This window comes from Haliotis rubra, unplaced genomic scaffold (genome assembly GCF_003918875.1).
Source record: "Haliotis rubra isolate DU_JTF1 unplaced genomic scaffold, ASM391887v1 Scf452, whole genome shotgun sequence".
In the NCBI taxonomy this organism is placed as follows: Eukaryota; Metazoa; Mollusca; class Gastropoda; order Lepetellida; family Haliotidae; genus Haliotis; species Haliotis rubra.
Window position 1 is genome coordinate 41,499 of NW_025767138.1, and position 72,089 is coordinate 113,587.

General features: G+C 39.4%; 4 protein-coding genes across 4 annotated transcripts; all 4 read left to right on the plus strand.

Moving 5' to 3' along the window:
* Positions 1 to 3,027: 3,027 nt before the first annotated feature.
* Positions 3,028 to 10,532, plus strand: LOC124289955. The gene is made up of 3 exons (XM_046726621.1): positions 3,028 to 3,230; positions 4,659 to 4,802; positions 10,315 to 10,532. The coding sequence occupies exons 1-3, from the start codon at positions 3,066 to 3,068 to the stop codon at positions 10,384 to 10,386; spliced, it is 381 nt and encodes a 126-aa protein (XP_046582577.1). The 5' UTR covers positions 3,028 to 3,065; the 3' UTR covers positions 10,387 to 10,532.
* Positions 10,533 to 22,177: 11,645 nt separating this feature from the next.
* LOC124289932 (cyclin-dependent kinase 8-like) lies at positions 22,178 to 53,044 on the plus strand. Its single transcript, XM_046726601.1, is given in 17 exon segments — positions 22,178 to 22,363; positions 23,694 to 23,766; positions 24,347 to 24,398; positions 24,401 to 24,456; positions 25,297 to 25,437; positions 29,010 to 29,067; positions 29,359 to 29,490; positions 30,903 to 31,046; positions 31,742 to 31,811; positions 32,186 to 32,258; positions 33,214 to 33,311; positions 35,114 to 35,210; positions 37,469 to 37,492; positions 44,024 to 44,050; positions 47,436 to 47,477; positions 51,180 to 51,272; positions 52,078 to 53,044. Coding segments are annotated over 17 exon segments (1,410 nt in total). The 5' UTR covers positions 22,178 to 22,232; the 3' UTR covers positions 52,177 to 53,044.
* A 3,681-nt stretch (positions 53,045 to 56,725) lies between these two features.
* On the plus strand, positions 56,726 to 59,428 carry LOC124289934 (ovoinhibitor-like). Its single transcript, XM_046726603.1, has 4 exons — positions 56,726 to 56,829; positions 58,133 to 58,244; positions 58,720 to 58,866; positions 59,164 to 59,428. The coding sequence occupies exons 1-4, from the start codon at positions 56,787 to 56,789 to the stop codon at positions 59,216 to 59,218; spliced, it is 357 nt and encodes a 118-aa protein (XP_046582559.1). The 5' UTR covers positions 56,726 to 56,786; the 3' UTR covers positions 59,219 to 59,428.
* Positions 59,429 to 67,999: 8,571 nt separating this feature from the next.
* On the plus strand, positions 68,000 to 71,765 carry LOC124289935 (four-domain proteases inhibitor-like). The gene is made up of 4 exons (XM_046726605.1): positions 68,000 to 68,077; positions 68,839 to 68,950; positions 69,898 to 70,044; positions 71,536 to 71,765. Exons 1-4 carry the CDS (start codon positions 68,035 to 68,037, stop codon positions 71,588 to 71,590), a joined length of 357 nt encoding a protein of 118 aa, XP_046582561.1. The 5' UTR covers positions 68,000 to 68,034; the 3' UTR covers positions 71,591 to 71,765.
* Positions 71,766 to 72,089: the final 324 nt, after the last annotated feature.

The window sequence follows — 72,089 nt, forward strand, 5'->3', positions numbered from 1 at the left end:
TAGTGGTTAAAGCGATCGCTCGTCACTAGGGCTGCGCAATATAACCGGTTTACCGGTATTTACCGGTTCAGACATGAAAACGATACGCATTGCGATACGCTGATCGAAAACCGGTATTTTGACTTGCATTCGGAAAACTTCGTAACACTCGGAAATCTTCGGATATGTCCTTGTTTCATTTGTGCCAAATATTATTCATATCTATATTTTATCATGATTAAAAGTTGTTATTAAAGCTTAATCAAGCCTAGTGATTTTGTTGTGTTTTTGCTCTATAAATCAAGAATTAACTCGTTAATAAGTAGTTTTTTGTTTAAAAATACTTCATGCAATATATTGCAATACATATCGCAATACATGCTTTCGCATCGCAATATATCGCAATATGAAAATTCTCTGCAATACCCACCCCTACTTGTCACGCTGAAGGCCCGGGTTCGATTCCCCACATAGGTTCAATGTGTGTCCCCGCTGTGGTATTGCAGGAATATTGCCCAAAGCGGCATAAAAGTAAACTCCCTCACTCAGTGTTATAATGAAGTGATTCCCTTGGCTTGCTTATACTCCATGAACACTGAAGGCAATTATTTAACCACATACCTCTATAACACACTTTTGATTTTTATAGAGAATATAAAACGTATTTGTGTCCAATCTTTAATTTTTAAAATCTAGAGAATTTGAAAGTTTATGCAGATCAGCGAGATCTTCATTTTATCATATTGCCACATATGTATAAAGCCCATTTCTAGTGTGTTATTGCTGGAATATTGCTAAAAGTGGCGTAAAACTATACTCACTCACATTGCCATCTCAAAAGTCAACATTGAAAAAAAAACATCTGAAAAAATTGAAAGATACAGACACGAATGATTAATTCATATGACCGATAGAACTGTTGTGTTTATTTTACATTGTACAGTAACGTGGAAATATAAATATATATACATACATGTATATGTACGTCTAATTTTAAAAATCTTTATTAGGAAGATTGAAACAGATAATATTATATTGATATTTTCATTTGTTGTTCATTTTTGTACACAGTTGGGATCAGAGGGAGGTATCTGTTTCTAAGAAATTGATAATGTTTACAAATGAACAGTACATGAAATTCATCTTCGACATAGCCTTCATTACAATAATGAATAAACTATTTTTTCATGTACATTTTTCTTAATTATGTCTTTGCATAATGACACAGAAATCTTGAGGATGATATTTGACAGTGTCAGTTTTGTGATAATATGTCATTTAATCTTTGCTTAAGGATAAAGTTAAATAACTTATCATTTCCAGCATCTTGAGATTTATATAACCTGTTCCACATTTATCTAAGACGACCTAGCAATAAACGGCTCCGTGTGTTCAAATACATGTATTTAATGAAAATATGCCAGAGAGAGTATACCTATCTGTAATGACAAAATTAACCGTTCAAAAATGGTAACTGTAAGTAAATCTAATTAATAATGATTACTGAAGCACCAAAAGTGTCTGTGTATATTTCCAAATGGCTAGAGATACATATTGCATCTGTTTTGAAGTGGAACACTTTTTATGGATAGACAACTTCTTTGTTGCAGTAGTAGTTGCGACGTTTCGGTGTAGATCCTAACACCGTTATCAAGCAAATGATACACAACATTTGCACAAGGAGAAATATATACATGGCGGGTATTGGTTTATACAATAGAAGAGGTTGATGTACGGTGTGTTGACATGAGACTTGTTGTGATATCATTTGCTTGATAACGGTGTTAGGATCTACACCGAAACGTCGCAACTACTACTGCAACAAAGAAGTTGTCTATCCATAAAAAGTGTTCCACTTCATCATACCAGCTTCTAAATGCCACTTAAGGAAATCTGTTTTGAAGATCTTCAATTTCTTCATATCTATTTAACAAATCTATCGCGAGTAGGACTGCGCTGATAAGTGTAGTGACAATAAATGTACAATGTATTTAACTGAACTTAGAATTTCGTAGAAGTAATCATCCTTTGGAGGCAAACGTATTGTACTATATTCTGATGAATTGTGTACGCTCTGGAAAACAGCTTCCTTGGGATATGAATTCCACAAACAAACGAAAACGAGAATTATATGTTAACCCATTCAATATAACCTAACTTTTCAAAATGTAATTTGTGTTTAATATTAAAACACATCTCTAAAGTGATGAGAAGATAGAAACCAAATCTGAATGATTATTATCAGCTAATTCTATACATAATGAGGTGAGGTGAAATTGGGTTTAACGTCGAGCTTGAGAATATTTCGCTCATATGACGACGTGCATGCGTGTGTATGTGTATGTGCGGCTGCTTGTACTAGCCCAGAGTTTTATAGTGCTAGCCCACTGAGATATCATGCCGCAGTGAAGCATGAATATCCCACTCAGACACATTATACTGACTCCGAGACGACCAGTCCTTGTTGTACCCATTAATGCCGAGCGCAAGGCAGGGACCAACAAGTACCATATTTTAACGTCTTTTGATATGACGCGTTCGGGGATCGAACCCGCGACCTTCCGCTCTCCGGGTGGACGCTCTAACCACTACACCACGGAGGCGATCTATACATAATGGCGTGTAAGGAGCTATATTTGCAATATTGACAAAAGCGGTGTGAGATTATGTCTGTTCAAGTAATACGCGTATACAAGTGAGGTTTTTCCTTTGAATGTGTGTTTATTGTTGTTAGTGAGGGGTGTTATTATTTCAAGGAGGAGTCCATTTGCCATATACCTTACTCGAGGCAGCTGATGAATCTAAGCCCACAGTTTCGAACAGATCGGCAAAAGAGACAAATCTCCCTTACAAACAGATTAATTATGTTGCAGATGGTTTAAATACACTCTGGTATGTTTTGATCTCACAAGAGCATTTATCATTTCATTAAACACCGTTAATGTTTACACTATTTCAAGCTTCAGAAGATCATTTTACCCAAAAGCATTATTATGGTTCGCTCTGGATTAAACTGATCCGGTCTTAAAAATGTATGTGTCCCGGATTTTAAAGAAAGACAGATTCCATTTCCGGTTACAAACAACATGGCGGCGCCGAAACGACCGTGGGATCCTTGGAAAGTTTTTGATGTTAGTGCAGATGAATTGAAAGCAGTTCAAGAAAGAGCAAAGATGCGGTCTGCATTAAAAGCGGAATTTCAAAAGAAAGTCACAAACCCCATCCAAGGAGCAAACAATGGAGGATTTATGGTTTGTACCTTTGTATGAATGCTGTGACCTTCAGCACTGCTACTAGCAGTGTGTAAATATTTCGTCCAAAACACGACTTTCGTGGCATTAATAAATCAGTATTAGTAATCAGCGACAGGGTGAAACGTGACAGGCGAAGGCGTGCGTCATGCACAGCAGTAGTGTGTAAAGCTGACCTGGTTTGGGGACAAATATTTGTACTGTCACTACTGATACCGAACTCTCTGGTGGTATTATTAAATATTTCGGTAAGACTAAGAGTACGCCAACCTAATTATTTTCAAAAAATACAAAGATATACAAGTAATGAAAAATACCTTATAAAATAGGCGGGGGATACGTAAGGAACTCTTTCCTTCTAATGTCACGTGTTTTAATAGTTCTGCCTAACAAAGCTAAAGCAATATCGTTCGTGTTTGTTTAATGCCTCACCCAGAAGTACTCCAGTTATAACTTATATGTCTGTAATTGCGATACAATGACATTTGTCATCCAATCCTGAGCCAGACCATTTGATCTTCTTAATCCCTTTAATGACAAGCGACAATTTTACCTGATTTTTTTGCACAAATTTACTTTGAAGCTTCATATTCAGACTAATTTCCCACAGTGTCAGGCTACAATGCTCCTGTGTTTCTGGATAAAAGGCCTCTTTGAGCAATTTGACAAAACTGGACAAACACAACAGATTACATGTTTTGTCATGTTTACTTTGCAACAGGTTTCAGTAAATTATTTAATCAACTTGAATCACTGTATTTTACTGCTGATATGTGGATTGGCACATACATGGCCACGATGTACAGCATATTCGTTGGTTTCACATTACTTTTCAACTCGCTGTGCGCATGCGCAAAGCGTGTGAAAACTATCCACTGGCATGCTTCCGATTTGGTCGTATTTTTATCGATAGCGTAAACACTCCAAAGAAAACAAATATCAAACAAATATATAGTTTTATGTCGAATACAACTGATCTCAGTTGATTTATGAAACAGAGGCCGGGATTAGTTAAATAAATAGCTTAAGTTATGTTAACAAGCTCTTGTATGAAGACATCTCACCACCACCGTCCTTCCCGCACATCCCCTTCTCACAACTTAACAAACACGTCTCTGATGGAGTTGCAGCCAACATAGGACATCAATTATTGAAAAGCATAGGCAAATGGATGTATGTACTCAGCTATGAACAGTTGTCACAACGTGAATAATTTTTCATAACAACTTTTATTTAGCGTGTATTTACACTATCGATAAACATACGACCAAACCGGAAGCATGCTAGTGGATATTTTTCACACGCTCTACGCATGCGCACAGTGAGTTGAAAGTAATGTGAAACCAACGAATGGTGTAACCTAAACCGGAGAAAGTCAATCGTCAATCAGAGCAAAAATGATGTGGTTTGTAATTAATTATCTTTCAGTTTGATCCTGCCATCCAGAGGTTCATGTCGATGAGGTCATCCCAGGCTGATTTTTTCAAGGCTTCTCCCAAGACCGTGTGGCATGGCTTTGCTTTTGTAGTATTTCCAGTAGCCCTTTTGTCATACCTGACTATTTCAGGAAGGGTAAGTGGACACCTTGATGCTCTTCTTTTACATTTATGTCCTTCACACTCATTTAGTAGTTTCACCTCAGATTCTCTCTGAAACTACACATTTCTACCTCCTTTTTTTAGATCAGTTTGAAATAATTGTTTATAAGTTGTAATATTCCATGAAAAATCATAGGGGCGAGGGGGAAACCTAGTGGTTAAAGCCAAAGACCTGTGTTCGATTCCCCACATGGGTACAATGTGCGAAGCCCATTTCTGGGGTCCCCACTGAGTTTTTACTGGAACAGTGCTAAAGGCGGCGTAAAAACATACCCTCTCATTCACTCACTCAAAATTAAAATTTGTCCAAGATTACACCACCTAAAATACAAAATGAGGTTAAAATCCAATGAGGTAGTCATGACTAGTAGCCTTGAGAGCCATTATTCTGAACCAGTTCTCAAATTATACACTCTTTGCATTCATCTGACGTGTTAAATATACGTCAGTTCAGTTGATGGAGTTTAAATATCAATCCTAATATCATAAGAAATACAATAAATAAATGTATGTGACGCAATGGCTGGTTAATTGTTGAAGTATGTATATAGGTGTCTTTGTATTTAACCGTGTTTGTGTCATCTAGCAAACAAGCAGTGTTTTCTTTTCACGATTCACATCAGGTCATGTCGTTTACATCAACAATGCAGTGGTAGTCTGTATTGACAAAAATATCAAGCAATACATTAAAAAAATATCAAATTTTCAACAATATTCTGTGAGTTGAGGCTGATATTGTTTTGTGCAAATACCTTACCTTACCCTGTACCCAGCACTCGAGCCACAGGGATTTGTGTATTGGCTAGATCAGTTTGGGAAAGTTTAGAGGATAACGTTTTTGATGGGTTTACTTAAAAGTAGAACTTCAAAGACAGAGTTCAGGTTTAAAAGATTGTCACCATCGTGGTGTAAGAAGTAAACAAAAGCAGTGCTAAGACCCCAGCAGTGACAATATAGTATAACCAGAAATTATTGAGAATTTTAGGAATACAGTCAAATCCCGATGAGTCGAATTGCTGGGGACCAAGTAATAAATTCGACTTATCGATGTATTCGAGACATAGGTATCACCGTATGTGAGGGTAGAAAAAAAAGATGATCCAGTCCTAATTCCTCTGCCTAAGCATTTGTTTATCTAATGATATCCATATCACTAATAGGGGCACCTTATGAGTTCCAGTCTGATTAGCACAGACAGTGATTTCCTTAAAATCATTAATCTGCCTTTTGAACTCACCCATCAATGGCCGAAAGGTGTGAGCCGCGCTGGTTTGTTAATTGGATCAGTTTGCTACACCAATCAACTTCTCATTGACTGACTTCGGCTTATGTATACAAGATTGCTGTTGTTTGAATCTCATGGGACCAAATTTCCTTCTCGAGTCATCGTGTGTATTTATGAGACGAATTCGTGTAACCGGTATTCAAATGATGACAACTATAACAGGGAATGGTCGGGACCGACAGGTACTTCGAGTTATGCATAATATTCAAGACACCGGCATTCGACTCATCAGGATTTGACTCATCGGGATTTGACTGTATGTTTAATTGGATTTTTAGTATAAACAACCTTGACCAGCTATCAAGTGCTTGGTTTCATTCAAGAGTGACAACTCCGTTAATCCTTTTTCATTAGTTTGTGAAGAGTTATCCCCCCTTTGTTTACTTGCTATCAGACGACATTTTCAATGATCCTCAGTATGGATGATTTAGAGAAGAGGAAGTTGATTTTACAGTATTATAACAAGGACATCAGATCAGCTAAAGTGATTTCAAGTAGAACAGGCATCCCTTTGTCCACTGTTTATCGTGTTTTGAAAAATATTGCAAATGGATATGGCACTGAGCACCAGGGAGGCGCAGGTAGGCCCAGAAAATTGACTGTCGGTGACAGGAGGCGGCTTGGTATTCTTGTTTCTAAAAACAAACGAAGGAGTTTAGAAAACTTAAGGCTGGATATGATTGATAGAGGAACTGTGGCTATCTGTAAGGAGACAATTAGAACTGAGCTGCATACAATGGGTTGGCAGAAAAGTCGAGGAGTTCCATCACCGATTGAGAAGCCTGAACAAAAGGAGCGAAGGAGCTTACAGCATAGAAATTTTAACTGGGACAATGTGATTTTCTCAGATGAAAGTTCTGTGTGGCTGTTTCCTAATACACTGAAATTCTGGACCAAACATTGAAACAAACTGAAAAACCTTTGTATCAGCGCCAAAAGTACAGTCCGAAATTTAACGTGTGGGGTGGCATATCTGTGTTAGGGGCAACGTCCCTCTGTGTATTTGGAGGGAATATGAAAAGAGAGCAGTACACAGATATTCTCGAGGGACATTTACTTTCTGCTCACGTGTTCTATGGAAATGTTTGGATTTTCCAGCAGGACAACAACCCAAAACATCGTTCAAAGCATTCACGGGCCTGGTTTCGGACCCAAAATATGACATTATTAGATTGGCCAAGCTATGGCCCTGACCTAAATCCAATAGAAATGTTTGGGGAAAGTGTCAATAAGAAAAATCTGACAAATATTGCTGAAATGAAAGAAGAGGTGGTCCAATATTGGGACAGCATTGACCACGACTTTCTAACTCCTTTGATCAGTAGTATGCCCCGCCGCATTGAAGCCTGCATTGCTGCCCATGGTGACTTGACAAAATACTAACTGTTCACCTGTCTTTGAATCTGGAGATATGTTCTGCTAATATTCACGTTTAATATGTGAGTAATGAGTGCAAAAAAAATAAAAAATGGTTGTACTATATATACAAAAGAATTGTTCATGTGTTTAGGATTGTCTGTTATGCAATTGTATTGTCTCAATGTCATTAAATGTTAACAGTTCACAATAAGATGACAAAATGTACAGAATACATATACATTATAAAATAGAAAGAGCACAATAAGTCTTGAATTAACTTGAGTCTCATAAACTGTATCTTGCTTGAAGGGATGTGGTATCAATAAAGGAAATGTCCTGTATGTGTCCTTACATTAGACACTGGCTCCTTGAAACCCCTAGTGAATTACTCCATTTCTGTAAAGACGAAAAGGTCTAGTGTCAGAAACAGTACCATGAGTTGCTCAGTATCGAGAGTCATGTATCATTACAAGAATACGTTATCCTTTTTGTATATTTTTTCCCATCTACACTGGATGCCAACTTATCCAGCCTCCTGATTCCCAGAAACCTTGCGACTTACTTAATCCTCTGCGTCCCTGTTGGGACATAAAGCTGCAACAAACCCTGTGAACTGGTCCATGAGAACAGTGAATATCAATTGCAAACAGAGCAAAATCCACATTTATGTGTCCTCCTTACTTGGACAGCAGTTACACTTAACCATGTGTGTTTAGCAACTCCTGCTGGGAGCTCACATGAAAGGGAGAGTATCATGTAATCACTCTGTTGATTAATGACATGTCTCAATCGCTAGTTGGGCAGCCATTGTCTTTTGATACAGAGGGGATGTGTTGCATTGCATAAACCGTTATTGGGGGAATTAACTCTGGTCAGTTTAACAAGGGTGCCCAGACAAACAAGGTTCAACTATTCTCTGTACTGTGTGTTTGTACCTGTGGCATCTTGTACTAATGAGTACTGTTATGCTGTAATGAGTATGATTATTGTTATCATGTGAATCTACTGACTCCAGGGATCTATACTGGCTCAGCAGTTGATATTTGGTTCCAAGTCAGTACAAATTCCCAAATTATATTGTCCATGGGCCTGTTGTTGCAGTTAAGTTATATCTCTGTAATTAACAGGACCAATAACAGGAATGTGTTTTATAGTGTTTATTTAAATATTATGGCATTGGATGCAGTGTTAAAATATGATAAAGAAAGAATTTGAGAAAATATGAAATCCCAGTTTTTTAACGTAATAATGGAATTCAATCTTTTTGGTCTATCTCTATGACATTGTGAGTTCATTTTTATCCCACCGGCATGTAATGCGGTGGGATATAGTCGTCACCTCGTCCGTCTGTCCGTCCGTCTGTAATCATTTTGTTCCCGGAGCATAACTCAAAGACCGTTCGATATTTTTCAACAAAAATTGGTAGATATGTCAAACATAACATATGGTGGTGCCTTTTGCTATTTACAGATTATTGTCATTTTTATTTTTCTCGGTTTCCATGGTAATGTTTTGGACTTGGTCTTAAAGAAGGGTGGGCTTCATTTCCGGAGCATAACTCAAAAACGGTTCAATATTTTTCAACAAGACTTGGTAGATATATCAAACAGAACCTAAAGTGGTGCCTTTTGCTATTTGCAGATTTAGGTCATTTTTATTTTTCTTGGTTTCCATGGAAACATTTTTGACTTAGTCTCAAAAAGTAAGGATTGCTTTCGTTTCCGGAGCACAACTCAAAAAACGTATAATATTTTTCAACAAAACTTGGTAGATATATCAAACAGATCCTAAAGTTGTGCCTTTTGCTATTTGCAGATATTAAGCATTTTTATTTTTCCTGGTTTCCATGGAAATGATTCGGACTTAGTCCCAAAAGTGAGGGGTGGGCTTCGTTTCCGGAGCACAACTCGAAAACTTCTCAATATCTTTCAGCCAAACTTGGCAGATATGTGAGGCAGGTCCCAAAGTGGTGCCTTTTGCTATTTGCAGATATTTGTGATTTATTATTTTCTCAGTTTCCATGGAAATGATTCGGACTTAGTCTCAAAAGGAAGGGGTGGGTTTCATTCCCGGAGCACAACTGGAAAACTTCTTAATATCTTTCAGCAAAACTTGGCAGATATGTGAGGCAGATGCCAAAGTGGTGCCTTTTGCTATTTGGCAGAATTTTGTCAATTTATTTTTACCGATTTTCATGGAAACGATTCAGACTTAGTCCCAAAAGGAGGGGTGGGTTTCGTTTCCGGAGCACAACTCGAAAACTTCTCAATATCTTTCAGCAAAACATGGCAGATATGTGAGGCAGATCTTGAACACGTTGAAGTGGTGCCTTTTGCTATTTGCAGATGTTTGTGATTTATTATTTTCTCAGTTTCCATGGAAACACTTATCTCAAAAGGAAGGGGTGGGTTTCTTTTCGAGTGGAAAACTCAAATATATCTTTCAGGGCAGATATGGGGCAGATTGGTGCCTTCATTTGGCAGAATTTTGTCAATTTATTTTTACCGATTTTCATGCACAAAAGGGTGGGGTTGGTTTCATGAGAAAACTGGAAAACTTCTTAATATCTTTCAGCAAAACTTGGCAGATATGTGAGGCAGATGCCGAAGTGGTGCCTTTTGCTATTTGCAGATTTTTGTCATTTATTGTTTTCATGATTTCCATGGAAATGATTTGCACTTAGTCTAAAATCAAGCTGGACTTTAAGTAACTGTCAGATGATTTGTTCTTTCAAAGATGTGGGGGCCGGGGGGGTGGGGGGATATGTCATCTTCTGATGACTCTTGTTAACACACATCATGACATGGAACAGTTTCTTTCATATTGCTATTCCTTGTTTCAGAGGGAGCGAGAGAAGAAGTATCGTTCTGGAGAAATTAGCTACAAGGACAGACCATGGAAGTTCATGTATTAGTGACACTGTAGATAAACGTTGAAGGAACAGATTGGGCACATTATTCACCTTGGATCCCTGAAATGGTCGACAGCAATTCATTATTCTGGATAATTGTTGCCATAGTGTGTTTGTAAATTCTGGAATAAATATGTTGTGTGACATACTGAGCTTGTTATCCTCATCTTTCATGTGTGGTTTGGCTCATCTGGAACAAGCATCCAAGTTAGTTACAGCATGGTGTGTTTGTCAAATTATTTCTGTGTGACAACTTTCAACTTCATCTCTGAAGTTTTGGATCTGAAAGAAACTGTAAGGGGCTGGCTCATTTATTTTGATTGATTGATTGATTTTATTTCGGAAATGAAGGCTTACCGGCCCATAGTTCACATATATTTTCATTTAATAAACTTGACAGAGTACCTTGTTATATGTATTATGACATATGACAATATGTGATTTGCCAACAACATTTAAATATCCTTACATGATACATTTATATCATTTACAATTGTTTCAATCCAGTTTTGTCTTAATTTAAAGCTGTAAAATAGCTCCTAACTTCCAAGCGTGCTGCTTCTTACAAATTGACATGATATTAGTAACATTATATACTACCGATCCAAAGTTTTGACTCGCTAGTGTAAATGTAGCCACTTTCCTCAGTCAACTGTTACGAACGAGATTTTGCAAAATATTCCATACTGTTTAAAGGTACTGTTTACACATGAACTGATGTATTGTAAAACAAATTTGTATCGTTGAAAAGATTAGTGTCATGAGTTCAATAAATGATGAAACTTAGTGAAAATTGGTGAATCCTTAACAAAACTTTACACCAAATCGCACCTGTTCACATGCACGATGTTTGCACATGCTTTTCAGCAATTTGATGCATGATCCTCGTGCAATTCATCCGCATAAAGGTTGCAGTTGGTTCCCCCAAGTTAGTGGAGAAATTCATCTTCGATGTAACCATATATATGTACATAACATGTACTGAGTGCTTTAAGTGACCCTATGACCGCCTCCGTGGTGTAGTGGTTAGAGCGTCCGCCCGGAGAGCGGAAGGTCGCGGGTTCGATCTCCGACCGCGTCATACCAAAAGACGTTAAAATATGGTACTTGTTGGTCCCTGCCTGGCGCTCGGCATTAATGGGTACAACAAGGACTGGTCGGCTCGGAGTCAGTATAATGTGTCTGAGTGGGGTATTCATGCTTCACTGCGGCATGGTATCTCAGTGGGCTAGCACTATAAAACCAGCTTAAGTCTGGGCTAGTACAAGCAGCCGCACATACACATACACACGCATGCCCGTCGTCATATGAGCGAAATATTCTAAAGCACGACCTTAAATCCAATTTCACCTCACCTCACCTTTCAGTGACCCTAAACTTTTGATGGGTAGTATATATGTATTCATTCCTTAAATTTTCAAACAGTGGACAAATCAAAAGAAAATGTTTTTCATCCTCAAGCAGTCTTATTGAATAAATCTTTTCACAATATAAACACACTATATTTTCAAATGAGATACTTTCCCAACCTCCCGACTCAATACGTAAATTATGGTTCCCACAGCGAAATTTAGTCAAAAACCTTTTAAAAAGTTGTCACTTTATGTTAATCAAATATTGTTCAGGATGGAGTGAGAACTTAAATTTTTCATAGAAATTTAATTTAACATTTTCATTAAATTACATAACCATTTTTGAAAAGAGACATGTACAAAAAAATATAAAAACATATGCACATTTCCAACACCTTGATTTAGCCAAGCAAAACCAAAACCATACTCAAACAAAATGTCTCTAACAAATCCAACCCATGTTTGTCTACCAACATTATGAAGAAAATACATCTTTTTATTTCAAATAAGTGGATATCTACAATCTGGCATGGGCAGTACTTTCAACCAGTATTTAATACATTTGGTTATAATGGATACCTTCCTAACTCATCAAGTACTGCGGCATTACTTGTATTACATGAAAGACCTAATAATTGTATGCAAAAATAAAGTTGAATACTTTCAATACATGACATACTAGTATTTTGATATCCCCAAATTTCAGAGCTGTATTCGAGGATGGGTAAAATCATTCTATCAAATAAAAAAGCATGATTTTGAAATGGTGATGTTATAACGCTTAATAAACTTTAAAAGACATTGATTACAACTAATGATATGGCTGTTTTCATCATGGAAGGTTAATGGATTAGTCTGGCTATGTTTACATACATACACATACATACAAACATTTGTAAAGCGCTAGTATCCAGCGTTAGCTGCTCAAAAGCGCTAGTGTTTGAGATAATTGAAAAGGGTCACTGAAATGCCATATTGAAGAAGAAAGTTTTGAGCTTAGATTTGAACGTGGACAATGTTTGCTCGGTTCTTATGTCAAGTGGGAGACTGTTCCAGAGAAGGGGTCCTGCACGTTCAAAAGAGCGGTCGCCAAACGTTTTTGTACGGGAGGAGGGTACAGTTAGGAGAGACTTGTCAATCAATCAATCAATCTTTATTTCATACTGAAAGGCCACAGGCCTGTAGTACATTGTTTAATCATGTGCGGGTAGTAGAGCATTCTTTCGGGAGAATAAAAGCTTTATGGATATATATGGACAATCTTTCTATATGTGTTTTACTGGAATTATTCATCAATGATATAAACTTATGCATTTCAGGATGTACATAATAATATTTCTTTATATATCTATTTCTTAACGATAAGTATGCTGGGCAAACACATAAAAAGTGAAACTCATCTTCGACCTCGTGTAAGTTGCACATTTGGCAGATTCTACTTTTTTCTCAATACCTTGGTATCTCCCAGTTTCAACATATAAATCATGCGCGGAGCAGCGGAATCTCGCCAATGAAGATTTATATTTCCTTATGGTCAAGACTGAAAATAATGTTCTGCATATATGGAATCTTTTATCATTTTGTAGTAAAAACATTTATTAGATAATGAGAGACTAGTTAACCAATTTTGAAGGAATATATCTTTAAGTCTTTGTTTAACTGTACAGACAAAGTGAGAAAGAGATTCTACAAATTGTTCATGCCAGGCATTGCCGAAGCCGATAGATGATAATAACTGTTTTATGTCTGTTACCCAATTACGTTTCCTATGGCTATCATATAGTATCATCATTTCATAACATTTTCTTGGCAATCTGTGTGAGGGCATTGTTAATAATTTCAACCAATATCTAATAATTTTTACATTTGATTCTATGTACAATGGATATCTTCCACATTCTCCGTACACCATACAAGTTGACGTGGCTGTTTTTACGCCCAGAGAGACTTGTCACATGAGCGCAGTGTCCTAGGTGGGTGGTATCTGGTCAGCAGACTGCTGAGGTAATCTGGTGCTTTGTTATGGAGGGACAGGAACACCAGTACAAGTATCTTGTACTGTATCCGGTAGCGCACTGGCAGCCAGTGTAGGTCCTGCAGGACTGGTTGTATGTGGTCGAATTTCCTCTTCCTGCAGTCTAAGTAAACTTAGTCTCAGTACTATTCGTTACACTCCTCTACCTCAGTATAGTAGGGTAACGAATAATACTGAGGCTAAGTTTACTTAGACTGCTCTTCCTGCGGACAACTCTTGCTGCGGTGTTCTGCACTTGTTGCAGTTTCTTGATCAGGTGGTTGGGAAGCCCGAAGAGGAGGGAGTTGCAGTAGTCCAGGCGGGATGTTACGTGAACCTGGACAAGTGAGATGGTTGAATGCTGGTCGAGGTACCGCCTTATTAGCCCAATATTTCTGATGAGGAAATAGGCTCGCCTGCAGATGGTATTAACATGAGACTCAAGAATGAGGCTGCTGTCAAATGTCACACCCATTGTTTATTGTTTAGATTCGTCAGTCGGATAAAGGATATGCACTTGCAAAGTGAGTGACATCTATATATTGATCCAGTTTTGATATATCCCTGAATGTTTGGACAATGTATCCTACATAGAACAGAGAAGTATGATCAGCTCATATTAAAGAATTGCCAAAATGTGAATCCTGCATCCAATCACAGTGCACAAGAAGCTTTGTCATGACTGTTGAACAAGCTATTGGACTGGCAACGTTTTCAAAATACAACCTGGCCAGATTTGGTCTGTATTTTAAACAAGATATGTCTAGCACCACAATATGTTGCAGATTCTTTTATGATTATAATTTTTAAGGAATATACGTCAGTTCATCTAGGTGTAGCTTTAAAAAAGCAAACTTATAACAATTTAAAAATATTCAAGATTTTGTTTAAGAAACCACATTCATTGCTTTAACACTTACAAGCATACACCATAATATGAGTGTTCTACTGTAGCATGTAAAGACTAATTGAAAAATGCCAACTCAGCATAGGACCTTGTCTGTCTCACAGTCCCTGAACCACATTAATTTCCCTACTGCCAAGCCCTCTCTGCAGTGCTTAAGCCCTAAATAAAGCAAGTCTAGATTTTCTCAGGTTCAGGAATCTCTGGTCTCCCTGGGGCTCCTTTTCAATATAAGTGGGCTTGTTTGTTACTATCAAAATTATATATATTCAGAGACTAAGCCTTAGTCTACATAGGACCCAGTAACTCATGCATGTATAGGGGCGGCGGGTAGCCTAGTGGTTAAAGCGTTCGCTCATTGCGCCGAAGACCTGGGTTCAATTTCCCACATGGGTGCAATGTGTGAAGCCCATTTCTGATCTCCCCACAGTGATATTGCAGGAATATTGCTAAAAGCGGCATAAAACTAAACTCACTCACTCACTCATGCATGCTTGTACAAGCTGATTAAGATGGATGTCAGATTGGTCAAGTTCCTTGGCTGGTTGAGTATCCTTGTACCCAGTACCTGATGTGTGTACTATACATGGTTTGTGGCACTCCGCGTTTTGCCCAGGTGTGCTAGAATCCTAGAGTGGTGGGTATGGAACCAGTATTCTGTCACCAATGGGATGATTGTCAAAGTTGACGTAACATGTGAAATATCTGCAGGCCCAATATCATGAGGTCTATTTACCTTACCATTGTCTGCTATCTAGTCCCAATGGAGCAGAGAGATCATTATTATTATTATTTATGAATCAGAGTCATTGATACTGTGTGTGTGCAACACATTGTTAAACATGTATGTCAGTAGAAAATAAGTGAAATACATGTCATCGTATCCTAAGTACGTAGATCAATGCTCATGACGTCTGTCACTGGATGGGCCAGACTCAATTATTTACAGTCCTTCCGCGTGTAGCTGGAAAACTGCTGAGTGCGGCCTTAAGGTGAGGTGAAATTTGTTTTTTTACGTCGTGCTTGAGAATATTTCCCTCATATGACGACGTGCATGCGTGTGTATGTGTATGTGCGGCTGCTTGTACTAGCCCAGACTGAAGCTGGTTTTATAGTGCTAGCCCACTGAGATACCATGCCGCAGTGAAGCATGAATATCCCACTCAGACACATTATACTGACTCCGAGCCGACCAGTCTTTCTTGTACCCATTAATGCCGAGCGCCATGCAGGGACCAACAAGTACCATATTTTAACGTCTTTTGGTATGACACGGTCGGGGATCGAACCCGCGACCTTCCGCTCTCCGGGCGGATGCTCTAACCACTACACCACGGAGGCGGTCTGCGGCCTTAAGCAGCAAACAAAACAAAAACATGAAACATCATTAGTAAAAAACCATTAATTATTTTGGAATATGTATTCTATCTATATATATAGAGTGGAGCCCATTTCTCTTGTCCCCTGCCGTGATATTGCTTGAATATTGCTAAAAGCGGCGTAAAACTGAACTCACTCACCACTCGTATGTTCAGAAATTAGTTTGGGCCCAGAGAGATGAAGTCTTCTTGGAGATGCGTGATGGAAATTGAAAGACATTCTTCATCCGTGTTGATTATTTGTATCCTAAATTTAGCATTTTTTCGGGCTTTTTCATGGCACTTGGAGAGTCAAGTTTTCTCTTCATTGATATTGCAAGGGAAGTGCTCATCTTAATGGCTATGAGGTTCTTTAGCGCCATAGTATAGACTCGACTTTACTCTTTGGAACTGTTTTCCCAACAGTTGCGATATTTTCCATGCTGAACTTGGACATGTATGTTTCTCCTTTACCGATAACGTCATATTTTGCCCAGATCAACAGGATAGTGTTAGTTTTTAGTTCTCGGTATGTTTGTAGAAGAAATATAATATCTGGCACCAATGTCTTTTAAGGGTTTGCTTATTTGAAACTGACAACTGATGCTTCAACTTGACAATGATGTGAAAATTGGACATGTTCATGACAGGCTTGAGAAGAAGTAGGAGTAAGATTCATACAGTTAACCGGTATACTCAGATGTAAATCTACTGAGACAAAAACATGTACTTTAATGAAAACAATACTGTATGCACAAGTTGTAATCTAGGAGTTCTGGAAGATGAGTACCATGTATGTGAAAGGTATGCGGATCTCCGAACAAAATATTTACATAGTATCAATTACAAAAGTCTATCTGTTCTCAATACAAAAACTATCCAAGCCATAACTTCTATCGCAATTTCGTGAAACGTATTATCATGGAGATGTACATATGTTCTTCCTGTCACGTGTTACGGCTATGTCGTCACAATCAATTGTACTCAGGAGCACATGGCCAAAATGCCGAATAAATTAATTGAATTGGTATACTCCGATCCTCATCAAGAAGAAAGGCTGATTTCCTAACAAGCAGTTAAATGAATGAACTTTACTCAATCGTTTGAAACCTGAATAAATAATGAAGTCAGTCTCCAGTGACTGACATCAAGGTCACCACCCGTCACAAACGTTGTACACTGACTTCCCGAACAGCGTTCGAAATAGCTACTGGCCCTCTAGCCAAATGCTAGGATTGTTCTATACCGGGCAAGTTATATATTGAATCTGAAAATCTCAGATAATTTGTCCTTTCATTAATGGCCAGTTATATATTGTTAAAGCTCCAAACAATATGTTTGGGCTCATGACTTAATCCCGTCATATTCGAACAAAAGAACATCAAAGATATCAAGCAGCAGCAGCAGCAGCAGCAGCAGCCGTCCTGCACCTCGCCCTCCTCCTCCTCCTCCACAGCAGCAGCAGCAGCAGCAGCAGCAGCAACAGCAGCAGCAGCAGCAACAACCACATTCATCAAGAGAAGTATTACCCAGTCATTGGAAGAATGTGGGCTGATTCACCCCTTCACCATGATCGTCTCAGGGCCCAGCCTCCTGTGGGAAAGAGCCTACTTAGTGGGGAAACAGATTCTAGAAAGGATGAACATTAAACCTTATCCTGACCAGACGTATGTGGCTCCACCACCAAAGCGATAGCGGCCCTTGTGTATAATGCCATTTCAGACCCCATGTTTATCCCTATGTGGAATTTCATCAAGGCATTCCTTCACGATCTACCGAAAAGGATGCATTTCTGGACCCTGTGTGGTGAGCGTGGTTATCCTCGATGGCTTATTAATGGAGCTGCCAGCAAAGATCGCATTACACAGATCTGTTTACGGAAGGAAGTCATCATCATTAATCTCTCAGTAACCAAGAATTTGTATTTCAGTAAGGATCTGTCATTATCTGCTTCTGTTCAACAACCCTATCCCGATCAACAACCCATCATGACTTTGGCTATTCCGACTGTTTAGCTGAAAAATCTTTGATCATTAATGATGAATTGATGAAGTTCCTCCGCGAAGGTTTCATTAATATTATCTCTTGCACATGAATATGATATATCGAAGGATGTTAATAGCGTTGCGCAAAAGGATTAGGAACCATTACAATACAAATGTAACGGTTAGTCTTCAATCATCACACCAATTCTGACCTATGTGCATTTCATGTTGATATTTTGCGCAGCCAGTAAGTATGGTGTGGGCAAGAAACATTTTACTTACTGTCCTCACTGGTCAACTTTTAAAATCGCTGTTATATGCACTGAATCGACTATATAAAGGATGTGTAATAGGACGTTGCGCAAAAGCGACGGAACGGTGGTACAAATGTAACAGTTAACATCTTCAATTATGGCACATCACTTCAATTCTGACCTATGTGCATTTTGATGTTGATATTTTGCGCAGCCAGTGAAGTATGGTGTGGGCAAGAAACATTTTTACTTTACTGTCCCTCCTGGTCAGTGACTTTTCAAAATTAATTCATACACTGTTATCGAATGCACTGAATGATCATTAGTGTCGCCATGCAGCAGTGTGTTGTAGGGCAGCTCAAGGACGACCGGTGGTAGGTCAGTGATGGTGTGTTGTGGCAACATCCACAGCTGTAGGACAGACCTGATTCATCGACATATTTCCTTATCACGATAAAAGACGTCAAGTCATTGTTCCATTCTTCGCTTAATATTAAAATCACTTGTATTCCTGTCAAGCAACCTGACCACGCTCATGGGGGACTTGGGTTCATTCAGTGTGCGACATAGTCAGTAGCCCGCTAGCCCGTGCTAGTAAAAATTCAGTCGGGCCAGTAAATCTCCACAGTCACTACCCCGACTGGCTAGTGAATTTTCATGGGGTCATTTTTAAATATATCACTCTCTCCGACTTGTTAAGTTATAATAAACTTTTATATCATGCACGATTATGGCTTGATAAAAATGTTCATCATATTAGCAGCTTAATGATGAAACCCGTGTCAACATTCTCATTTCGGGCTAGTGAATTATATATATTGTGGGCTGGTAACGTTCAGGCATAGCTAGCCCGACTGGCTAGCAAAATTTGGAAACTGTTTGCACACTGAACTTGGGTGTCGTGTGTGCCAGCGTTATCTATTCCCGTTTGGGACTTTAAATTCGAGTTAAAATGTTTTTGATGCTGTGTCCCCAAAACGATCATATCTTTTATTTTTCAATCGCGATGGAAGTTGAATGGTGTTATACCTCCCTCGCTCGCTAACCATCACTCCCCTCACTCACTCAGTACATTTTTGAAATCAGCGTCAGCCAGTCACCCAAGTTGAATCACTATCTCCAATTATCTAATCTAGGCATACAATCTTTGCATATTGTCAGCAACAGCAAACTATAACAAGTAGGTAAATGTGTGGCCCAGTTTGCTGGAGTCAATCGGTAGACTGTAATCAATTGGCTTGTGAGTTGTCACCAAAGAAACAAGCTGGCATGTTTTTGGTAACAGGAATTAACTGGCTTCATTTATCTAGGTTTATGAACAAAAATTCTTTCATTTCACTTGAAATGTCTATAGGTACTAGGGTTTACACAAAACAAAAACTTGAACGTTTAACATCACACTGGGTAACCCCTGTGTTTTCAGCACAGTTTCTGAACGCGAAATGCCAGAACACAAATTGACCCCTTCCTTCCCAAAACAACCGTAGCAACGTTCAGTTGACAATAATTCAACCATCTTCAGTTTAACACTTTCAAAGTCGGCTAATAAAAAGCGTAATTCATCAACTGAGGGAGCATAAAAAAATAAATATTGTGAGTATTTTGTTGCACTAAACAAAGGGTATGTCAGCTGTACATCAGTGATACGGCACATTTGTAGTTAAAGGTGCAGTTTTACGGCTACAGCTGATTCGCTATTCGCTACTTATTGCTGAGTAACTTATCGGTTAGTTAATCGTATCTTTTTTGTCTTCATAGCTGGTCAGTCACAACTGACCGTGATTATAACCCGGTCCCTTATCAGGTGAACTAGATCTAACCGGAAAGAACAGGGGACATGTTATTGCAGATCATGTCGGAATCACCGTGAACTTTGACCGACCAAAGAAATGACTAAGTAGAAATCTATATTAGCCAATCAGAAAGCGGCATTCTGGAACTTTACTGTACTACTGTGCTAATTTCAAAGTTCCATTCGAGACAAAGCATTGAAAACTATCAGAAAAGTGACCAAAAAAATAATATTCTGAAATTCTGGTGCTGTCTGATTTTGTCTGGGGTAGTGCCAGCTGAGATGAAAATTTCCGTATCCGCGAAAGCACGTTCATTAAAATTATTCTTTGCCTTGGTAGGATTGTAATTTATTTTCGTAAAATTGTTTCCAAACCGTGGCATTTTTATCTGGTAACAGTGATATAATATTTATATATTTGTATAATCCATATTTGCATATTTATGCATACAAGCGTCATATGTCATAGCTAATACCAATGGATGAAGTGATGCTCGACTGCCAAATTGATTCTCTTTATAGTATGTCATTATCATCGGTTGGCGTATAGAACATCTAGCCTTGAAACACCATAGTATGTGAGTGTTTTATATGTTAAAGACGTATGTGTAATAAAGACGTTGTCCTCCATAAAGTATCTTTCCATTATTATTACCAATCAACTTCTAAAATCCAAATCGAACCGATCTATAGTCCGTTTGGCTCAAAAGCGGACCGATGAATTGCAATCTAACTCGAAAACTAATAAACATAAAATACTCAATGAAACACTGATCATAATCAAAACATCAGACCAACTCTGTCATTTGTTTGCAGAATTTATGTCCTAAAATTGAAAAAGTTGTTTAACAAACAATCATTAAAATATTGACACAGTTCACTATTTGTTACGAGGGAGGAGTGCAGAGAAAGGGACAGCCAGGTGTTAAGAGAAGCACGTGCACAAGTGCCGACAAAGTTATTGATTCATTAACCTGTGCTGTGCCGTCTCCATCCTTTCTCGCACACCTGGCTGTCCTTTCTCTGCACTCCTCCCTCGTAACAAATAGTGAACTGTGTCAATATTTTAATGATAGTTTGTTAAACAACTTTTTTATTGTTAGGACATAAATTCTGCAAAAACTCACAGAGTTGGTCTGAGGTTTTGATTATGATCAGTGTTTCATTGAGTATTTTATGTTTATTAGTTTTCGAGTTAGATTGCAATTCATCGGTCCGCTTTTGAGCCAAACGGACTATAGATCGGTTTGATTTGTATTTGAGAAGTTGATTGGTACTAATAATGGAAAGATACTTTATGGAGGACAACTTCTTTATTACACATGATGTTGTTTAATTGGGGGTTGTGTCTAAATCATTTACTTCGAGATATCATCCGGAAGTATAGACATTTCACGTAATATTTATCGAATCAAAACCCTTGCGGTCGATACAGTTTCCCTCTGCTGGGTGATTTAGCACTTTGTTATCAGAGTCAGAGTTTATTTCCAGTAAAAGACCATAGGCCCAAAATACATTTAAAAGATACATTGTCTTCACACGCACAATGGTCTTTCAAGAGTGTTTATAATAATCCTTTTAACATTAAATAGATATAAAGCAACATATTTTACAGTATCTAAGCCAGTATTCTGGAAAAGATACCTCTGTCACTCTATTATGAAGATAAGGGACCGGGAAAGTTGTTTGTAAATTAATGTCATTTCTGAAAGACCCACCATCTGTACAAATGTAAATATATTCTCTTCTACAGACTATAATTTTTTCTATGTCAAGAGATTGCTTTCCATGCCGGATATTGGTTGACTAAAATAATTACTGTCCAGTTTTAACGTGAACGTTTCCCGAGTTAATGTTAGTTTTATTGATTTAAAGCGCCAGTAAAATATGTGTATTCAAGGGAGGTAATACACTACCGAAGGGGATTAAGAAGAACTCCACGCACTGCTGTTTTCAATTTATTTGTTACAATTATTTGAGAAATTAAACCAATATGCTAAACTACGTCCTTAGCATACGTCATATTTGATATATGCATATAGACCTAGCAACAAACTATATCATAAATGTCTAAATAATTCATAAATCGGGACAAAGCGTTTCTGGGTTAAATATCGCATAACCCTGTGCAGAGTTCGAAGAACATCACTGACAGGAACCGCGGCTTCTATCAATGGAAAACCCGGACGTATGATGGACTACGATTTTAAAGTGAAGACAGCCAATGAACGTGCCAAAGTAGAAGATTTATTCGACTACGAAGGATGTAAAGTTGGTAGAGGGACTTACGGCCATGTGTACAAAGCAAAGCGGAAAGACGGGTACGCTGGGTTAGACAATTTATATATCTTGAGTGCTGAAATTAAACAATGCCTGAATCAACTCAACACTGACGATATGATAAAGCAGGGCGATAGATAAACTGCATGGTGAGGGAACATGACTAACATCGACAGTTTCTGTAGTTGTTGGGAAGTGAAGCTACATCGAGAGAAACTTTCGTATAAGGTGTACGGAAATACAATTTACAAATGTAAAATGGAAAGAGGTCATCGACGGTTTATGTACAAACTTACATCATTATAAAACTTCATAGCTCACTCTTTTCCAAAGTTTGTTTTTAATCGTAGTTTTCTAATTTATTTCATGATTTCTAAACTTCTCATGCAAAACGTATTTGAATTCTGTTGCACAATAAGACCCAGGTTGGGAGTCCACTGTCTGTTTACTTTTTCAAGTCTCATGTAACCTATTCTTTTTTCAAGTCCCTTATAGCCCATACTGGGGGCGGTTGGGGTAGACTAATGATTAATGCATGCACTCGTTACGTTGAAGACCCGGGTTCGATTCCCCACATGGATACAATATGTGTGAAGTCCATTTCTATATATATATATGTATTGCATGATATTGCAGTAGAAGTCCACCTTCCTGAGAAGAGGACAGTGTTGAAGGAATAACAGAGGTGCAATAGTGGATTTAATGGCCAAGGGTGTGGAGGTTCTTGAGGGCTAGCCCAATTTCGAGATGGAATGCTAATAACAAGCCTAAATGATTTTAGCGATGTGGCAACTTGTGTTGCCAACATAATTGTTACTAGCCAAAGAATGCTGAGACCCAAATGACGGAAACGTCGCAACCTGACCAACGCTAGGGGTAAAACATGGGAGCGAACGCCGCCAGGCTCAGCTGTGTAAATGCTAATCTATAATTAATGCTTAGACCCAAATGATGGAAAAAGTCACAACCCGACCAACGCTGGGGGTAAAAAAGGGGAGCGAATGCCGCCAGGCCCAGCTATGTAAATGCTAATCTATAATTAATGCTTAGACCCAAATGACGGAAAAAGTCGCAACCCGACCATCGCTTGGGGTAAAAAAATGGGAAAGTGAAAGAGAATACGGTACAAGTATGACTGGTGAAAGGCTGACGCGAAGTGATGCATAAAGTATTGCTGTTAGGTTGAGGACGTCATGCACGAGGTGTTACGCATGAGTGTCGTAATTTTCAGGGAGGTGCGCATGCACATCCACTGATGCAAGAAGTCAAAATGTAAACATAAGATAGCGTACCTGCAATAAAAACATTTAGTAACTAGTATTAAGTGTCATTATGACACTTGTGTTTATCCTGTTTGTTTCTGATTTCCAGTGATGGCCGGGAGTATGCCCTCAAGCAGATTGAAGGAACGGGTATATCAATGTCAGCATGCAGAGAGATAGCAGTAAGTAGATGAAGCTAGTTGCAAATAATAATAATAATAATAGTAGTTCATTTATAAAGCGCATATTTCCATGCACAATGCATGCTCAAAGGCTTTTTGGAAAAGGTGAAAAGGAATTTTCTAGCAATTGCTGTTCTCCAAACAATAGTTTCTCCGTTAAGATGTAGAGTTGTGAAGCTGAGATGCTTTTGGACACAAGTCACAGGAGTGATAGTTTTCTGCAGTTTGAAACAGACATTTTTATGAATTTCAGTACTTTTTGAACCCCAAGGCTAACTATGTTCAGGTAAAATATTTTCATACCAAATTGAACAGGAAGAGTTTCTCATTGTTTGACATGACTGATTGCAAATTTCAGTACTTCTTGAACATTTATCCTGAAGATGTTTGGCTGAAATATTTTCATGGTCACATGAACAATTTAGATGACACATACAGGGATTTATCTAGACAGCTCAGAAACAGAATTTTGCAAAAGATTCCCCAATTGGAGTTATTTGAGTCTAATTTGTCTACAAAGGTTAATCTCTGTAAAAAATGATGCATTGAAGCTTAGTAACTCTTCCTTCTTATTTTACAGCTGCTACGAGAGTTGAAGCATACCAATGTGATAAGTCTACAGAAAGTGTTCCTTTCCACACAGACAGAAAAGTCTGGCTACTGTTTGACTACTCAGAACATGATCTTTGGGTAACCTTTTATTCCATTTTGTTTTTCTAGTCACTTGTTTAGAAACCTGTTACATCTTTTGTTGCCAGTTAAACATAGCTAAGGACAGACCTTTCTATGATGATTTTAATATATACTGCGCCAACTGCTGAATATCAAGAGGTAAAATGTATTGTAATACTTGAAACATTGTATCACAATGAATAACACTACCACATAACAAGTAGTTGCACCACTGTGGAATAATGATTATGTTGAGATGTGTATCTGCATTAGTATTAAGTGCATATTGATTACAGTGAGACCCCGGATATCTGGACACATTTGTTTTTGCGTATATTGTCCAGATAACTGAATATCTTGATATCTGGATTTCTGTCATCCAGGCTTAGGTGTTGAAATGGTAGCGAGCATACACTTCTGGTTTAAATCACTTCCAAAACAGCATGGTCGTTTTGATTTGCCAATAAGAATTCACTCTGTGTCAGATAGGCTTACTAATCAGCACCAATACCCTGCTGATCGGTCATTAATCTGGATTAGTAGACCCTGTCTCATGTCAAGACACATGGGACTTTCGCGCTTCACTTCACACGGAAGATCAAAGCTTCATACGGATAAGTGAGTCAATTTTTTGTTGATTTAGCCGGTTGGTTTGTAAACTTACCATCCGGGAATGGAAACTGCATATCCGTTATAGACAGTCACTTTTATAACATAAGAGATTGTTTTTTAATGAAAATTGACCGGACGGCGAGGTGTCCAGATATCTGAGGTCCAGGTATCCAGGGTCTCACTGTATTTGAGTGTCCATGTAAGAGATGGTCACATGTGGTCACATATGCTGTATATCACTTTCAGCACATCATCAAATTTCACCGGTCTGCTAAGGCCAACAAGAAGGTGGTTAATGTGCCAAAGAACATGGTGAAGTCACTCCTCTTCCAGATTCTAGATGGGATCCACTACCTCCATGCTAACTGGGTGCTACACAGAGATCTGGTCAGTATTCCAGACACACGGGCAGATGCCACTGGTCATATCCTGTAGCATTGCAGAATAATACTGTATGCAAAACAACTAGATTGGGGGAGAATGTGAATAGTCCCTATCAATTTTCAGGAGTCTTGGTGAACAGTGTAGGGGCCATATCTGCCTCAGCAATGATCTTATGCCATCAGTTTGACTGCTTGATCATATTGATCATGAGAATGGATGTATTCCAAGGAGGAGTGAGTGAGTGAGTTAAGTTGTACGCTGCAATATGGTGGGGGTCTGTAAATAATCGAGTCTGGACCAGACAATCCAGTGATCAACAGCATGAGCATTGATCTATGCAATTGGGATACGATGACATCAACAAAGTCAGCGAGCCTGACCACCTGATCCCATTAGTTGCCTCTTACGACAAGCATGGGTTACTGAAGATCAATTCTAACCCGGATGTTCACTGGTCTCCAAGGAGGAACTGACCTCAAGCTTTAATCATGTTAATAGGGATAAAATATATGGACATGCTTAAAATCCTGAAATTTGACTTGCCCTAGGAATACATAGGAGAAATCGACATACCAGTGATCAGTACCTATGACATTAAAGGTCACATAAACCCTAGGGGGTACAAATACATAAATCACTAACTGGCATCGTTATAAATGAAACCCCCGTAATTAAAACTACTCATTTCGACCTTTAATTGACTTAAATCGACCTTTTTGACAACAGTGCACAATTCTCACCCGCGAACGAAATTTCAACCAATCAGAGCGGCGCGCCTCTGTGACGTCATATGAGGAATAGCTTTGAGGGCCGATGCAGAATTCATCTACATTTTAGGGGTTAAATTATCTTGTTTATCTTGCTTGTATAAACCTGAAATCGTGACAATTGTTGTGGAAAATGAAAGCTATATGTTCTCACAATCTACTGTCATTTAATTTTGTCTCCTGCTTTGCCTAGTTTCCGAGTTACTACTTGTTTTCATAGACGATTCTGTCAAAATCGATTGGTGTCGTTAGGCCCTATTTGTATAATGACTGATCCAAATTGATCCCATTTCTGTGTTTTTTTACCTCGATATTTAATCATGTCATGTAAAAATCTGTTTGTATTCTCAAAACAGTGTCGGCCCATAAGTTTTCACATGCAATACAGCAATTAATACTCCCTTGTTGTAACCCGTGTTAGGTGGTATAAACCTACACATGTTATTTGTCATCATTCACTTGATGGTCAGTTAATGAATTTATAACAGGTATAATTTAGTGGTAACACACTTAGATTACCCGACAAAGGTTCCCATTTGGCATTTCTTGTGTCTCGAGTAAATATTCAACATTATAAACATCGATCAAAGGATTAACCGATAACACGCTGATTGATTAATTACTTTTATCTTACACAGAGGAATTGTCAAAAGGTAGTGTTTATGTATGTAGATTTACTAATCTATACTGAATACACTCTGTCGTGTCGGTGTCTGCGTAAAAACTACGTCCTTCTTTCAAAGGATTAACCGGCAATACATTGATTGATTGCCCATTATTGGCTAACTAAATTACTGTTTTTAAAGAAAGGCGGACACTATGCAATTAGTTGCCAGGTGTGCTATCTTGGGTGACCAATGAGACTATACACCAATACCTGAAAAGATTTATCACTTTTTAGTATATTAAACTGTTAAAAGACACATCATTTGGAACAGTTTGTGGATATTGATGGATACATTCCTCGAACAAGGTAATGGCCTGATATTGTTCCCATAACTTTAATCTGTTTTAATTTTAATATTTGCATTTTGTTTTATTCATTTGTCGTAGCATTCAACAGAATCATTGTTTTAGCCGTGAAGTGTAATGAGACAGACAACATGCACTAGGGTGTGTGTGCGAATTATGATTCACATTGGCAAACTATAAAATGTCTAGATATTACAGTTCTGTTATAAATTCACTATAGGTATCAGCAGATCGTCTGCTTTTTATTTAGTTTCAAAATGCATACAAGTGTGATAATAAACTAATTAGGATTATAAGACCAAATATAAAGGCGCACATTGACTAGTATCTACATACTGGTTAGTGGACATTAACCATGGGAATGTAGCAAAGAAATTTATCGGCGCTTGGCATTGTGACTTCGACCCCACCTGCGGCTTCCGTGGAAGAAATCGTTATGTTATAAGTTGTGTCATGCAAAATCCGTTTGGTTATGATTCCAATACATATTTAACTTCTGAGTAGAAAGTAGTCTTGATTTTCTAACTTGATGAAAACAAACTATAATCTCATTAATTCTAACAGATTTTTTATTTTTAAAATGGCGCGGCCCTGTCGGGAACATCCATGATCTGAGGATAAATGGTATTTAGGTTTGTTTTCACCGAGAATTACAAAATCAAAACTACTTTCTACTGGTAATAAAATATGTATTTTATTGATAATAATAGGATTTTGCATGACATAAGCGTATATCATAACAATTTCTCTCGTGGCAGCTTGAGGTGGGTAATCAATATAATACTACTTACAATATTATTGTTACTTGACCACAACCTCACTTCGAGGAAGAAATCGTTATGTTACAAGTTGTGTCATAGAAAATCTTTATGGTCATCAATCATATGCATATTGTACTACAACTAGTAAGTAGTTTTGATTCTTTAACTTCCGTGAAGCGATCTGAACACAAGTAAGATATCGTTTCAGGCTTCCACAACGGCTAAACCGCTCACACAAAACATAACCCATTTAGCACGAACTGCGGGGTCCTGTGGAAATCTGTGCATGGGGACACCATCGCCCGACCCTAGGAGCAATTGGCGACAAAGCAGCGATTAGGCATGTAAATCGTTGATGTCGAAATCATCAAAATGATGAGCGTGCTACACATTTTCTATACAACTAACTGAAAATCGTTCCTCACATGACGTCACTGCAGTGCTCTGGCGACAGAGTTACGTAACCTGTCTTTGGTTTCGTTGGCGGGCGAGAGGGAAGCAGGCGACTTTTTGGGCACTTTTAATCGCTCGGTATTAATTAACCACAAGTTTTTAAAGAATATATTTGGTGTTCCGCATAAGACTAACCACAAATCTTTCATATGTAATGGTTAAAAGAGTAACAAAAAACAAAGTTTATTGGTTCTTTAAGTGCATGTTGACAGGGAAGGTCCGGGTTAGAATATTGGCCTTCAGTAACCCATGCTTGTCGCAAGAGGCGACTAATGGAATCGGGTGGTCAGACTCGCTGACTTGGTTCACACATGTCATCGGTTCCCAATTGCGCAGATCGATGCTCATGTTGTTGATCACTGGATTGTCTGGTCCAGATTCGATTATTTACAGACCACCACCATATAGCTGAAATATTGCTGAGTGCGGCGCAAAATTAAACTCTCTCACTCACTCACTGGATACTGACCCAAGGTGGATGTCAGGGTGTACCTATACTTACTAGAGACTTTGACATGAATACATATATGTACATTGTTCACAGATGATGTCTGATACATCATTTGTTGTCCTGTTGTTGAGAATATGAACCTAATCTCCTATATTTCTGTGTGTGATACAGAAACCAGCCAATATCCTTGTCATGGGAGAAGGGACTGAACGAGGCAGAGTGAAAATAGGTGTGTATGACCAATTGTTTTGTTGAAAATGTTGAACATAGTGAAAGTAATTCAGTGTGTGTCCGTACATATTGATCCCAAATCTGTAATTCTGCAAAACTCATGATACATTTTACATTTACAGGCAAAATGTGTAACAACATGGATCATTTGTAATCATGGTTTTTTGTAATCTCATTCGGCTGGCCTTATGCCATTCCATTGTGTTAGAGAATGTACATTTCAGGTTGGTTTAACTTTCCGTGATAACATTACATGAGCTGAAATATGACTTTTGTTGCTATTTTCCAGCTGACATGGGTTTCGCCAGATTATTTAACTCTCCCTTGAAACCCCTTGCTGACCTTGACCCTGTTGTTGTGACCTTCTGGTACAGAGCACCGGAACTTCTACTCGGGCCGCGGCATTACACAAAGGCAATAGGTAATGACACAACATTAAAGAACGATTATCATGATAATTCTATCAAATGAGAAAAAGCTTTTGGATTTCCCAACTGTTCCCACATACCAAGAACGTACATTGAACTAGGACTGCACGGTATATCGGTATATCGTAATACGCTTTTCAAACGATACTTATTGCAATATGTTTTCTGAGAACCGGTATATTGGGTAAAGAAAATATATGGACACAAATCTACAGACATCCATTCACAACAGATGTTTTACTTCGTTAGTCAATGACAAAACGGCATACTGTAAAACTATAAAAAAAAAAAAATTTTTTAAATAAAATCACTGACTATGCAATTTAAGTTTGAGATTGCTGTTATCAGAACCATAACATATATTTTTAGGGACTTATAATGTAGAAAATTGGATCGACATGTACAATTTGTTTCACTCACTGTCAAACATTTAAGTTCCCAATATATCGCAATACGTATCGCAATACGGGACCCTGAATCGCAATATATTGCAATACAATATGTATTTGCCAAATACACAGCTTTACATACAACATTCCATTTTGCCATCTCGGAACAGTCAGTTTTGATCTACTGCCCCAACTTGTCTTTTGGCTTCATTTTTTATGTTCAGTATTGATATACATGCTCTTGAAGAAAATATCTCAGCACATAGAAGTATGTTCATGTATTTGCAGGTTTAGGCTTAGATATCTTGAAATATCTTCATGTATCTTGCAAAGGCCTGAAATTTCCAAACTTCTGAAGGCTGGTACAGAATGCTTTGTCATGTATACATATTTTGAGACAACATGACTTTGAAGGAAACAGTCTTACATTTTTTGGCAACACAATAAAGAGTAGCAGAGCATTGGATTGTTTACAATATGACTCGCTGGATGGGCCAGTCCATATTCATTTGTGTACAGGCCAGTGTCATTTACCAGTTACAGTGAAACCTGTCTAAACCCGCACCCCATGGGCTGAAATAAAATGCCGATTTAGACAGGGTGCCGGATTAGACAGTGACGATCATTTTCCAACATAGCTGCCATTTACACTCGTCAGTCTCTCAATCTAGCGTGCCGAGAGGAATGTCTTGGATTATTGATCCTTGATTGGACTGCTCATACCCATGCCGGTTTAGACAGTGTTAATTACAGTTAAAATTGCTTGTTGGGACCGAAAAGTCGTGCCGGAATACGGAATTGACAGGTGCCAGATTAGACAATATTTTAATGATCATAATATCATTGTAAAATGGCGGGACCAAAATTTTATGCTGGTTTTGACAGTGTGCCGGATTAGACAGGTGCCGGTATTGGCAGGTTTCACTGTATATTGGTGACTGAGTCAGTAAACAGCAAACAACAAACAATACGCAAGAGGAATGACTTTACTGATGATGTTTTGTTTCATTTTGCAGATATCTGGGCAATAGGTTGTATATTTGCTGAGCTTTTGACGTCAGAACCAATTTTCCACTGTCGGCAGGAAGACATCAAAACCAGCAACCCATACCATCATGATCAGCTAGATAGGATATTCAATGTGATGGGCTTCCCACAAGGTGAGGAAGACTAGAGGAATCTGTAGTATAGTAGGGACTGTGACCTGTCTATTTTATCAGGCATTGAACTCTTAGGATTCATGATTTTGAGTTATTGGTTTGGGAAAAACAGTGTGGCCACATTCTGTGTAGCAGACTGGCCACATGAAGAAAACTTGATTGTCATCCATTTTACTGACTTCATGCAGGCACTGAAACCATTGTAATCTTTCACTATTTATATGCAGTGATTTTCTTTGGCAAGATGAAAAGGACAAGAATTTTTATTGTACTTCTTATCAGAAATATGAAATGTCATCAGTTCAAACAGGCTCATATTTTTGGTCCTGTGTGATTTGCAGTACCCTAATATCTGTAGCAGCCTACTGACGGTAACCTTTGATAATGTGCACCAGTCATTCAGACTCAGATCAGGGGGTCTGTGATTTGAATCCTGTCATGCAACCCGGACATTTTATGGCACTTTGGAAGACATTCCAAAGGTTTAGCATTATAGGATGCAATACATTGCAGAAAGTAAATGGTGAACTGTTTGCTGATGTGACGTCTCACTTCAAACATTGAGATCATATGATAAAGGGAGGTAATCCATGTCTGGGACAGATAGTATTTTGATTTGATGATGCATTTTATTATGAATCCTCAAAGAATGTATTAATGTCAACATTCTCAGTTTGATTGTTTGTTTGTTTTAGATAAAGATTGGGAAGATATACGAAAAATGCCAGAACATCAACAGTTGCTTAAAGACTTTAAGAAGACCTCGTAAGTACACATGTGCTTAGGGTCTTATGTCCAGGTTAATCTGTGCACTGTGGAATTGTTAATGATCAGGTAAATTTGTTGTCAGTAATATGACACAAACCCATGTAAAAAGTCCTGTATTTTGAAATGATCATGGGCCTATCTAGACCGTCTCAGAGGCCTTCATTTAGCCCCGAGGTGGGAGTAGATGTCAGTAAGAAGCTTGAATGTGAGTATGGGTCCAGGGTTTTTATGTCATTTGGAGAGATGATAAACGCTGGGTGGTACCGGATGAGGATTCCTGGCTATACAGTTAGGGTGTATATCTAACTGGGTTGACATTTACAGAGGTAGATGCAAGTCTGTTGTCTGTAATGCTTCAATTTGTGTTTCAGGTATGTGAATTGTAACTTAATGAAGTATATGGAGAAACACAAGGTGAAGTCGGACAGCAAAGCATTCCATTTGGTAGGTGACACTTGGTTCTCCTTGTCAGTGCAACTGCACTTCTCGCCAACAGATATTCTGGTTTGATTTTGTCCCAAGTATCCTACGCTTGTCGTAAGAGGCTTCAAGAGGTGACAACATTTCACTGTATGGTGAGGCTTCAGACTTAGATGACTGTATGTCATTCTCCCAACATGCTTGGATGTTGCTCACATTATCAACCACTTGTTTGTGTGGCCCAGACGCCTTTATTTGTATGCCTCTATTGTCATAGTGATTCAGTTAGACATTTTGTAAAGTGGCATTAAACCCAACACAATGTGTTGTTCTCATTTGGTAATTCTGGATAAGAATAATTGTGCCCAGTTACCGATGCTTGTCCTTAGAGGCGACTAATTGGATTGATTGATCAGGCCCTGATTTCTCGAAACAAACTTAACTCTGAGTTTGACTTAAGTTAGAGTTTTTACTCAAATTTGAGAAAATGCATTTCCCAGAATGAACTGAGATTGATATTAAACTCAAACATAGTAGACAATTTGAGTTTGGTGGATAGATGACTTAAGTTGTTTGGGGTTTTTTTATTTGAAAAATGCAGTGAGCTAATAATTCAGTTGTTTCAAATTGTCAAACTCAGTTTGAAATTTGAGTAAAAACTTAAGTTTGTTTCGAGAAATTGGGGCCAGGCTTCATGACTTGGTTTGTTGTATTGTCATCGTATCACAGTTGTGCAGTTTGATGTTCATAATATCAGTCTCTGGAGTGTCTGGTCCAGCTTAATATATATGGTCATACAGCTGGAATATTGTTAAGTGCAGAGACAACCAACAAACAAACATGTTGATTTTGCATAGATATTAGGTTTCCTGTTCTTTCGGTGTGTAATATGCCAGAATGTTGATCTATCATAACTGCTGGGCATTACGAGCTGTAACCACTGGCACCTGTGGCCTGATGGCTTGTGTTGTGTTCACAGTTACAGAAGTTGTTGACGATGGACCCGACCAAGAGGATAACCTCAGAACAAGCCATGAAGGACCAGTACTTCCTGGAGGAGCCGCTCCCATCACAAGAGTCAGTGTCTCCACCAGAACACTTCAATCATTGTTGTCTTGTTCTTTCTATCACAAGAGTCCGTGTCTCCACCAGAACACTTCAATCATTGTTGTCTTGTCCTTTCTATCACAAGAGTCCGTGTCTCCACCAGAACACTTCAATCATTGTTGTCTTGTCCTTTTCATCATAAGAGTCAGTGTCTCCACCAGAACACTTCAATCATTGTTGTCTTGTCCTTTTCATCATAAGAGCCAGTGTCTCAACCAGAACACTTCAATCATTGTTGTCTTGTCCTTTTCATCATAAGAGTCAGTGTCTCCACCAGAACACTTCAATCATTGTTGTCTTGTCCTTTCTATCACAAGAGTCCATGTCTCCACCAGAACACTTCAATCATTGTTGTCTTGTCCTTTCTATCACAAGAGTCCGTGTCTCCACCAGAACACTTCAATCATTGTTGTCTTGTCCTTTTCATCATAAGAGTCAGTGTCTCCACCAGAACACTTCAATCATTGTTGTCTTGTCCTTTTCATCATAAGAGCCAGTGTCTCAACCAGAACACTTCAATCATTGTTGTCTTGTCCTTTTCATCATAAGAGTCAGTGTCTCCACCAGAACACTTCAATCATTGTTGTCTTGTCCTTTTCATCATAAGAGCCAGTGTCTCAGCCAGAACACTTCAATCATTGTTGTCTTGTCCTTTTCATCATAAGAGTCAGTGTCTCCACCAGAACACTTCAATCATTGTTGTCTTGTCCTTTTCATCATAAGAGCCAGTGTCTCAACCAGAACGCATACACTCACTGTTGTCTAGTCTTTACCATTAGTATACACATTAAAGATTAATGTTACACTTCAGTAGTGAAGCCTTTTTGCTTCCTTGGTCCAGTTATCACTTTCTGAAAAGCTGAAACATTTGTTATCAAAGTTAAGATCACTACCAGTGTTTGTAACTTGAATTGAAAAGATTCCATGTACATAACACAGAGGTACAGATAAACTGCGTATCTACGTAAATTACGCAAATATTTATGTGAAAACTCAATTCCTATTAAGTCTTCTGCGCACAAGTATGCTTTAATTTTTGTAAATACTCAAATGTCGGGGTGGTGGGGGTAGTCTAGTGGTTAAAGCGTCCGCTCATCTTGCCAAAGACCCTCGTTCGATTCCCCACATGGGTACAATGTGTGAAGCCCATTCCTGGTGTCCCCTGCCATGATATTGCTGGAATATGGCTAAAAGTGGTGTAAAGCTACACTCACTCACTCACTCACTCACTCACTCACTCACTCACTCACTCACTCACTCACTCACTCACTCACTCACTCACTCACTCACTCACTCACTCACTCACTCACTCACTTCACTCACTCACTCACTCACTCACTCACTCACTCACTCACTCAGTGTGATCTTACTTGCATACACACAAAAATGTCAAAACTTAGCTTGTGGTACCAGTGGATACAGATAAGACAACTGAGGTGTATTGAGAGGTTCTATTTCAGGACATGAACTTGACAACTTGCAGTCTTTCTTATCGTTTCTCAAATTACAGATTAAATAAAAATAACAAACACTAACAATTAAACTTTATTCCATTTTCAAAATTAATACAAAATGTCAAAATACCCAATTGAGTTTGTGTTAGGTGAGTACAATTTATTTGTTTACTCAAAGGAAGATTAGGATACCCAATTGAGATAAACACAAGCAAGTACATAACTCAATGACCCATAATGTTATCTGTAGCTCTGACTTAGACTTACCTTAGATTATGTAAATGCCTGTCAATAACATATATCTGTTCCCTTCTGCAGTGTGTTTGACGGGATGAGCATTCCCTATCCAAAACGTGAGTTCATCTCCGACGACGACAACGATGACAAGGCTGATACAGGGAAGATGGCTGACAAGGTACTCTCTTTGAAATTGAAATATTCTCAAAAGAAATCCCTTTGAATGTTTTACACATGTAGGGCTAACGTTTATGTATTTCCTGATGCTTGCGTGCATCCCTGCAGCGCAGGATTTTCACTCAGTGATCCGCGCATGCCTGGTACACAGTACAACTCACTCACACTGGGCTTTAGGGATCCTTGGTCCGAGTAGGTTCCAGCATACAGAGCTGGGTGGGGCTTCAGTTGGAGTGGCCTGATCACAGTCACATGGGGTCACAAAACAACATACATTCACTCATGCCGAATATGAATAAAGCTCTGAGCTCTTGTGTGGTACAGCTGTGATCTTTGATTAACCATTAATACCTAAATGTGTTTATCAGGTGAAGGTAAATCGAATCTTAAAAAATGGTTATTTTAATTCTGAATGATAGAAAATGAAAATACAGCGTAACACACTGAACCTGCTGGTAGGCCCAAAAGCATTTTCAAAATGCCGCACCATAGTATACTTCCCAGGGAGATGAGAATGTAATTTGGATGCACATCTGTTGATTTTAATGCTATTTACTATGGTCATTTGATCCATGTGTATTGATATTACATTCGCATCTTCCTTCCTTCAAGTTGATTACAAGAAATAAACATACCAACGATCTTGGCATTATGACTTGCTTAATCAAATCTGACTTTTGTCATGCATTATTGTCCTTGGTCTATATTGGTAAAAATTTAAAAGCTTTAAAAGATATGCCATTGAATGTTATAACTCTTACCATACGTTTTACGGTAAGTTTTCAAAAGTGTCCCCGGTTTAATTTCTTTTCATGAAATGGCATTATCATAAATCGTACTAATTGTTAAACATTCCAACTCTGCTTCAACCTGTAAGGGACAGCTGTTTAACTGTATTCAGTAGTGGTGTATTTGATAATGCCAATACAGTATTGTATCACTATAGGAAGCAAAGAGTACAACTATTTTACAACTCCTGTATAGCAGTTCGCACAATACAGGACAAGCTACATTGATTTGAAGGCATAAAAACAAACAGAATTGTTCTACAGTGTATGCAGATTCTCTAGTATTTCCTCGCTGGCTGTAGATAGCAGAATCTTTACAGTGTTTGCAGCGTATATGTTTCTCCCTAACAATATGCTATCTTCAGTTCATCTTGTTTAAAAACAAGTGATTTACCAGTATAAAGGGAGATAATACAAACTTTTGAATCACGATAGGAATTGTATCACACACATATCAGCATATGTATCATATGATTATCACGACCTCATTATATCAATAATCCTCCAACAATCAGGTCTAGTTACACAGTGATAGTCAAAATTAATGTGAATAGGGATGTCCCTTTAAGTAAGGCCAAAAAGAAATATGTCCATTTCCTATTACATGCTTTTTAAAAGTAGGGTAGGTGGGTCGGTTTTGTCTTCTTTTTTTAACTTTTTTTTTTTATTTCTTAGTGGTACCAGGTGGGCACCTGAGGTCTTCAAGAGTACCATATCATGTAGTGACAATGCCTTGTGATGAAACATTGAAAGATTTCTTTATCAAATCATTATTTATGTTATTTATTTGCAGATTTGGTCAGTGAGGACCCATTATGCTTATTCAATGCAATCCATTTTGGCCCTATATACACTGAAAAACATGAAAATATCATACTCGATTTGGATGAAAATGATGAGTTGAAATGCATTCCAGTCATGATATTGACTTGGTTAAAAAAGATTTAGGGTGTGTGTGTGAGTGTGTGTTTAGTTAGGATAGGGTCGGCCGGGTTACCGGAAACGGACATAATTTTATTATTTTTTGCCTAATAGTGGTGGGTGCCAATACCTGACAGTTATCCTCTGTATGTCCGCGCTATAAATGATTTCCCTGAAGTTGTAAAACTTGTGTTTGTGTCACATGCAATTTCCCCTACACAGGTCTGACATACTGTGATAATACTGAAATACTGTCAACCATCCTGATCCATGTCTATAGGTGGCTTTTAGAGTCAGTGGTATCAATGCAGAATGGATTTCAGTAAACAAGTCTGTCTTGGAACTCACTCCCAAATTCCGAGTTTCAAAAAATGAGATTGTATTGTATTTTGAGTATATTTTTTAACTTTTCAGCTATAATTTTGTGTATTTTGACAGCACAATTGATCTAACCTCTGACATTGAAACATTGGTGTTTATTCCAACAGCTGAAGATGTTGCTTGTGATGCAGGCCGTGCATGTATTATGTGTGTGTGTTGTGTTATTCAGGTGAAGCTTGGTGCTGGGCAGAAAGTGAGTATGAAGCTGTTAGCTTTTCCTCCCTCATCAGCCGCTGTAGTAACACTCATGTACTGTGTGCTCTCTTAGCAGCTCAAGACCATTTCACTTCGAAAACGGAAACAAAATTGTCAATTTCCATTTCGGTTTTAATATGAATTTTAACTTAGTAAACAATAATTTGAGGCTGTATTGATTCATTTCAAGGTTTTAAATTGGTTTTAGTTTTATATGGTTAATTTCTGAATTTTGATATTGACATAGAGTTGACATTGTAGGTGATGGTTTTTGGAAGTTTGTGTGAATTCTTGACATAGTAGTCTGAGGGTTTAAGTTTGTTCGTTGAGTCAATGAGATGAAGAAGGTGTCATGGTTTATCAAGGTTTATCAAGGGCCTTAATGACAAATACATCTCTTTGTGTAGCATTGCATCTCATGGCCTTGTATGGGGCGGTGGGGTAGCCTAGTGGTTAAAGGATTTGCTCGTCATGCCGTAGACCGGGGTTCGATTCCCCACATGGGTAGAATGTGTGAAGATCATTTCTGGTGTTCCCCGCCATGATATTGTTGGAATAATGCCAAAGCAGCGTAAGAGCCAACTCACTCACTCACTTCACCTTGTATTAACCTGCTGTCATGTGTAAGAACCCTTGAATTGCCCCGAATGTAATTGGGATATCAGTCCAATGGTTATACTTTTTTGTTTCACCTGTGAACAAAGTAAACTTCTCAGCAGGTGCACTTGTGTTATCATATGTTCCTTCAAAAATTGGAAAATCAATTGGTGCAGATTGAAATACTTCTGTTAGGGTCTGACTTGAACTTGAAGGTCAGGTCCTCCTGACCTATGCTTTTAATATTAGGGCTGCGCAATATAACCGGTTTACCGGTATTTACCGGTTCAGACATGAACACGATACGTATTGCGATATGCTGATCGAAAACCGGTATTTTGACATGCATTCGGAAAACTTTGTAACACTCGGAAATCTTCGGATATTTCCGTTTTTTAAATCGTTCCTTTCCTTGTTTCATTTGTGCCAAACATTATTTACATATTTATTTTGTCATCATTAAAAGTTTTTATCAAAACCTAGTCAAGCATAGTGATTTTGTTGTGTTTTGCTTTATAAATCAAGCAATAACTCGATTATAAGTAGTTTTTGTTAAAAAGAACTTCTTGCAATATATTGCAATACATATCACAATATATGCTTTCGCATCGCAATATATCGCAATATGAAAATTCTCTGCAATACCCACCCTTATTTAATATTGTAAGGAGAGGAGTTAGTGTTCAATTGCTGCTTGGTTTGAATAGCTCTTGATTGAATGGCATTGGGAGATGCCATCTCTCAGATGGAGGGTGTCGACATACACTGATGGGTTTGTTCAAGTATTCGACAGGCACTTGTGATGTATCTATAGAAAGCGTGAGTGGGTTTCAGCAACACTGTCTGATTCTAGGGGTGATACGATGGTTACAATGGTGGTCAAGACGGTGCCGCAATTCATGATCAGGGTTATGTCCCTTTGGCTGTGTCCGGTTTCATTGATTGAGGGTTAACATTGTATTGGATCATCGTTGGGGATTTGGTTATTCTCAGTTTGTACAAATGTGATAAAATCTACCCCCTTCATCACATTGAGTTTTCTCCAATATTAAGCAAACAGGCTTTGATGTAACAGTAATATTTCCGCATTCATCCCAGCTTATTCACTCGTTCTTAATCACAGGAGCCATTTGGGGAACTTACATAGTGTAAAGTGTGTGTAGTGTCTGGTAGGTGTAGAGACGAAACCTTGGAATGAATTTATCCTCGCCTCCTTCAAACCATTTAATGGATCAAGTTATTGTGCAACTAAATCTGTGGCTGATGCATGAAACACTCTCAGTGAAACAAGAACCTAAAAAGGCATTCCGTGTTCCGACGTCCCACACACAAACTGAAGTACATGGTACGTCAGTCTCATTGACACTAGACTCTGTGGTATAGCCATTGATGTGTATTCAGCTGACAAAGACCAAGCATGTTATCCCATAAACTATGACATATGGATGAAGTGTTTTGGGGATGCCTTTTTAGCAATGTTTCACAGAAGGAAAAGCATAACAGCTTTTAGATACTTGAACTCCTCAGAGGAAGGGTTTTATTTGAAATGTCCTGGTCTATTGTCTCATTGCATTGTGTACCATACTACATGTTTTAATATCATCCTTAGTATCAAATTATATTCTGTATTCACTGTTATGTGATGTTCTCTCCATGGCATGAACTGAATTATACATGGAGATAGTGGTTTCTCATTTAAGATGTTGTTTCAGCAAGTCTTTCTCGTTTAGGATATTTTTTCAGCATACCTATCTCATTTGAGATGTTGTTTCAGCATTTCTTTCTCATTTGAGATGTTGTTTATGTTTGATGCTTTTTAAATCGAGTGGGTTCTTTTTACTTAAAATTGGGCAAGGGTAATACTGTCCCTATTTGTGCCATATTTTTCATCCCTGATTAATCCTGCTCTGGGTGTGAGCTCAAGTTGAGAGATCACTCCCTAATGTAAAGAATGATAGATATGAAGGGAGGTAAGGTTTTGGGGTAGAACTCCTGTCGGCCCCTGGGTTACTTAGTACATTTAATACTGTCGCAGGGTTTACCATTAAGTCACACAATTGGTCAGAGGCCTGGTTTTTTTCTTGTGTACAGTGTGGACTTGAGTATGATGCACACATTCTTTATTGCAAATAGATACATTTCAATGTAGATTATACCATTATCGGGGGCGTTTGGGTTGCTTAGTGGTTAAAGTGTTCGCTCGTCTCGCTGAAGACCCGGGTTCAATTCCCCACAAGGGTGCAATGCGTGAAGCCCATTTTTGGTGTCCCCCTCCATGCTATACTGAGTCTAACAAACCCTAGCAGAAGGTCGAGTCAGCTAACCTTTTGAATTGACCAATCAGAACACAGATTACTAAATCACAAAAGTTAACATTCGCACATACCATTTGAACTTTTACCTCAAAAACGTTTGTACTCGAACGATTCCAAATGCTATTTTCTGCACGATCTCTTCCGAGTGATACACATGATACAGTCGCTGAAAATATCGTTTTTGTCAATATTCCAGGATGTCATCTTGCAGAAATATAAGCTGATAGTAACCATCTCATCAGAAACCCATAAGTGTATAAACTACATGTCAAATATCTGTGTTTTTATGATTTTCGTTTGTTGAGAGATCAGTGTCAGCGACCGGGGAAAGAGAAAATCCAAAAACACTTCACACAGAAACTCAAACTAACTAAATAGAAGCTGTTGTCTGATTGGTTAAATCCGTTCAGTCGTCTCACGTTTGATTAATACTGAGACTAAGTTTACTTAGACTGTTACTGAAAAGAACTGATGGAACAATCACAAGGAACATGATAATTACATCAGGGAGGTCACAGGAGAATATAAACATGGCTTAGGGCGTCAGTGTCTGTACACCTATTTCTGTGTGTTGTATACAATAGCAAGCGAGGTGATTTCAGTAAATGTCAGAAATGAAGGAAACAGTGCATGAATTAAGTAGATCTATGCCAATATATCATAGTATTGATAATCGTGATATTTTATCTGACGATAAATATATCGATACTTGTTTTCGTATCGTGATATGTATCGTTGACCTTAAAGTTGTTAATTTTCACCAGAAATTGACGGTTATGTCAAAATTTACACTGGTATTTGCTATTAAAATATATTTTTTTAAAGAAAATAACTAAAGACAGCATATCATGATATGCATCGAATCGTATTGTATCGTTCCAAGCTATCGCGATACGCATCATATTGTGAAATTTCTGTATCGTCACACCTCTAAAATTAAGTGTTTTTTGTTTTATTTTGATATATGAAATGTGGTGCCCTAGGTCTGTTGTAGCAATGATTTATTTCTAGCTGCTTGGCATCCATTGTTTTCTACAGCAATGGTTGTTGGTAAGTCAGGGCTATGACCCTTGATTGGTTTTCATCAAAGTGAGAAAAGTCTGTGCCATCTTGTGACTTCTCCCACTGGTGTGACTGAAATACCCTTCACATGATGCACACCTGTTAGTGTTACTTAGAAGCAGTCACCTCAGGGAAGATAGAGTTTTCCTGATAGTCATAATCCAGAAGTCAGCTCTGTCTTCGGAATCTTTTGCATTCTGTTCAGATGTTGATGATAATGAGCTTCCAGACCAAATGCTAGCTTTCTGATTTGTTAGTTTGGAAGGTTTCAACCCAAGTTCTAATACCCAAAACCCCAAAGAAGTAAGGCACTCACTGATTGAAACTGCACATTTTGTGATGGATATACTCTCAGAAGTTTTGTTTCTTCATATTTCACAGGTTTTAACCTGCCTATTTATGTTTGCTTGTACTGATTTAGAAACGACTAACATATTTGCTACTGGTAGTGGTGTGAAATTTCAGTGTTATGCAACATATTTTCATATTATTGAAATAATATCATCCCATAATGTAACTTGCAAGTTGTAAACATTACATGCTTTTCTTTACTTTTCTCACCTTTTATATCTATATTTACATTTCCAATTTACTCCTGTGGTTTGTTTGCCTGTCGTTTATGGTTTGTATTTCAGTGTAAGTCTTGTTTAACTTTTGCAGGACTAGGGCATGTAAGTAGGTCATGGCACTTTGCGAGACAGTAGTACTTCAGGTGGCAAACGACGTTTCATACCTTTTCGGATTGTCTCATGGTTGTCAGTTGACAGTAAGGAACCGATGTCGTTGCAGAAATAAAAAATGTCCTATCTGACCATCTCCAAATTTGCCAACTATTACGACCGTCAACAGTTGTGACAGCCAAGCATGGTTTTACACTTGGTCCGGTCTTGTAAAGTCATATTTGGCAGTCGCGCAATTTGGAACCAGAACTTTTCTTGAATATACACTTGTCACCAGTAATCTGGTACCGGAAGTAAGCTGGGCCCTGTCTCGCATATCGCCAGTTGGCGCGCACAAAGGGAGCTGGAAACCCGCTTTGTACCGGAAGTAGCGCCTCGCAAGACTTACAGGCCCTATTGTTGAGGGAAAGTAGGGGTAATGTGTATCCCTACTGCAGATAGTAGAACTGCTATGTTGAAACTGTATTATCAGCAGCTTTTAAACACTATACCTTTGATTCTTTTAGCTCACCTTGACATTTGAGCTTATGTTTTTGGTTTTGTCTATGATATTCAATAGAATAGTCATAATGCTCATTCACTTAGGGACCCTTCATAATTTATGGCTCGGTGGGTTGGGTAAGTGGGTGATGATGATATTTATGGAGAAGCATGTTCAATGTGAAAGACCCCCCTTAAATTTTATATACAAAGGGAGTGAAACCCCCTACACACACACTCCCCACCCCATGTCATGTCATGTACAAATTCAAGTAATCAATAAATTATGAATGGTCCCTTAGGTACGTATGTCTCTTGACTCAACAAAGATTTACATTTTGATTATTTCCAAATGTCTGTCCAATATCCCAAACAGCAAGTTAAGGAGATAGTTCTCATGACAAACTTTACATTGACGTGACTTTGACATCCATCTTTACTGTGCCAACATCTGACATACTTTCATTTTGTATCTCTCATGCCATAAGGCAATGTTTTGAAAGGGCTGGATAGGTATGGTGTTAGAAATGACACTAGTCATGGAGCCTTTACAAAACCCATCCTTGGTAAAGTATCTATGAATGAATTAATTAATAGATTGTGTAAACTGTTTCAGGGTCTTCCTACATATTACATCGTTATACAGACTTGTGTTTGATAACTTTATGTGCTGACATATACATCATATGTTAGTGAGTGGGTGGTGTCCGCTTGTCACGCCGATGATCCATGTTCGATTCCCACATGGGTACAATGTGCGAAACCCATTTATGGTGTCCCGAAGCCCATTTCTGGTGTCCCCTGTTGTGATATTGCTGGAATATTGCTTAAAGTTACATAAAACCATACTCACTCATTCACTCACTCATATAGTAGTGATGACATTTTGATAATTAAAATTGTCTGTCTACTTGATTCCCTGGATGGTCAAGTTGTGTTTGTGAAGTCCAGTCTTGGTGTCTTCCCTCTATTATCTTTCTGTCTGAAAAAGAGTAAAATGTTCAGCACATTGTTGCTGACTGGTGTTAATGGAGGTGAGCCACTCAACCATATTTTGGTACTCACATTAGACATGTCTCCTTTCTAAAAACAGGGTTGGAATGTTTGCTTTCAATCTTTGCACCTTGGCATGTGTACAAGCATGTTTGTGATAAGATCCCCAAAAAGATATCACATGTATGCAAGATTTGGTTGAGAGTGTAGCAGTTAAACTCTGTCATAATATGTCTTTTTTGTCAAAACCTAAACCCAAACGATTTCTTAGAGAAATTGAAACGTGATTATAAAACTGCTGAGTTTATGTTGTTGTGAGTTAGAGACGTTGATTTTCCTGCTTCAGTGTGTATGTTAGTATCCTTGGTAGTAACCCATGCATGTGTGCTTACCGTTATTCAGGTGTACAAAGTACAGGGTGGTCACAAAGTAAGTACACTCCTCTCTGTCTCTCATCTCTCCACCCACCCATCCCCATCACCCAACAACGTCACCCAACAACGTCATCGGTGTAGGCATCACATAGTGGATCTGACAGACATAGCAACACATGGCCCATCATGCATTCCACATAGCCCAACAAGTATGAGTCAAGGCCCTATGAGTTTTTGTTTTTGTTTGTTATTTTGTGCAGTAAACAATATTGCAACAGCATGAAGGCAGTCAGTACATAATCGACTCTGGAACAGACCATTCTCCCCACAAGCATCACACATAACCGAACAAGCATCACACATGGCCCCTCAGGCATTGGACATTGTCCAGGATGCATTCCACCAAGCACAGCAAGCAATGCATATTGCCTAACAAACGTCACATATGTCCCAGGAAGGAACTCTGCATTGTCCAGAATCATACATTGGCTGAGCATCACAAATGGAACAGCAAGTATTGAGCAGTGCCCAGAAAACATGACAAATGAGCAATCAGGCATCACACATGACTCCAGAGCAGTGATGCACTGTTCAGCATCAGACATTGCCCTGTATGCATTCAACATAGCCCAGCAAACTTGCCCCATGAAGCCTCACACATGGCCTTTCAATCATTACACATGACTTAACAAGTGTCACAAATAGCCAAGTACTTACCTTTTTGTCCCTGGAAGCATCAGTTGAGGCTAAGCAAGCATTCCACATTGCAACAAAAACAGCACGCATGCCCCGCAAGCATCTACATTGATGATCAAACATCACACACAGTCCATCAAGCATTACATAGTCCGTCAAGCATTTTATATTGCCCTTAAGGTATAGAAAATTCACAAGTGTCACTGCAAGTATCGCATACAAACAAACCTTAATTACCAATGGCTTGTCAAGCATTCTTCATTGCCTAACAACCATCACAGATACCTCCGCAAGTATTACGCATTGTCAATCAAGCATGAAACATACCCCAGCAAGCATCATGCACTGTCCAGTGAGTACACATGGCTTAGCAAGCATCACATGCCCCAGAAAATATTGTCCAGCAGGCATACATGATCCAGAAAGCATTGTCCAGCAGGCATACATGACCCAGAAAGCATTTTCCAGCAGGCATACATGACCCAGAAAGCATTGTCCAGCAGGCATACATGACCCAGAAAGCATTGTCCAGCAGGCATACATGACCCAGAAAGCATTGTCCAGCAGGCATACATGACCCAGAAAGCATTGTCCAGCAAGCATCACACATTGCCCAACAAGCAACCCATATGTAATATGTGGCCAAGCAAGCACTCCACATTGTTTCACAAGCATTTCACATTACCCATTATGCACCAGTTATGGCCCAGTAAGCATTACGCCCAACCAAGCAAGCATGTCCCAACTTCTGTCAAACATGGCTGTACAGTCATCACAGCCATCGACAGGATCCTCATCATTCTGTCAATGTCTCACAAATCATCTAACCAAGCCATCATCTCACTGTCTCCCATAGTTTTCATCAGGTACCAACTAGTCGGATCACATCCTGTAAACGGTGTATCAAATGCTGTTTGAGACAGGTTCCAGAAATCATCAGAAATCATATACATTTGATTCTCTCATCATTTACCCAGTGCATAACCTATCATTCGTCCTTTGCAGTCATTATCCTGTCATTGTTTAACATTATTCAGCCAATGAGCTGATGGCAAACATTCACAATATAGCATTGCATACCATGCAGCTTGGACCAACATTGTTTACACTTCAATGTGTAACTGTGATCATCATTCACAGACCCAGACTGACATGGAGAGATTAACATACTTTGATCAATACACATTCCTGGTCAAATACATTCATACTCAGCTCAACACACTCTGACTTAAGTCAACATGCTCACACAGGTCAACACACTCTGACTTCAGTCAACATGCTCACACAGGTAACACACTCTGACTTAAGTCAACATACTCACACAGGTCAACACACTCTGACTTAAGTCAACATGCTCACACAGGTAACACACTCTGACTTAGGTCAACATACTCACACAGGTCAACAGGTCAACACACTCTGACTTATGTCAACATGTCAACATGCTCACACAGGGTCAACACACTGACTTAAGTCAACATGCTCACACAGGTCAACATGCTCACACAGGTCTTTGACTTAAGTCAACATGCTCACACAGGTCAACACACTTAAGTCAACTGCTAAGTCAACATGCTCACACAGGTCAACACACTCTGACTTATGTCAACTTGCTCACACAGGTCAACACACTCTGACTTAAGTCAACATGCTCACACAGGTCAACACGCTCTGACTTAAGTCAACATACACAGTTCAACACATTCTGACTTAAGTCAATATGCTCACACAGGTCAACACACTCTGACTTAAGTCAACATGCTCACATTCATGTCAACACACATAAACACTGATCAACACTCCATTCCAATTCGACACACATAACTTCATTGACAATTACAGATCAAATACACAGATCCAGATCAACACACACCTCGAGATAGATCAGCACTTAGACCAGACGGATACGCACAGATCAGCCCATGTAGTCTCTAATTAACACACGCACGCACGCACACACACACACACACTTTGACTGACACCCTGATATGCGGATTGACACACACACACACACACACATACCGACATCAACACACTTATTCCTACATAAACACACTCATCCCTACACTGACAAAGTAACTCATTTCATAAATCCAGATCACAACTGGTTTTCACAGATCCATGACAGAACTCCTCCGTAAACACTCTCAAAGTCCCATCCTCTATACATAAAGGTTGCATAGCAACCAGACCCTCATATCTCCTCACAAAGCACTGATGCTGACGCAGCCTCTGTATATATACCCTTAATACCACCAAGCTGTAAGTATCCCATACCAATCATGGCTACAACATTGTAATCACATCATCCATAGCATAACAAAACACTTAGCTCTGTAGGCTAATTCCTAGATGTAGAAATATACAGGATATGTACATATATATTCATAGGGTAGAACTATTATTTTGCATATTTGTCATGTGTGGTTTATATTTCAATGAACATAATATTTTCAGAAGTCTTGCAAGAATTTCTAAGACAATACATGTAATTTCATACATATATGTGTATATGCATATCTGTTTTATGATGCAATATATATCCCTTACTTAGTTCCTGTATGTTGCTGAAATTGTTGGCATATTGTTTTGATCTTGTACAAATTGTCCATTCATATCCCAAATTTCACTGCCATTCCCTGTGAGACAAAGATGGGACAGGGTTGTCTCCCGTCTGGGACAGAGTTGTCTCCCTTATACCAGCTGTGGAAGCTGTTTCACCTCTCTTCTCTCTCTCTCCTCAGTTCTATCACATGCAAGCAAACAACTGTCTACAGTACCCATCTGCAAGTTGACACATTCACATTTTGTTAAAGTTAACTGTTTCATGCTCCTCGTGGAGTGGTCGTTAATCTAACAAAGTTCTTTGAGGTTTTGTTCTTCACTACTGGCATTTTGTACACTGATAACAATATGAATGATGGAAGTGATGGTAAATTTACAAGTTCCTTTGAGCAAATTTGTAGGACTCTGATTGATGGCAGATTTCATGGCATAATTTCAAATTCTATGTATATGTATATCGTTCAAATTTTATGATTACCTACCCAAGATGCTACCAACTGGATATTTTTGGTACTTCACTTTTCACTCTTATTAGGCCAGACCAATTTTATTTCTTCTTTTACGGATTTTTGTCCTCAGAAAACCTAAAGGCAGGAGGGAAAATAAATAAAAATAAAATTACCAGTCAAAGTAATATACCTTAAATACTCAAAGTATTTTACATTTGGCAATTCATGAAGTGTATATTTGGCCAAAAACAATGTAAAAATAAATAATTTTGTAAGTTTACATTTTTGGCCAATAAAAACATTAGGATTTTATTTTTTCAGCAGAGAAATTATTTTATGTTTTTTCTTATTCTTGAAAAAATATGACAGGCGGATCCATAAAACAAGAAATAAAATTGGTCTGGCCTTAGCGTCTATTATAAAAGATGTCCTGCTGAAAAAGTGTTTGGGAGCACTTGATTCTTTCATATTACTAAAGTTAGTGACAGAACCAGGTGGTCCTTAAATGGTTTTGAGTAGTATAGAAACAATGGAGAACTAAGCATCCACCACCGATCTGAGCCTTGCCATCGATTGGAGTCCTACATCTTTAAGGTAAATGATTTATTCCACTTATTAAGTACATAGCCACAAAGAACTAATGCAACAAATACAGTGAACGTTTGTTCAAATACAAAATGATCATCAGCCATCCTTTTCTGAGTTGACGGTTATGGGTTGGAGGTTGTAAATGAATGTGTATGTACCATGGAATACCTTTGGTTCAGTTGGAGAAGTATGCTTTTTATAACTGCTGTTGAATAAAAGGCACTGTCCTGCACCAGAGACTAAAGACTGAAGTAATGATAATAATCATATACTAACTTGAAGTTAATGATAAGTATCATACTCTCGTAATTCTTAAATTTTGGTTTTTAGAAATTATGATGAATATTTTAATTTGTCAACGACAAGTTGTTTTATGTTTTAGTTTGTGTTTTGTTGGTGGATCATTTTCTGTTTGTTGAGCCGGAGTTGTGAGCTGCATGGTGGAACACTAACAAGCACATGTGGTGTTTAAACTGAGCACGTACTGCGGTTTGCAGCCTGATGAACAAGCAGTTCAGTCCCAAGCAGCATACATGTCAGCTTTTATGCAATAGTTTAGGGTATAATGATTTCTGCAGACATATATTCTAGTTCTGATCGTAGATATAGTGAAACCTTTTTAACTTTGAGTACTGGAGAGTGGTGCGGTGGGGTAGCCTAATGGTTAATGCGTTGGCTCGTCATGCCAAAGACCCGGGTTCGAATGCCCACATGGGCACAATGTGTGAAGCCCATTTCTGGTGTCCCCCGCCGTGATGTTGCTGGAATATTGCTAAAAGCGGCGTAAAACCAAACTCAGTCAGTCAGTAGAGTACTGGAGAACTTTGCCAACATTGTTTAGTTTGAGACATGTAGACTGCAAGCATGGTATGAATGATGTGGGCGTTGGTTCAAATTTGAATTGCAGCATGCATAAAAGCTAAAAGAATAAAGTTTCTTAGAATATCCCCAGCACTCTATTGGTGAGTGAGTGAGTGAATGTTGCTTAATGCTGCATCAGCATTTTAGCTGCTATTTGCATTGACCATTGGTCACATAGTATGTGGTGACCACATCAGAATGTCTGATCAGACTGTGTGATTGATTGCACGCCATTGCTCATGATGGGGTGGGACATTACACAAAATATCAACCATAAATGCATGGATTACTGCTCACACTATGACACACAGATGCTGAGGTGGCACAGTTGTTCACTCATCACAGCAGAGGCAGGGTTTGAACCCCGTGTCTGGTGTCCTCAGTAACTCCAGACATGGGATTTTGGTTCCAGATGGTACAATACCGCCAGCACATTTCTGGTGTCCCCTTCGGGTGTAATACCACACTCAAAGATTCCTGAAGATCAGGATTACAGTTTATTACAATTTGTAAATTAAAGCCTTTCGGAACTGACATGTATGCTGCTGAAACTAACACAAGTAACCGTGGTAACAGATGATGGGATAAATGCTGGTACCTACACAAATGTTGGTTGTGTGTTTACATTTCAGGAAGTGCAGTTTTGTTACAGTATTGGTTTTTATCTCAAATATATTTCTTTCATTATCATGTTGGTATTTAAAATAACATGGTGCCTTTTTTTCTTTTCCAAGGTGTAAACACTGATATAATTAAAAAAATTGCAATATGAATTATGTCACCCAATGTGTATTTCAACTTTGACATATATATAGCTTATGTGAAAATGATTTTATATAGATGTAAATGTCCTGTCAGGAACATTCTAATTTGTTTATATCTTCATCTGTGATAGAGATGTATTTGTCATGTTATTATAATGATAGTGCATGTAAGATGTGTAATATATATATGTATATATAAGAACGATTTTATAGTACATTACAGTATTGTTGGATATCCTTTTTATGGCAGGTTATGGAGGATGGAAATGTTATGGATTAAGCCTCTTGCTCATTTCTAGGCTATGTAACATCAGCTTTAACACTGACATTTATTTGGGTGATATATACTACTTTGAACCTCCCACAATGTATCCTGGCTTAATGTGTTCCCCGCTAAATGTGTGAAAGTGAGTGAATGAGTGAGTTTAGTTTTACGCCACACTCAGCAATATTCCAGCTATATGGTGGCGGTCTGTAAATATTCAAGTCTGGACCAGACAATCCAGTGATCAACAGCATGAGCATCGATCTACGCAATTGAGTACCGATGACATGTGTCAACCAAAGTCAGCAAGCCTGACCACCCGGTCCTGTTAGTCGCCTCTTATGATAAGGATGGGTTACTGAAGATCAATTCTAACCGGATCTTCACAGGTTGGGGATTCTGAGATGGAATGTTCCCACTACCTGATGTTTCTCTGAGGACATGACTGAAATGATGATCAAGTGGTAGCATTGCACGACCTGGATGATTGTATGTCCTTGTACCATAGGTCATTGGTCATGCTTTCAACCACTGGATTGGAAATGCCTGAATGGATTGTTTACAAGATGTGGGGTGGTGGGGTAACCTAGTGATTAAAACGTTCGCTCGTCACACCAAAGACCCGGGTTCGATTCCTCACATGGGTACAATGTGTGAAGCCCGTTTCTGGTGTCCCCCGCCATGATATTGCTGGAACATTGCTAAAAGCGACGTAGAACCATATTCGAGTCAGTTTACCAAATGCCTTGATACTGTGGGACCTTCGGTGTCTCTTTAAATTGGTTCTTGCTAACACTGCCGCATATATCTGTGTCTTCTAGTGATTAGTGTTAATATTTTCTGAAACTGTTGTTGCTTTGATGTTGGCTTTCATGAAGCTAATTGTCCATGGAGCCACAAATGGCAGCCTGATCAACAGCACAGTTGCAACCAAGCCCATGGTCATTTTGCTGTTGTTCTTTGTAACATGCATAATGTTTGTTGGTCTACTTGCAGCAAGCTGGGCAGGCTGACCAATCATCTGGACACAATCAACCACCGGCCAAGAAAGTCCGAGTTATGCCACCTTCAACAACAAGCAGTAATATGGTAGTATCTCATGTTTGCTCCAAATATATAGGAGAATTGATTCATGTGTGGGAAGTGTGGATTTTCTTTTGTCTGTGTGCTTACATTATCTTCACTGTTTGTATGTCTTTTCTGCCTTCTCTAGAATTGAGTCATGTTCAGGTTAATCCAATATTTTCACTGTGTATGTCCAATATCTTGTCTAAGTCCCATATTTTCTATGTAAATAACTCATGTTCAGGTTAATGGTTACAATATTTTCACTGTGTATGTCCAATATCTTGTCTAAGTACATCCACCATATTTTCTATGTAAATCCAGTGTCTCTTCCAACTATGTCCAATACCCTCTCCCAGTATATCCAGACCGCCTCCGTGGTGTAGTGGTTAGAGTGTCCGCGTCCACCGGGAGAATTCCGGAAGGTCAATGTGTGAAGCCCGATCCCCGACCGCTGTCATACCAACTGGAATATTGAAGTTAAAATATGGTACTTGGTGGTCCCTGTCTGGCGCTCGGCATTAATGGGTACAACAAGGACTGGTCAGCTCTGAGTCAGTATAATGTGTCTGAGTGGGGTATTCATGCTTCACTGCGGCATGGTATCTCAGTGGGCTAGCACTATAAAACCAGCTTCAGTCTGGGCTAGGGTACAAGCAGCATGCACATCTCAGTGGGCTACACTATAAAACAGCATACACAAGCAGCCGCATGCACGCCGCGTCGTCATATGAGCGAAATATTCTCAAGCACGACGTTAAACCCAATTTCACCTCACCTCCCGGTATATCCATTATCCAGTATGTTACCACTGTTGTCTATTCTGCAGGTTCACAACATGCACGGCCAACAACAGCAAGGCATGGCCTTCTCCACCAACAACACCCAGACATCCTCGTCAGGATCAACCTACATGGGAAGATACTGACGCTTGCTGCAGGGACAACATGAACAACACAAGCCAGCGGTTCTTCCAGGTAGCTGTACCTGCTTCAGAAGGGATGGGAGCAGGAGATGCTTTGCTGCTTCATACATGATGTTGTGGTCCCACCTTGTTTAGGGAGCATAGTTCTACATCATTGGTGCATTCCTTCTGTATGGATCAGTTCAACATGCTGGGGTTATTTCAGATATCTGATTTTTGTGTCACACTTTCACAAGCACACAACGAAAGCCTGTAGATGTTATGCAGTGATTTCTGAACACAGATTTCAACAATAATTAATTATCAGCAATCTCATCTCCAGGATATCTTATATCAGTTCTGCATTTAAGGGTACATTTAATTTGAATAATACAAGAATCTGTGGAATATCTTAACAAGAAAGAGAATGTTTTTGCTGAAAAAGTGTTCCCCTTCCACATTTATTATCCTTTGCTATTATTGATATGTGATCAACACTATTTCTGTACTTTAAAATGTCTTTAAATTATTATATATATCTACTTTACTTTTAAAGGTAATATCATTTGTCCCACTGGCACAGGTCTTTCTTTGAAAGCATACTTCATTAATGTATTCTGGACGGAGTATTTCAATGGGAAAGGTCCATATGGACCCAAAGGAACAGTACTTAGTATCTGTGATTCATATGTCCACGAATTTGAGACAATTCTCAATCTGCATTGTGTAGTGGTGGATAGTTTGCTTCCCATCTTGCTGTTTGTTCATTCAATGTGAGAAGTGAAGCAAGGTGTCTCTTACAAGGGACTATGCTCCACCACATGGTGGGGATATCAGCAGGTGGTAGTGCAAGATTGACATACAGGATTTGGACAACAAGGTCACAGGAAAATGAACATCTGTCAACTCATCACAAACATAGTGTAATGTTGTGAGTGAAAAATGAAGATCCAATTTACTCTTTCATGTTTCTTTACAATCAAACAGGGGGTGGTGGGTAGCCTAGTGGTTAAATGGGTACAATGTGTGAAACCCATTTCTGGTGTCCCCCGCCGTGACATTGCTGGAATATTGCTAAAAGCGGCATAAAACCCAACTCACTCATTACAATCAAACACCCATCTTGGAAGAATGTTAAGTCAGAACTGTTGGATAGCTCAGTGGATACTGCTATTCGGCAGATGTAGGTATTGATCCCCCTGTTCATTCAAGGCTTGTGGGTAGCCTAGTGGTTAAAGCGTTGACTTTGTCATGCCGAAGACCCGGGTTCTATTCTCCACATGGGTACAATGTGTGAAGCCCATTTCTGGTGTTCTCCGCCATGATGTTGCTGGAATATTGCTAAAAGCGGCGTAAAACCCAACTCAGTCAGTCTGTCAGTGTTGTGATATTGCTGGAATATTGCTAAAAGTGGCGTAAAACCATACTCCCTCACTTACTCCTTCATGGCTTCATCCTGTGCCAGTTGGTCAAGCTCATAATGTCCACTAATGGCTTGATCCGGAAAACTGTAGCTGAAAACCATGAGTCTGTAAGTTCTCTATTGTCTTCTGTTGTTTGTATTTTACTTTATGTGAAAAAATAGAACTCCGCTGTTAGTAGTTACAGTTGAAGTAAAAATAAATTCAATAGTTTTTAACATCAAACCATTCATAAATCTGTTATTTTACAAAAGAGAGAATGGCAGCAGAACTGTCACGAACTAAGGGACCGTTCATAATTTTTGGCTAAGGGGGTGATGATGATAATTATGGAATGTGAATGACACACCCTCCCCCTCCTACAATTTATGTACAAAGTAAGTGGAACACACACACTCGCCTCTCTTTTCCCCCCACCCCCCACCCCCACACACAAGTCATGTACAAATCAATGACTAATACATGTGTACAAAATTGATCACCCCACCCCATCCCCGCCTCACCAGAACAAAATGGGTGACCCCCCTTAAAATCATCACCATCCCTACTAGCCCTATATTAGGAACTGTCCCTAATACTCACCATTGTTTAGATTTGACACTAATTGAAACTCCAGGGCTACTTGAAACTTCGTGGACTGGTATTTCTAGAGATCTGTGTACTAACATATGTCTTCTTGAAATGCAATCATGAATATGTTGAAGATGAAAGACAAATTGTTGGCAATTGCTTCAGTTATGTGGACTTGGACACTTGTCCAAATTGTGCACAATTCTTGAAGAAACAAAAATGGACATTTAAATTATGAACCATATTATAACTCCTGTGCTTGATGTAAGGTATCTTAATTTCCTTAAAACTGCTAAAATATCAAGCCGCCATGTTAATGAATTACAGTTGTTTTTTACATGAAATATGTGCTTGACTCCATGACTGTGTTAGTGCTGCAGGGATTTCGGGAGGCTTCAGTGTTGTGAGGGAAAGTATCGGTTGTAGGTAGTTGTTCATAATGTGGAAATATATGTCGGGCAAGATCGATCTGTAAATAATAATAGGAATAAAGATGTATCAGTTAGACTCAGTGTTCTCAGTTGTCTATCAATAAAGTCGAAAGAAGGAATTGCATCAGACGTCATTTTAGTAACTGCTGCATGAAATTTCAAGTTGTGAATATGTGTACTACAGGCTTTGTAATTACTCGTGAAGGTCCGGGTTAGAATATTGATCTTCAGTATCCCATGCTTGTCTAACGGGATCGAGTGGTCTGACTTTGTTGACAGGTCATCGTATCCCAACAGCTTAAAGCAATGTTCATGCTGTTGATCACTGGATTGTCTGGTCCAGACTCGATTATTTACAGACTGCCGGATTATAGGTGAAATATTAAATCATCCTGCATCCGATATGTCTGCAGATGCGGTAGGATAGCTAAATTGTTGAATCTCTTGAAGGCCCAGATAAGACCCAACACACGTGTAAAGCCCGTTTGAACTCTCTAGCCCCCCCCAAGTGTGTCAGTAGTGTTGCAGGCAACGCATGGTCATAAACCATCTCTACTTGTGGATGACGGAGTTGAGTGGCAGTGTGACGAGAGTGACAAAAGCACTGGTATCCACTGGTACCTTTTTTCAGCGCAAGAGCTCCACAAAAGTGACTGTTTCAAAAACAAACAAACAGCCACTTCACAATATTGTGAAGGCCCCAGAAGAAAGTACGCACCATCAAATATTTCGAGTGTCGCACCACCCGTTTGATGAAGTGCGTACCTGCTACAATTTCTTACCAGATTAAAGCACCTTGCCTCTACCTGACAGGAATGGGAATCTACAGGTATTTCCGCTCTGTACAAAACGTCTTGTTTGAGGAACAATTGCAGAGGGTTCTTCGAAGCAGCCTCCTGTAGTAAGGCAGCTGTAAATGAACACTTTTCGTTGGGGAAAATGCATCTCCTCCATTGAGACTTCATACTTGTATGAGGCGACAAACGCGATCGGTTGGCCAGGCTCACTGTCTGCATGTCATCGTATCCCAATTGCGCAGATTGATGCTCATGATGTCAATCACGGGAATCTCTCATTAAGACTCTATTCTTTACAGACCGCCGTCATATTGCTGGAAAATGGCTGAGTGCTGCGTTAATTTAGAAATTAGAAGAACTTTCAGACAAACACATGCTTGATCATTTGTAGTTTGTTTTTATAAAAGTACTACGAACACAGGTAAATGAGAAGCTTTTTATTGACGTCAAGATTAAGACTTTGATAAAAAGCTCCGTTGGGATACTCATGTTCGTGTGTATGAGTATTAACCTATTTGGAATCTTTTATACATAGAACAAAATTGATTATATATTCATCCAGACATAATAAAGTATGAAATCTAACTATTCATTTCTGACAATATACTCAACGATCCGTTTTGAAGCTGCAAACAATAATACGAATAATATTTCAAAGAGTGAGTGAGTTACGTTTTACGCCGCACTCAGCAATATTCCAGCTATATGGCGGCGGTCTGGAATATTGTTGAGTGCGGCGAGTGGACCCGACAATTCAGTGATCAACAGCATGAGCATCGATCTGCGCCATTGGGAACCGATGACATGTGTCAACCAAGCCAGCAAGCCTGACCACCCGATCCCGTTAGTCGCCTCTTACGACAAGTATGGGTTACTGAAGGTTCATTCTAACCCGGACCTTCACGGGTTGATGAGAGAAAGAAAGTATGGTTCTTTATTCAAACTTCGTCTTATCGACGTCACAGTTCTGGTTCATCATTTAAAATAATACGCATGCTCTTTTTAAAGAATGTACTATATCCTAATCACTGTGTTTAGTTCCACAGCTTATTGATTCAACAGAGAAGTAATATACATTATCTTAATAGTTGGGACTAATACTAGGATTCTTTACGTTCTCCACACCGCTGGTGGTATACAGCTTTCATGCGTATTTAAGTTCAGGCAAAGGTTTTCAAAACAACGTCACAAATTTCATTGATATATAGTTGACAGTTTTACAAATTTACGATTATTTGACAAAGAAATTGTATCCTGATACTGGCTGAAACGGACACTGGAAATGGGTAAACAAGTTGAATTATTATGTTGACACTTGTCAAAGCGTGGAGTTATATATAGAGGTGTGCAACAGGGTTGCTTCATACACCCAGTCCTTTTCCTACATCCTGATTACGAACAGCTCCTGTTTAAAAATGCTGAAGACTGTTATTCTGGCTGTTGCTGTGGTCCTCATCGGTAAGTTCCTTTAAACTCATTCTATTGGACCTAAATATTGGCAATATTCGCTAAACAGGTACGTAATTTACACCGTGGATGAGGAAGCGATACGTAAAATTGTCAATAACTGTATTGCTTTGTTAAATGCTTCCTTTTCGGTCAAATAATGTTCTTACAAATGTCAACTCTCCAACTTCAGCATTCGATTGTAACATGATAATGAATTGATCGACAAAATATTCAAAGCCACAAAATACCATTGATTCCGACTTGGTGGTAAGCATACGCTTATAAATCACTATCAAATAGTTTGCCGAAATGGTCCTGCCCCACCAATGGTGCCCTATCGCAAATATACGGACAAACATGGTTTGTTAACCTGAACAAACATACTTTTGGTACAAATCAAATAAGTCTCGGACATCGAAGAAACCTTGAGCACGTGTCGTTGAAGGGTCTTTGAAATCTTCGCAGACAGGGCATGCTCAGTTCTGTTAAAAAGCTGCATAATGTAACACTGTGTTTTGTATGATGCTGTATAAGGGTGATACGTTCACAGCATTCTTGTTCGATCTGAACAGCAATGTAACCTGGTGTTAACGGACGAAAAAGCAGAAGCAACATGGTACAAGGGTTCACAATTTATATGGGAACATCGCTAACGACAAACTGAATATTACTTGGAATGTAACGTATATCTCATTCATTACGTGTTACATATGATAGCCTGGACTGGTGTGGATGTGTGAGGTGGGATTAACGCAGCTTCGACAAGTATTCCAGTTACAACCAGTGTCCGAAATAGCCACTGGCCCGCTAGTCCGTGGCTAGTAAAAATCTAGTCGGGCCTGTAAATCTCTGGCCCGATTGGCTAGTGAATTTTCATGGGGTCATTTTGTAAATATATCACTCTCTCCGACTTATTTCATTTATTTGAGCATAAACAAAATATTTCAGAAATTCAGACGTGTTTTTCGTATTTGGTTTTGATGGTATTTTACCTTTTTGTAATCGTTTGCTTGGTTTCTACATTCAAATTTCGGGCTAGTGAAATATTTTATGGTATAGTAACTTTCAGGCATGTCTAGCCCGACTGACCAGCAAAATTTGGAAACTGTTTCGCACACTGGTTACAACACGACATACCAGCTTAATGTTGCAGGAAAGTTGGAAGGGATGCAAGTCTCGGACCTTTACCACTTTGTGAAACCCACGAGCTCTTGTATTGTACTGGCAACCCAAGTATCGGGATTCGAACCCATTGAACTATACAGAGTATTATATTATATAATATTATCTAATACAAAGTGTTCATATCCAGCTGGCGCCGAAGACGAGTGCCTCAGGGCATGTCCGAGAAACTTAAGTCCTGTCTGCGCTACGTTCACCAAATCCTATGGGAATGAATGTATGATGAAGGCTGACGCCTGCAGGTGAGCTACCGTAGCAAGGGTGCTTGATCCATCTGCTTGTAACTACATGTTATTGTGTATATGACCGTTTGCAAAACCCTGAACATATACCGCAAGCGCGGATGCAGATCGTTTTAAAGAATTGGTACACCGTTGTTGTTTTCTATAAATGCTGAATGAATGCAAACACTTCTTTGGAGAAAACATTAATTGATATGATTCTCAAAGATTCAGTTACTTCCGTATGTGTGTTAACGCAATTAGTATGCTTACAAAAAGAGAAAGAGTGAAGGTTGGAGGTGTTCACCCCGCGCACACCCTTTCCTCTCCATCCCGATTGACGTACGGGGATCCAGTAGATTGATATCTCTGAGTGTGAGGCTACTGCCTTGGACTGCATACATGCGCTTAGTAATAAAGTAACTGACAAAACTCGTTTCTCACAGAATGTCGACAATTACGCTGAACCACCTTATATGTTTGTGTGTATTTTCAGCCTGGCAAAGCAAGGCGTCCATCTTATGACTAAGACGGACACCGTGTGCAGCTGTGAAAGGGCGTGTCCCTTCCTCCTCAGCCCCGTATGTGCCACGGACGACGTCACATACGACAACGAGTGCCTGATGAGCGTGGCAGCATGCAAGTGAGTAGTGCAAGAGATTACCGTACTGATGCAATAATGGCGCTCTTGTATTTTCCAACATTCTACTGGTAGAGACATAGAGTAACTGAATTTCCAGTATAGTATCTAAGTGAACATCGAGATTATCGAATTTCTGTAAGGCAGCATGTCGTTGTCATGAGCTTTAAGTGTTGTGTCTTTTGTTTTCAACATTTCTGGAGGTTTATATCATAATTATTTTGTTTTCAACATTACTGGAGGTTTATATCATAATTATTAATACCAGTCTGATTTTAATCGTTTTTGTTCTTGTTACAGACAAAACAAGTGGTTGGAAGTGAAGAGTGCTGGCAAGTGCCCAACCGAGAACTAATGACCACATTGCCAGGCAGAGCTGAGCCATAGTTGCAAGAATACATTAATTGATACATTTATGGGTTAAATTGTAATGTAAATTTCAAGTGTGTGCATGCGGATTCTTTATGGTATATCAATGGGCTCATCGTAAAAGTTAATGTGATAATGTGTATAGTGTTAACCATGTTTTTCTGATTTGGAATATGGAATAAACAAATTGATTTAAGAAACGTGTTTCTTTCGTATGTTTTTAAACGCAGTATATCTGTAAGTGAGTGTCCATTGCAACTGACGTTTGTCAAATATACTACCCATCAAACGTTTAGAGGGGCGGTGGGGTAGCCTAGTGGCTAAAGCGTTGGCTCGTCACGCCGAAGACCCGGGTTCGAATCCCCACATGGGTACATTGTGTGAAGCCCATTTCTGGTGTCCCTCGCCGTGATGTTGCTGGAATATTGCTAAAAGCGGCGTAAAACCAAACTCAGTCAGTCAGTCAGTCAAACGTTTAGACTCCCTTAAAGCACTCACCACATGTTATGCATATATGTGTGGTTACATCGAAGATGAATTTCTCCACTAACTTTGGGGAACCAACTGCAAACTTTATGCAGATGAATTGCACGAGGATCATGCATTAAATTGCTAAAAAGCATGTGCAAATATCGTGCATGTGAACAGCTGTGTTGTGGTGTAAAAGTTTGTTAAAAATTCGCCAATTTTCACTCAGTTTCATCATTTTTTAACCCATGACAATAATCTTTTCAACGTTATGAATTTGTTTTACAATACATCAGTTCATGTGTAAACAGTACCTTTAAACAACATGGAAAATGTTGCAAAATCTAGTTTAGAAAAGTTGACTTAAGTAAGTGGCTACATTTACACTAGTGAGTCTAAACGTTTGATGGGGAGTATATGTCTCAGCTAACCCAGTGGTGGTGTCAGGACAAGTTGATAATTTCATGCCACATCACTAATGTGATTCTTAAAATGTCATTGTAAATATGAGGTGATTTGCTTCTATTTTGGTAACTGAGCCCGTGGTGTCGTGGACAGAGTGACGCAGAAGTTCGATGGTTCGAACCTCTTACCGTATCAGACCAAAATATGGCACTTGCTACCCTATATTGGGCTTGCCATTAAGAGGATATAACAAACCATGGGGCGTCCATGTCGAATTACGGCGTGGTTTCTCAGTAAGCTGGCACCTTACAACCGGAAGAAATCAAGACTATTGCAAGCAGACACACACAAACACGCACGCCCGCACGTACGCACGAACACACACACACACACACACACACATTCTCATCTTACATTATCTCACCATAGACAACGATGGAAAGTGCATAATATTTTTTTACCTCGTAAGTTTTCAAAATGTTAAAGTTTTGTATTCTAACGTATACTAAAATTTGAAGTTAAGTACAGATTTAAGTCCTGTCTGAGATTATTCGAGCTGCGAGAAGCAGTTGCAACTTTGGCTGTAGAATAGAATAGAATAGAATAATACTTTAATGCCTTTTCAGGAATTTGTGTTACATCAGCAGAGCTACTGACACATTAGAGAGATACCAAACATATTTACATAAATTCTTTGATTTAGGTATCTTCACATTTGTTTAAGAGAGAGATGTGGTACTTGGAATAAAGGATGTACAGGCTCTCTTAGTTTTCACAATTGGAACTTTGTAGCGGCGGCCTGAAGGGAGGAGGTTGTATTCCGAATTTAAGTAGTGAGTACGGTCAGATATGATTTTGACAGCTTGATTCACGATTTGCCGCTCATATATTGATGATAAACATTCAAATCTGACTCCAGCGATTTTACTTGCAGTGTTAACAATTTTGTCTATTTTAGATTTGAGATGAACTGAGAGAGACCCGTACCAACAATATCAGGAAAATGTTAAAATACTCTGAATAAATACTACATAAAAAAGATGAGTTAACATTAAAAGATCTCAGTTTACGCATGAGATGAACACGTTGTTGACACTTGTTGTATAGGGCTTCAGTGTTAGAGTTCCAGTTCAGCTTAGAGTCAATGAAGGTTCCCAGATACTTATACTCCGACACTGTCTCAACACATTCACCGTTGATAGTTAGTATTTATATGTGTAGTGCATCATACAGGTTGGCAAGCTGCCAGGCTTAGATGTGTCTTGAAATACTCTCAACGAAAATGTCAATACTGGCTGCTGAATCAGAACACCGCTAGCCGTTGAGTGAGTGAGTGAGTTCAGTTTTACGCCGCATTCAGCACAATATTCCAGCTATATGGCAGCGGTGTGTAAATAATCGAGTCTGGACCAGACAATCCAGTGATCAACAGCATGAACATCGATCTAATCAATTGGGATACGATGTCATGTGTCAACCAAGTCAGCGAGCCTGACCACGATCCTGTTAGACGCCTCTTACGACAAGCATGGGTTACTGAAGATCTTCCGGATCTTCACGGGCGGCTAGCTGTTGAATGGCGTTGGGACTGATCTGGGATGCTTGATACCCAAACCGTGGAGTGACATGCAGTCACTTAGTTTCTAATACAACATATTTATTCGCGCGGCATCCTGTAATTTTGAATTATACTCTACAATAAATAGAACGCAAAAGTGGTTTCCAGATGTATACTTTATGTATTATATAAATAATCACCTGATCATAACACATTGTTCAAATGTGGCACAAGTTACTGTCGTTGACCGAGGTTCATAATGGCACTCATGAAACACTGGAATGTCAAGGTAAAGGTCTTTTCTCAGTATCTTGAATGGCCCCATGAGAGTCCAGAACTGCCTGACACCGTTGCTCCATGGAACCAGTAGTATAACTGAGTCAGCTTGTGGTCCGGGAAATATTCACCCACTCCTACAGTGTTTGTGCCAACTGTTGGAGGTTCTGTGGCTGTTGCTGACGTTCCCGAAGACGATGATCAAGAGCATCCCCTAACTGTTTGATGGTGTTTACATCTGGAGACCTTGAGGGCCATGGCAGTATTTGGATGTTGTGGTTCCTCAAAAATGCCGTTGTCAGTCGTGTGTGTTGTGCGTCGTGTCGTGTTGAAACATTACGTTTGCTTGTCGCATAATGTGTAAGACGCGTGGCCGAAGAATTGCTCACATCACACACACTTGTATGCAGTCTCGACCAGAATGTTTCTCGACGCCATTCGTCTGTTCGGAGCAGCAAACAACTTGACTCGTCCCTAAACACGTCTCCATCGCGATACTCTATCTCAATGACACCATACTCTATATCCATGGAACCATACCCTGTGTCCATGACACCATACTATGTCACGACACCATACACTGTGTCCATGACACTATACTCTATGTCCAGGACACCATACTCTATGTCCTGGACACCATACTGTCTCCATGACACCATACCCTATGTCCATGACACCATACTCTATGTCCATGACACCATACCCTATGTCCATGACACCATGCTCTATGTCCATGGCACCATACTCTATGTCCATGACACCATACTCTATGCCCATGACATCATACCCTATGTCCATGACACCATACCCTATGTCCATGACATCATACTCTATGTCCATGACACCATACCCTATGTCCATGGCACCATGCTCTATGTCCATGACACCATGCTCATGACACCATACTCTATGTCCATGACACCATACCCTATGTCCATGACATCATACTCTATGTCCATGACACCATACTCTATGTCCATGGCACCATGCTCTATGTCCATGACACCATGCTCATGACACCATACTCTATGTCCATGGCACCATGCTCTATGTCCATGACACCATACTCTGTGTCTATGACACCATACTCTATGTCCATGGCACCATACTCTATGTCCATTACACCATACACTGTGTCCATGACACCATACCCTATGTCCATGACACCACTGACGTCGCAGCCGACGATGCTGGTCAGTCAAAATGACGATTTGAACTGGTCGCCTCGGGCAATGATCTGCGATGATATCTGAGCTGAAATCCCAGTATAACTGTTGCTGTTGACGTGGCAGTGGTGAGTCTGTTATGTAAGTGACGACACAGGGGCTTATTGCTGAAAATAATTGCGTCCTAGGTCTAACACTCGTTCACTGACTACTTCTGTATATGTATATGGCTATCAGTGAACGGATGTTGCACCTAGGACGTATTATTTTCAGCAATACAAGCCCCTGTCAGGCGTGTTGCAAGCCAGTATTTTCGTGTACGACCGATAGGTTGCAAAGATTCATATTTAGATAGTATTGAGGACTTGCCCAACCATTTTAGCAACAATCATGTGTAAGCCTGAGCTTTTTTTGTTATAATGGTAGCTATGCCCCTGCCTGTGAGTGACGAACCAGTATGAACCTGTCTTGCGTTATGTTGTGAAGAGTGGTCGACTGGGTCTGGGTAGGGTAGTTGTTGACATCTGATAACGGTTCCAGTCTTGTAATGACGTCTGGTGACACGTGGAAAAACTTGGCAACGGTGGAAGCCGTGTCGTCTGCAGTCGGCCGATGGCGTTGTTCTTTTGCTCTTCTGTCAGCCGTGGCATGTTTTCACATTTCATTTGCTGCACAATGTCCTGTACTTGACGGACAAATGAAAATCCATCGTTGTCATAGCCTAGCAATTCGTGTTGCACATTCACTTTCATGTTGGTGTATTTGGCCACCATGCTCCCTCGTGGCTGAGGTTTCGCGTTTCCCACACTTTTTATGTATTTTTTGCCACACTCTATTCTACTCGAACAAATTTCTCCCGATGCATGCAGACATAAGAAATTCATATTTGGTATTAATGTTTATGCATATCACCAAAACTAAAAGCATTGTGACATCACGGGCAGAGTTAACAGTTACGGTCCTTTAGTTCCACCTGATGATGGGTCCAGAACAAGCCCTGAAACGTTGTACCAAACAATAAAAAGAAGATGAAACCCAGAAAATTTCTCTATGTTCATCAAATAGCATCTTCTAAATTGCCAATCAAACATCCACTAACACCAGTCAGATATTTCCAATTTTCCTACTTTGGCGTTACTTAATTTACAAAGTATATTTATTGATATCAACAGAAGAATTAAAGATTGCAATGATGTTATCATATGTAATTAAAATAAACTTATTCCATATACAAACGCTTTTACGTGATATCAATAAATTGTTGATAATATTACATGAGGAAAACATAGTTTAACAGCACAGCGTATAGACGATAGCGATAGAGTGAGGGTATGAAGTTGTACTGAATGACTTGTACCGTTTGAGACAGGGTTGAGTTGTAATGTACGGGAGAGAGAACCATCACTTGTACAAAGTTAAACCCTCAGTCAGAGAATATGGAGTTGTGCCGTCTGTGAGTGAGTGACGGAGTTTAGTTTTACGCTGCACTCAGCAATATTCCAGCTAACTGGCGACAGTCTGTAAATAATCGAGTCTGGACCAGACAGTCCAGTGATCAACAGCGTGAGCATCGATATACGCGATTGGGATACGATGACACCCGATCACGTTAGTCGCCTCTTACGACAAGCATGGGTTACTGAAGATCAATTGTAACCCGGATCTTCACGGGTTCTGCCGTCTGTGAGAAGGCTCTGAGTTGTACCTTATGAAAGAGAGTATTGAATTTTATTACCCACACGTGGTCAACGTATGGGTAGTTGCATATTAATCTCGTACGTCACACGAGTGTCGTATCGTGTTGACCTGTGTCGTAACGACTTGACCTGAAATTCTAACGATTTGATTGGATAACCGATGACCTCTCAATTAGGTCACATTCTGACGTAACTATTTTTTCATTCATAACAAACACGTGAATTCATTCATTCTACAACTTAAATGCATTGTGGGAATGTAAACATTGCGAACGTTGCCGTGTCGCTGTTTAATTGTGAGTCGAACTGAGACATTATATCCGTCGAAAAACATAAACGCAATGTTTGCACCAGTGATGTTAGCCGAATGAAGCAACTGGAAACCAAGAAACGAGGTGCAACGGAGTAGTTTACTGTAGGAGGCTGTACGAGGCGATGACAACTGACATGCATCGTGATGTCAGTTACCATGGCAATGACGTCATTAGTGTGACGTCATGCAAATATTGTACTACAGTACAAAACTCATCCGCAACCTCTTTATGAAACCGGTTTCGGTTTGAAACCAAAAAACATAACAAAAATACGCTATTTTGTCAATTTAAATGCATGTAAGACGTGGGTAATAAATAAAATACCACACTCGGTCTCATTACATACGAATTATACGAAACTCGTGACCTTCCTATGTTATCTGACCTCGCTTTCGCTCGGTCAGATACCATAGGAAGGACACTCGTTTCGTATAATTCGTATGTAATGAGACCTCGTGTAGTATTCTCTATGTACCTTATGAGAGACTAGTGTGAGTGGTGGGGCTTGGAATATACTTAATTTATAACACGAAGTAAATGGTTTAAATGAGAAAAGCCTAAAACTGGCCCTTGAAACTTTGAGTGAGTTACGTTTTACGCCGCACTCAGCAATATTCCAGCTATATGGCGGCGGTCTGTAAATAATCGAATGTGTACCACACAATCCAGTGATCAACAACATGAGCATCGATCTTCGCATAGAAACTTGGAGCAGGCAGACCAAGAAGCGTAATCCCAAACGATCGATCGGTACATCGTTACAGCACGTCGACCTAGCTATTCAAGACATTAGGGTCTTTTAGCTGCTTTTAGCAATATTCCGGCAATATCACCGCTTGAGGACACCAGAGATGGGCTTCAAAGTTCACACATTGTACCCATATGGGGAATCGAACCCATATAGGGAATCTTGGCGTAACAAGCGAACGCTTCAACCACTAGGCTACCCGACTTCCCCTATCCGCTGTGATGTACGTGGAAGAATGGGTTTGATGGGTTTTACGCCGATTGTAGCTTAATTCCAGCAACATCAAGACGAAGGTACCAGGATAGCGCTTTACACATTGGACACACGTGGATAACAAACTCGGAACGTCGGCTTGACCAACGACCGCTTTAACCACTGAGCTACCCCACTGTCTTTAAGATATAGGGGCATTATCTATGATCGATGACATAAACAGCAAGAAAACACAGACGTCGCCAGGATGTGATCTGTACCCGAGAGCCCTGGAGGATACACGTCAAGTGTTTCATTTACTTCGAACTTGAAAGTGCAATTTACAGCGCTCCGGTGGTGCCTCAGAGATAGTCATAAATTAAGCGAGATAATATATTGACGTGGATCCGGTGCTTCTGGAGAACTTTAAGATACATCAACAAAAAAGAGGTATTTACTTTCGTCAAGCAGGACGGCCTCAGAGTTCCGATTTACATTGTAGACATGGCCGAAAGGTAGCCATTTCAAAAATAACTAAGCCGTACATCTATGTAGCGATGTTGAAATGCAGTGTTGAGTGAGTGAGTGAGTGAGTGAGTGACGCCCCATAGGCAACTGGTCATCAACTTGCTACGACAGTCTACTAATATAGTATGAATGGTTCTTAACTTCCTATACTTCGTCGATTAGTGTTTTGTTTTAGGAAAACGAATGGGTGGCTTAATATTGCTTAACACAGCATTAGCATTTTGCAACTACTGAGGCTAAGAGAAGAGTATTAAGACTCAACAAGTTATTAAACATCGGAGATCTAATCACCATCACAACTTCGTTTGGAAGCGACATCACAACTATCAGTCCTATATCTCTCTTGCGAGTTATTCAGTTGAGCGTCTACATGTATTTTGGGGTTCGAGTCGGGATATAAACGAACCAGTTGTCACTAGCATGACAATGGAAACATAAGATTTGGATATAATGGATATTTGAATAGTGCCCGAATTCAAAGACTGCTATTTGCATCTTTACTATTGTACATGATGTTCTTTACACTCAAATTACTTACCTACAACACTATGTGAGGTGAGGTGTGGCGAAATAGGTTGTAACGTCGCGTTTAAGAATTTTGCACGTATTCGGCAATGTGTGTGTGTGTGTGTGTATGTGCGTGCGTGTGTGTGTATGTGGTCCATGCTTTATATATTGGCTCCAAGCAGGTTTTTCTTTGTTTTATTCCTTACCAGTCAGGTAAAAAAAGCAATTTCTTAACGTTAAATAGGGTTGGCCCGTTGATCGAACCACCGCCCTTCTGCTCTCAGGACAGGCGCAACCGCCTCCGTGGTGTAGTGGTTAGAGCGTCCGCTCGGAGAGCGGAAGGTCGCGGGTTCGATCCCCGACCGCGTCATACCAAAAAGACGTTAAAATATGGTACTTGTTGGTCCCTGCCTGGCGCTCGGCATAAATGGGTACAACAAGGACTGGTCGACTTGGAGTCGGTATAATGTGTCTGGGTTGGGTATTCATGCTAAGTCTGGGCTAGTACAAGCAGCCACACCTACACATACACACGCATGCACGTCGTCAAATGAGCGAAATATTCTCAAGCACGACGTTAAATCCAATTCCCCCACCACCAAAGGACAGACGCAAGGCCACGGAGGCGGTCAAGACATGTATATCTCATGTAGCTGTATACTACAAAATTTGAAAAGTTTATATCACTACGCGTGTCTAAAATCCTTTCCCATAACCCTTGTTTACAAATAATCATGTCGTTCTTGTTAACAATTTATGATTTGATTACTTTAAAAATGGGAGCCTCATACTGACTTACACAGAGATAAGCAAAGGAAAACAAGCTGAATTATTATGTTGACACTTGTCAATATATCGTTATATAAATAGAGGTGTGCAGCAGGGTTGCGTCATACACCCAGTCATTTTCCTGCAGCCTGACTACAAAAAGCACCTTTTCAACATGTTGAAGACTGTTCTCCTGGCTGCTGCAGTGATACTCATGGGTAGGTTGATGCATGTCTTAATCATTTTGATTATAAATTTGGCCAATGTTTAGTTGCAACGAAATGCAAACTGTGGATGTAACGTCATTGCTCGCCATCTCCCATAGTTACGGGGTTTAAAAGACATATAGTTAGTGAAAAATCACCTATCCGATAGTCCGATGTTGAAAACCCGATTTCTTTATAAACAGGACTTTTTTTCAACCGTGAGAAACTTTAAAATATCCACAACAATAACATTGCCTGTCTGATAATTATCATTATTATAATTATAGTTATAGTGTGTTGTATTCGGCAGTCCCCGATAATATTCGTATCTACATAAAATCATCAGATATGCTTGCCTCAGTCTCCTGTTTCTGTTCTCGGATCGTTACTTTTTCGTGAGATTTCTGTGGACTTATTCTTTCCCCGATCATGTTCTTCTGTGGTCTACGTGTGCGTAGTATCAGGATAACAAATGATGAAAAACTATATTAATGATTGAACAGGGAATTAAAAAACGAGCTTCAGTAGGGTTAATAAACTATATCTGTCTGTCTATAAACTATATCTGTCTTCAAGTTTACCGTAATGAAAGCCAATAATAAAAATACTTTATTGACCTTTTTGTAATGGGTTATTGTGATACGACATTGACTTTTGTTATCAACTTCCTCTCATATCTGGCCACGCACAAATCCGCCATTAATGTCTTCCCACGTCAATTACCTCCCGTGAACCATGTCGTCATAGTACACGTTATATTTGACCGTCCACAGTTGATGCTGCTGACGACTGTCTGAGGCCTTGCCTGATGATGTACAGCCCTGTCTGTGCGACGTTCACCAAAACCTATGGGAATGAATGTATGATGAAGGCTGACGCCTGCAGGTGAGCTACCGTAGCGAGTTGTTCGTGTCAGCTGTGTTATACTGTTGATGATAATTGGCAACACTGGGGGTAGCCGGATGGTCTAGGGCACCTCAATTCGCTATGTAGGTTCGAATATGGGTTGGCCCAGATTATCTTGCATATATACTCTTGTTTGTGGGTTTCAGCAGTGGTAAACGTCAAAGAACTGCATCACCTATCCCTCATCAAGCTCAGTAGAACCCTGAGCTATGTGGTTGAATGTCGGTTGCAGATAGTAAGTGTGTGAGTGAGTTTAGTTTTACGCCGCTTTTAGCATTATTCCAGCAATATCACGGCGAGGGACAGGCACCAGAAATGGCCTTCACATAGTGAACCCATGTGGGGAATCGAACCCTGGTTTTCGGCGTGACAAGCGAACGTTTTAACCACTAGGTTACCCCACCGCCACCAGTTGCAGATGGACAAGCCAAACAACACAGTCGTGACACTGAAAGGGTTAATATAACTGAGGAAAACCTTCAACGCAAATACAACTGGGATGAAGCATCACTGACATGGACATGATTGACTTTGGTGATCGAGTGGGCTCCTCTCAGTGAGAGAGGCCTTTGTCATGGGCTGTGTACATTGGGGAAGCAGTGTATCTGACAGAAAAAACATGTGATAAAGTGACACTCACACCATCAAATTTATTGTCTATGTATATTTTCAGCCTGGCAAAGAAAATTCACCCCAAAAAAGAAAGAGTGAAGGTTGCAGGTGTTCACCCCCTCGCACACCCTTTCCTCTCCATCCCGATTGACGTACGGGGATCCAGTAGATTGATAGTTCTGCGTGAGAGGCTACTTTCATGGGCTGCAGACATGATAAAGCTTAGTAATAAAGCTAACTGACTCGTTTCACACAGAATGTCGACAATTACGCTGAACCACCTTATATGTATATGTTTGTGTGTGTATTTTCAGCCTGGCAAAGCAAGGCGTCCATCTTATGACTAAGACGGACACCGTGTGCAGCTGTGAAAGGGCGTGTCCTTTCCTCCTCAGCCCCGTATGTGCCACGGACGGCATCACATACGACAACGAGTGCCTGATGGGCGTGGCAGCATGCAAGTGAGTAGTGCAAGAGATTACCGTACTGATGCAATAATGGCATGCCGTTGATGGACAATGAACGTACAAATGGATTCGTTGTCTGAAGTTACATGTTCAATTACAATCAAAGTGCCATACCGGCTGCTCGTTTCAGTTAATCTGTTTCTGTACCCAACCAACCACTCATTGCTTAAGAGCACGCGGTGCAGATTTACCTCCCTTGTTCGTGCCAGAAACCCATGCTCGTGGGTTTGAATCCCACATTCGCCCAGATAGTATTTCTATGTCTCGACAACCATACCAGGCAGTGCTCGTTTGTTTGACTTCAAGATTCGCTCTCATGGTATTTCCATTTCTGTCGAGAACCATACCAGTGTTCGTGGGTTTGGTCAAACTCATTACCATCCAATACCTGCATCACGACGTGCTTTCCTCGTGGAGAGTTAGAAATGATCTGTAGCAACCTATGCTTGTTAGTGGTGACTAGCGGGATAGGGTGGTCAGGCACGGGGCGGTGTGAATGATGCCAGTCCTTTCACGATTAGCAGCAGGCTTATATACTTCCCATCAAAAGATATATATACCCGTGAAGGTCCGGGTTCGAATGAATCTTCAGTAACCCATGCTTGTCGTAAGAGGCGACGAACGGAATCGGGTGGTCAGGCTCTCTGACTTGGTTGACATATGTCATCGGTTCCCAATTGCGCAGATCGATGCTCATGCTGTTAATCACTGGAGTGTCTGGTCCAGACTCGATTATTTACAGACCGCCGCCATATAGCTGGAATATTGCTGAGTGCGGCGTAAAACTAAACTCACTCACGCAGTATATATATGGTTACATCGAAGATTGATTTGTCCACAACTTGGAGGAACCAACTGCATCAATTTGCTGAAAAACATGTACAAATATCGTGCATGTGAACAGCTGCGTTTTGGTGTAAAGTTTTGTTAAGAATTCGCCATTTTCACTGCTTTTTATCATTTATTGAACTCACGACAATAATCTGTTCAACGTTCTGAATTTGTTTTACAATACATCAGTTCATGTGTTAAACATACCTTTTATACAGTATCTAATATTTTGCAAAATTTTGTTTAGAATAGTTGCCTGAAGTAATTGGCTATATTTATACGAGTGAGTCTAAATTTTTGATGGGAAGTATATACATGTATAGCTTGAATAGATCTAAGTGCTGCTTAGAAGCAAACTGTATATATTGTGGTATCAGCGTAGTGCTGAATTATTATTATCGGGGCGCAAGTAGACACTGGCTTGATTAGAGTTACACCCCTTAGTCTCCAGGATCCGCTCATCGTGGGCTCGAATACAAGATACGCCTCGATTATCATCCACAATTTGATAGCACCGTGCTGTACACAGGTTGGGCTTTGCTCACTCACACACGTCACATGCCGTGAGACAAAACTAGTGTTAACAGTTCCAATTTGAAGAATGCTCTCTCAGTAGTATTTGTGTTATACCTGTCTCAATATCTACTATTTCAGACAGAACAAGTGGTTGGAGGTCAAGAGCTCTGGTCAGTGTCCCGCCGAGAACTAAAGAGAGAGGTCCTATCAGATTGTTGTTGATGCATAATGGGATTATATAACTATTTGGTTCAAAGTAAGAGGAAAGTTCTAGATAATCAGTAATTTTAATAATACGGTACTTGTTGTTTCTCAATGCTTAACATATTTTGTACATTTTAAATACCAATAAATGTTGAATGACATTATCTTAAAGTTTTTATAAAATGCGATGGTTTCGAATGGTTTCCAAAAGGTCGGTGCTTGAGTTCGGACTAAAGTCGAAATGAGTTATCGTCCACAGAGACAAACACAATAACACGATCCTCTTACACGGCTCATATCGCCACCAACTGGACGGACATCACCTAATGTGAACATCGCAGGAGTCGATTTTAAACCCAAGTTGTCGCTTGCTACTTTCTTGTCAAAATACAAGTTTTGATCCTTCCTTTTGAAACGGTTGTGACAGCGACTATGTATGTTTCAGTGCTTTGGACTGAGTACATAATGGTGGGAGTAGGCATATTTTA

Bases quoted from the DNA above. Each gene is read 5' to 3' on its own strand.
- LOC124289955 (XM_046726621.1), top strand. From the start codon at position 3,066: ATGGCGGCGCCGAAACGACCGTGGGATCCTTGGAAAGTTTTTGATGTT. The intron at 3,231-4,658 runs GTTTGTACCTTT...ATTATCTTTCAG, and splicing joins CAAACAATGGAGGATTTATG to TTTGATCCTGCCATCCAGAG. The intron at 4,803-10,314 runs GTAAGTGGACAC...TCCTTGTTTCAG, and splicing joins ACCTGACTATTTCAGGAAGG to AGGGAGCGAGAGAAGAAGTA.
- LOC124289934 (XM_046726603.1), top strand. From the start codon at position 56,787: ATGCTGAAGACTGTTATTCTGGCTGTTGCTGTGGTCCTCATCG. The intron at 58,245-58,719 runs GTGAGCTACCGT...GTGTATTTTCAG, and splicing joins ATGAAGGCTGACGCCTGCAG to CCTGGCAAAGCAAGGCGTCC. The intron at 58,867-59,163 runs GTGAGTAGTGCA...TTCTTGTTACAG, and splicing joins ATGAGCGTGGCAGCATGCAA to ACAAAACAAGTGGTTGGAAG.
- LOC124289935 (XM_046726605.1), top strand. From the start codon at position 68,035: ATGTTGAAGACTGTTCTCCTGGCTGCTGCAGTGATACTCATGG. The intron at 68,951-69,897 runs GTGAGCTACCGT...GTGTATTTTCAG, and splicing joins ATGAAGGCTGACGCCTGCAG to CCTGGCAAAGCAAGGCGTCC. The intron at 70,045-71,535 runs GTGAGTAGTGCA...CTACTATTTCAG, and splicing joins ATGGGCGTGGCAGCATGCAA to ACAGAACAAGTGGTTGGAGG.